This window comes from Leptodactylus fuscus, chromosome 3, assembly GCF_031893055.1.
Source record: "Leptodactylus fuscus isolate aLepFus1 chromosome 3, aLepFus1.hap2, whole genome shotgun sequence".
NCBI lineage: Eukaryota > Metazoa > Chordata > Amphibia > Anura > Leptodactylidae > Leptodactylus > Leptodactylus fuscus.
Window position 1 is genome coordinate 191,478,161 of NC_134267.1, and position 63,030 is coordinate 191,541,190.

Sequence of the window (63,030 nt, forward strand, 5' to 3'; positions counted from 1 at the left end):
GCCCATAATGATAGGTTAACTGGGTTATGTTATGGCATAAATTTTTTTAAATAGGTCATTATCTATTGGATTATTGTAACAGTTGATATTTTACTGACTGACCGGCACAGGCTTGCTTTGGCTTAGTCTCCAAGGAACGCTGTACATAACATACCAATGCTGAATAGTGTCTGGACATTACACCCTGCCATTGTTCAGTATCCATATATAGCATGCAGTAACAGTCTGGAGCCAAAGCAGAGTCCAATAGGTAGTGGCCTATTGTGTCAGTGTGTGGCATGGAAAGTCTGCGATCTTGTTGGCTAGCTTGTGAAGCGCAGAAGCCTTGTAGCCAAACAATTCCATTCTGTTGTACGAACTACACACCTAAGGACACTCCTGAGTAAGAGGACATGTCCACCAGTTGCAGGCAGCAGATCCCCTGTGACAGGAGACATGCAATGGCTCATGACTGCGGTCTTATGAACAAGGCCTACTGTTCTACTGTTCACATCTGTAAATATTTTCTGCTGAAGTATTCCATCTGCTCTTTACCATACCAACCTGAAAGAAGAGCAAAATGTGTGGCGTACTATGTGCACCCTGGCAAATTTACGGATATTAAGCCCTACATCCGGTCGTTCCACTTTGGTTTCTTTGTGCCCCTGCACAGGATAATGCCATCATAGTGGCCCTGACATAGGATACCCCTACATTATAATGTCTCTCTGAATATTCCCCCACAATATAATGTCCCATTCTTTTGCCCTCACGGTATAACACTCCCTCCAGATGTCTTCACAGTATAATGCCTCCCTCCAGTCTCCCTCACAGTGTAATGGCTCTCTCCTGGTTCCACCACAGTACATACAGTATCTATCTATCTAGTCCCCGTAATATTCACCTTGCCACTTTTCCCTGCAGTTCTGTTCTGTCTCTGTTCCAGAGGCTTCAGGGGACAACAGGTGCAATGTAAGTCACATGACTATTGCATTTATTGCTCCCAAAACCCCGGGATCAAGAGACAGGGGCAGGTAAACTGGGCATTATACTGTGTGGGGATATGTGGACCAACAAAGGGGTTCCCTGCTTCACCATTGTATTCCACTCATCTGCGTACTCTGCCACCCAGATTCCAAGATAGTGTTTACGTCACATCTTTCTCAGTAAAGAAGACTTCAGGGGAGAAGTGGAGTGTCTGTGTGTTTTTTCACTGCTGGTGGACGGCTTCAGAAGAACATAGTGGTGCATTGTCCATAGAGGAGTGCAGCCGCAGCAGATCGGCCATCTCACCACCATCCCACAGTTGACAAATGCCTGCCAGTGTCTATTACACCTCAGTTTCCCACAATCCACCAAAGACAACAAGAATTCCCCATGTGGATGATCACTGGCCTCATTGGTCATGTACAGTATTTGCTCATGACATTATTGCACCATCGGAAGACATAACCGACTGACTACTACACGTGTATACTGAGACTATCACAGCCCATCACAATAACACAATATTTACCGTGATCACCAAATGGCTTAATTAAAAATGGTGAAATTGCTTATTTTAGGCTGGGTTCACACTACCACTGCAGTCCACCTTGGGGTTTCCGTTGTTAACCCCAAGGAAACTGGTCAGAGGACGGCTTGCCGGCGGTCAGCTTTAAAACCCATTCATTTGGTGTCTGTATGCAGCCTCTCTACCTGGAAACTGTTTTTTGTTTTTTTTTGCACTGACACAAAGTTCTACAAACAAAATGGTTTCCAGGCGGAAACCTCAGGGCGGACAGTGGCGGTAGCGTAAACCCAGCCTTATGTAAAGGGGTTCTATCAGCAAAATGATGCTGTATGAGCCCCACATATGCCTGAATAGACTTTAAAAGGGCTATTCAGGCACCACTAATCTTATTTTAAAAGTTCCCCCCGTTTTTAAATAATACCATAAAAACGATTATTAATATCATGCTTACTCGTGCACGGTGGGCGCTTCGCGCACTGGTGGACGTCATCTTGCTGGCACACCTTCCTCTGTGTCTTCTTCCAGCAACATCCTCCTGGGCTCGCTCTCCCACGCCTTCATCTTCTTTTCTTCCAGAATGAAGAAGGGGAACTTAGAACTATGACAAAAATGGCGCCGGAGCGTTTACAGTATGCTCGCTAACTTCTTCATCCCGGAAGAAAAGAAGATGAAGGCGTGGAAGAGCCAGGATCGGAGGATGTCGCTGGAAAAAGACACAGAGGAAGGCGTGCCAGCAAGATGACGTCCAACAGTGCACGAACCGCCCACCAATCACGGGTGTATGATTGTAATAATCGTTTTATTTATTAATTATTATTTAAATACGGGGGGCTTTTAAAATAAGATTAGCGGTGCCTGAGTAGCCTTTTTAAAGTCTATTCAGGCATATGTGGGGCTCATACGGTATAATTTTGCTGATAGAGCCCCTTTAACCGGAAACAATCTGTGATCCATTATTATTATTATTATTTAGGGTCTTATTATATTTTATTTATTTTCTAAAGGCATTGCCTCTTGAAAAAGCCACTCCCACTTTTAGAGCAAAATGCTATTCGCAACTCACCCCTTCGAGGGCTCTCCCACCATTTATTTTTTTAAAAATTTTCAACCAGTCACAATTTCTTTTTGGCTTGGTGAAGAATAACTAACATGGGACTTTTTGGATCTCTACTATAGATTACAGCAGTGGTAAACCTGTCTTGGTGCACCTAGAAAAAAAACAATGTCAGCAATGATTCCACTCCTAGACTACTATTCCCAGAAGGCGCCTGGGAAGTGGCGCATGCGCCCTTGAAGTTGTCTGTCACGAGTCACGTGTGGTGTCGCAGCTGATTGGTGGAGATGTACGCTTCCGGGAACTAGAGGAACAAGCGTACAATGGCGAGTGGCGGGGGAGAGGTGCAAGACATGGAAGGTAGGGCTGGTGGGGAGCTGGTCCTGTGGGGCGGATGATGTGCGCGGCTCCAGGAAGGACACGGAGCGGCTTTCATACGGGCTTGGTTTTATATGGGAGTGTGTGCACGTTGTAAGGGTTAACCTGCTGCGGGAATACAAGTGCCAGTACGGGGTGACAAGCTGTGGCCGGTATAGTATGACACTGCATGATGTCTGCAGGCTGTGCTAGTCACCTATTGTCCTCTGTTATCAGGCTGTAGTGGGAGGACTGACCGTGGTGACAGCTCCCTGTTATTCCAGGAGACTCTCCTACACCTCGCTGCTGCTGCTGCTGCTGCTTTAGGGTCCTTAGTCCTATAGCTATGATTTGGCAGCGGTGGGTGATCTATGTATGGCACTGCATGCACCCCTACCTTCTAGTGGCGGAGGTGGCACACAAGTGGCAGCCGCACAACTTGGACCCTCCATTTCTCTAAATCTGACCATACACATTTGATGTTGGGGCTCTCCAACCATCCTCTGCCAGTGGATGTGAGAAGGATCACACCTGTTGGATATCAACATGTCTGATCCTTTGATTGAGGAGGATCTATAAGCCCCTTACCATTTAAGAGGCTTTCTGACCACATTCCTGTGATTGTCGAGAGTCTAAGCAGACTCTTAACCCCTATCCTGTGGATTTGTTTAGTTTGTGGTTCAACCCCATTTAAAGGGGTTTCCTGTCCCCAAATGTGTATATATAACATATAATCCATATGACCTTCATATATCAGTATCTGATCTGTGGGGGTTTGACACCCAGACCCCACACAGATTTGCTTATCCGGCCGCCACTTTGTCTCATGTCATCGGAGGTGGTGTCAGTTTGTCGCCCAGTCCCGGGGTACTTGCCAATGTGCTATTAGTTCATTAGAGACTGCTCTGACACTGACATCTAGGACTCTTCTCTGATCTATTGGTATGAAAAGAAATTTCAGCTTATTCTTTATTCTGAAGTGACTTTGTTATAAGGGTTATCCATTCCTTATCTCCTTTATCTATATGCTTTAAAGGGGTTGTGAGGTGTAACATAAAAAAACTAGACAAACCATACCTGTCCCAGATGCTATATTGTCTGCCGCCAGTGTCCATACAGTGCTGTGCCAAACGTGACTGCTGAAACCAATCTGTGGCCTTAGCGGTCACTGGAGATGGACTGGTGGTGTCACTCAGTGTGACCGCTGAGGTCACTAGTAAAGCTAGCTAAACTATGTCACAAGCTCTATATGTAAATGTACCTGTAGGGCATATTGACTATATAGAGGGGAGACTCTCCTACAATTGGTCAGAGTAGAGTTGATGTACAAAGGAGTTTCAGTGGGTGCGGGGTAAAGCTGAGGCCACAAGGAATAGATGCATTTTTTGTTTCCATTTTTTTTTACAGTTTTTTGAGTCACTTAAAGCGTGACTTCAAGAGGGATGGAAACTATAAAGGCAGCCTATACACTACTCCCTTCTCCTGACTTTGACATTTCATATACTCAATTCCCTTCTGTTCTCCTCTTGGCTAAATAAACAATTTCTGCGCCCTATAGTGGAGTTGTCTCCTTGATCCCATTTATATTTAAGTCACTTTCACACTGATGGGTGAAGGTCCGCACAGACCATTTGGATCGCAGATGATCTGCTTGCTTAGACATCACAGTCTTTTACTTGATAGTTTTTCTGTCACTGTCTCCTATCTGATCTGCACTCTCTCTGCTGCCCTATTACACGGGATGTTGATGCCAACCTGGCATTGCTGCTGTGTGATGTTAACAAGTGCACTTTTACTTATCAGTTGATAAACGGGCAGAGTCTGAGGAGTCTACTGATGATGACGTTAAGGAGAAGCGGGACGTTCCAGATGGTGAAGTGCAAAATGGTGACCAGCCTACAGGTACCAGTCCTCTGTCATGTTGATACTGGTTCACCAGTCCCCCTGTCGTGTTGATACTGGTGCACCAGTCCCCCTGTCGTGTTGATACTGGTGCACCAGTCCCCCTGTCGTGTTGATACTGGTGCACCAGTCCCCCTGTCGTGTTGATACTGGTGCACCAGTCCCCCTGTCGTGTTGATACTGGTGCACCAGTCCCCCTGTCGTGTTGATACTGGTGCACCAGTCCCCCTGTCGTGTTGATACTGGTGCACCAGTCCCCCTGTCGTGTTGATACCAGTGTTCTTCACATTTATACAAAGCTACGTCATATGAGAATACGTGAATGAAGTGTTCCAGCAGAGAGACAGCAAATCTGCCACTGAATATAGAGAACCCCTCCCTGTGTGTGTGTGTGTCTATATATATATATATATATATATATATATATATATAGCTTTGGATGTGTAATCTTAAAGGGGTTCTTCAAGATTAGAAAAAAAAAATAGCTCCTTACTTCCAGATACATCAAAACCCTTGTCCATAGGTTGTGTGTGATTTTGCAGCCCTTCCATTGAAGTGAATGGGACTGGTCTGCAATATCACACATTAGTTAGACAGGAGTTGAGTGATTTTGGGAAGAAAGCAGTCATTTGATTTAATCCTGTATGGCCCCATTAAAGGGGTATTCTTACCTCATACAAAGATGGCATATCTCTATGCTCATCTCTATATATCACTTTATGACTAGAGGGGGTATGATCTCTAGGACCCCATATAAAGGGTGGTGATTTAGTGCTGTGTCCCCTCTTTCCTTTTTTTTTTTTTTTCCCTCCAAGCTCCTGGCCATCTGACTGTATATGTAACCGTATCTGAAACTTGAATGATGTGGCTGGTCAGGGGCTGCTGCAGCACTTACACCACTGCAGCACTTACACTACTACTGTGTCCCATTCTTCCAATGATTGATGATGGTTCCAGAAGTCTGACACCCATCCAGCATAAAGATATCCTATTGATATACTCACTTGCCCCGCCCCCCCTTTTAAAGAGGCTTTTAGAAACCATAGAAATGCGTTACATTTTCAGAGTTGTCCTTATTGTACAGGGCATGGGGTGTTTTGCCTAAATAAAGTGGGTGTGTCGGGGGTGGGGGGTGGAAGGCTTTATGAGTTAGAGCTATTTTTATGTCCTGCTGGTATTCAGGGAAGTCTGCATATGCCCATTAATTTTCATTAGCACTTGTAATGTGGCTCTATAGGGGAAAAGAGAACATGTATGGATGATCATGTAGGCTCTGAGCTCCCGCAGCACTCTGATCTGCTTCTCGCTGGGGAATCTGCCATCTCAGAAGTGGAGATTATACATCCCATTCTGCATTACGGAGTTGTAAATCTCTGTATGAAATATTAATGATTCTGGAAGAATGTTTGTGCTGCCAGCTAGTGGCATCATTGTAGGGCTCCAGATTGGTTGTGACAAATCACATTAGTTGGCAGCGCCCAGTGTGAGGTAAATGAAGAGACGTATTGTGCACATCAGCACTAAGAATTCAGTGCGGATATTACACAAAGCAGGTATACCTAGAGGCAAACACAGCGGGCATTCATCAGACAGGTGGAAAGCACAACATAGGGTCTGCCCATGACAGTCGCTCACATTCTAGCTGTCAGCTGCTAGCACAGGGCAGAAACTAGTTACCAAATCTGACGTCACTGTTTGTCCATTATGGTAATTTCTATGAATGTCCACCAGTGTTTCAGCAATACTGTTCATTCTGTCAGGCTCTTACAGTCCCTGGACGCACCGTATATAAAGCAGTGGTGCCGTCCTGCAGCCATGGATAATACGTGTCACTAAGTGGAAGCACAGCCCGAACTCGGCTCACTTAAAGGGGAAGTAAACTAAAAGCCATTGTTTGGCTCTCCTGCACTGAATACAGTCTGGAGCCGTCCTGGCAGGTTATTTCTCCCCCTGTAATGTTGTCCTCTTGTCCATATCGCTACTCCTGGTGTGGACAGGGTTTACATTGAAGGGTGGAAGCACTTTGTTTGCAACACATAGGAGTAAACAGAAAAAGAGAGATTCATGTGCAGTGAATTCTTCTTTTATCTCATTATTTGATGAGCTCTTTGCTTATTGCCTTGTGAGATATGGGATATGTCTAAACTGTTCCTTTAACAATGGTCTGTGTATGTCTGGGGTGACAACCAGGGCTATAGAGTTGGTAGCCCAAACCTCTGCCTCTTCTACTTTTCCACAGCCAAATTTCATAAAAAGGTAGACAGCCATGTAAAGCTCATCTGATCCCTATGAAAGTAAGTCTAACAAGCTATATATCTAATTAATGATACAATGTTAATAATGTTGTATAATATTATTAATTATTTTATTTTGGAGCAGTCCGTATCTATTCTCAGCCTCCACCTCCTTGGTGACCACTGATCTCCTGTCCTCTACTGTTGTCATTGGTGGTCAGCTTAGAATGGTTGCCTACTGTTTTAACTTGAAGAGGTTATCCAAAGAATAATAAAGCTTACCAAAACATTGCCGGCACTGGAAGCTTTATTACTAATATATAGAGGTCTCCTAGAGCCCCAAAGATCTCCTTTGTGGAGGGTGACTGGGGAGGATGGAAGTGCTGCGATTCTTGGTCACGTCTGACTCCACTCTACTCAATGGACTTGAGGCTGGAGTCGAGAGTGGTCAGTGATGTCAGACAGAGCTGAGGCAGCACTCGCAGATTTCCGGCACACTTCTGTGCTCTGCAAGGGTAAACCTCGGAGCTACAAGGGCAAGCTCATTTATTAGTACTGAAGCTTATCCAGTCCAGGGAAACCATTGTTATTCCCCAGATGACCGCTTTAGTAGCAGTGGAGAGCAATATAATAGGAGGAGGGAATAATAGTCATGTGTATTGGTATTGGTTATTATGGGCAAAACAGCGTTATGGCAGAGTTTTGGGTGTAATTTTATGTTTGATAAAGAATCATTTTAAGGCTGAGGCCCCACATTGCAGAAAAGCAGCTTTTTTTCTCTTTTTTTTTTTTGCAGATTTTGCTGTGTTTCTTTTTTTTTTGTTTTCTTTTTTCTCCAAAGACATGAGTGGCTACAAAAGGAATGTGAAATATATAGGAAGCAAAATACTTCTCCTTAATCCAATTCTGGCTTTGACTCTAAATGCTGCAGCAAAGTCTGCAACAAAAAATGCTGCTTTTATCCCCCCTCCCCTGGACAGGACAGTACCCGTGTGCCAAGGACCTCCTATGAGTGCTGTAGTGGGATTCAGTAATTCTTGTTTTCCACAACTTGAGGCCTTAAAGGTCTCTTACTATTAGGGATAGTAGGGACAGCTTCTGGGACACCTACCAGCCAACGTGAATATTCTGCGTAAGTGGCGCACTAATGCCACTGCATGACCAGCACTACTTTGACTTTTATGGGATTGACTGAGCTTTCAACTTCTTCGTTTTTGGAGGTTTTTTTTGTCATTGCTCCCAGTATTCTGCCCTCCAGTGACAGTACAATTATATCAAAACCCCTTTCGTGATGTTGATACATTAAATCTTATATGCAGTATAATATGTAGCCACTCTCCATTTTTTTTCCCTAGAAGACTCCGAGACACCAGTGAATTTGGAGACCATTATCCTGGATCCTGAAGCTGAGGTAATGAAATATTTTCTCTGTGATTTGCCTAAATTATTTGGAGATTAATTACATTATGTTTGGAGGGTTCTCCCATAAGGCTGCATGAGAATTCAGATTTTCTATGTACAATTTGGGGCAGATTTGACAATAATGTGATGTCTTAGCACTATAAATTTGCAGTTCGCTTACAGATTTTTTTCAACAAGGTCCAGTAATAGAAAAATATGACTGATTTCTTCCCACCATACCTTCTTCTACCCAAATTAACCCACCATACCTGTCCACATGAATTTGTGGTATTAAAGCTGAGCCATGTTCACTCCAGGGCATTGCTGCACATGTATGATGCTTTTACTGTTGTATGTTCACTAGCACATTTCTAGATGGCATGTCTATTAGTAAATGGTGGGCCGTTGTATTCTCCATTCTGTGTCATGCTTTACTCATCCACAATGAGAGGCCTGGTGTAATACTGCTGTACATTTACCATAGGAAGTGGACTTAAACCACATGCGAATAGGAGCCATTCAGGGATTCGACGTCCTCAAGAAAGTTCAGGTAGGCTGCACTGTATTACATTTGCAGGCATTTCTTGTGGTCTTGAGCATGTTTGTGATTGTTCGTTGGTATCTTGTACATTAAATACTTCATATTTTTGTCACTGATGTTAGTCATAGTGTATCATACTTGTTTTGTGTTATCATGCTATTTCTACTGGATGTGTAACTTGTTACTTGTTTGATGTCTTTTTCCCCTGGTTATTCCTTTGAATTGTCTTCCTGTGTGTCTGTCACGTCTGTCCATCACTGCCACTCCTCTAACTTTCCCTCTCTGGTTGAATCTACCCCTGTAGACCCTGTGCCTGCGTCAAAACCTAATAAAGGTGATTGAGAACTTGGAGCAGTTGGTGACATTGAATGAACTGGACCTATATGACAATCAGATTCGTATGATCCAGAACCTGGAGAACCTGAGTCAACTCCAGTAAGTCTTTTCAGACAGGCTAGCTCATCTTGCTAGACGTTCCTATCTTCCCCTTATTGGTAATCCTTGGGTTTATCATATCAGACTTAAAATTTGGGACACTAAATCACTCACAGGTCTTTACGGATCAGGAGTCTGAACCCAAATTAGCGTATCTGAATATTATGAGTTTACTGGAAAAATTTGGAGCGGTATTGGACTTCCTAATAATTGGACTTTTATTCTATTAGACCGGATGTCCACATTGGCAGTAATCCCACCTGTAGTTAGAGAGAACCCATTGATATGGCTGGTAATCCAAACATAGCACTTGATAAGCTTACTCCCTTTTCACAGATGATCCTTCCTTTTTAGAAGGCAAGCTGCTACAGTTTTATAGTCTATTAAAGCAGCAGGGTTGTACTTTATTAGATATCCTTGATCCTCAAGGTAGAATTCTGTCCTGTGTTTCTGCCTGTGAGAGATTTAAACCTCATAAGCTGAATCTTCTTTAAAAAAAAAAAAAAAAAAACTATATAAAGGACCATTCAGACTTGTATTGACTGGTCCACCATGTCGACAGGGACTGCTAAGAGGATGTCTCAACGAGCATCTTTTACAACTAAGGACTTGCTAGGTGCCATGATTCAATGAAATGAATATATTTTGGTTAGCAAATACCAAGACATGGCCCTGTTAATTTTTCTTAGTGTATATATCGCCCTATTAATGCAATCACAAATGTCACCCCAAATTATATATTGATGTGCCAAATGTCAGTAACAAAATTCTGATATTTAGCATCATTTTTGGAGTTGCCCGAACACAAGTTCTAAGTACCTCCATTTGAGACTATCTTTCTCATAATTTTAACATTTGTGTCAATTTGACTCCTAAATGGGCAATATGCTACCATAAACATATGGGAGCTGTTACTAGATTTCAGATAGGTATACCATTAATCTATGGGCTAGACCCACACAAAGAAGTATCCTTCAACAATGGGCAAACCAAACTCCATTCCCTTTTATTCTAATACTTGGGGAAAATAGAACATCTCTTTGGTACGCGCTGGTTGACTACTACCTTAAAAATAGACACATTGACAGGCCGATTCTTTCAATCCTGGGGCCTGTTCATAAACCAGACCCCTGTATATTAGGAAGTCCTTGTTTGATTGCTTTAACTATACAGCATGGCGTGGTTTGGAGCTTTGACATGGCCGACAACCCATTATTTTGGTACAATGCTTTAGCTTCGCCTGGCAGGTAGTGACACAGGGGAAGGAGGGGGGTTATGGGTTTACTGTATTTTGTTTTTTTTTCATTTTGGGTTTTTATTCTTATATACTGTTTTATTCTCATTCACTATTCAATTTTATATAGAAACTTTAATAAACAAAAAATGACAAACTCGTGACTTGACGAACACATGACTACTTTAAACACTCTTTCGTAGTTAAATATTACTCAATGAATGTTCATTTAGGTAGTTATCTTGCATTTTCCACCACTTTAATGTAATGTATATGAGCACCTTTAGTAGTAAAACCAAAAGTGTTTTATATGTTCATCTAGAGGAAGGTGAAACAAATCCATTAGCAAGCCATCTGTCATCTTGACCTCACACAAGGTTCAGCCACCCCTTGGTATTTTTACAGACCATCTGCGTTTTGTTGCATCTTAAACTTTTACTAGGATTACTTTGTTGTCCAGATATTGCCCATCTCAGAGTCACAATTTGGTAAATCCTGTGTTTGCAGAATCCTGGATCTGTCATTCAACCTTCTGAAGCGCATTGAGGGTTTAGACTCCTTAACTCAACTTAAGCGTCTTTACCTGGTAAACAACAAGATTAGCCGCGTTGAAAACCTCAGCTCTCTAACGCAGCTCCGTTTGTTGGAACTGGGCTCAAATCGTATTCGCGTAAGTGCTAAATGTGAACCTAAAAATGCTATACTCTTAACATCACAGCAGTCACCCTAGGTAATATGTTGAATTTCTTATATAGGTTGTTACAGTTATCAGGGAGCCAAATAGCTAAATATTTTGTGACCTATTGTTAAAGGCGTTATGAAGCGAGGATAACATTTCCTAGTGGCAAGGATAGGGATAACACAAAAAAGCAGATATGCTTAACAGTCCTTTCTCCCCCTTTTTAGTGGCAGCTCTGGTTCTCCTTGACGGTCCTTGTTACCGTGGTGTAGGATGACATCTCCGACTATAGCTTCAGCCAGTTGTTAAAGGGGTTTACCCATCTTCCTGTCTTGGCAGTATTGCCTGCTTTCATTTCTTCTCGCTTCCTGTGTTCTTCAACAAGCTGGTGGGCAGCTTTGACTGTTTCACAAGACACTATGTAGTACCTCAGTAGATCTAAACATTGCCTTTACCATGAAAGATTATTTTTTATGATTACTACTAGAGATGAGCGAGTACTGTTCGGATCAGCTGATCCGAACAGCACGCTCCATAGAAATGAATGGATGCATCTGGTACTTCCGCTTGGACGTAGCCGGCGCGCTTAACCCCCCGCGTGCCGGCTACATCCAATCATTTCTATGCGAGCGTGCTGTTCGGATCGGCTGATCTGAACAGTACTCGCTCATCTCTAATTACTACAAATCTATGGGTTAGCACGGTGGCTCAGTGGTTAGCACTGCAGCCTTGCAGCGCTGGAGTCCTAGGTTCAAATCCTGCTAAGGGCAACATCTGCAAGGAGTTTGTATGTTCTCCCCGTGTTTGCGTGGGTTTCCTCCGGGTACTCCGGTTTCCTCCCACACACCAAAGACATACTGATAGGGAATGTAGATTGTGAGCCCTATATGGGACAGTGACTGACAATATCTGTAAAGCACTGCGGAATATGATGGCGCTATATAAGTAAGCATAATAATAAAAAAATCAAATAATATGCACAGTAATTGTATATTACACGACACAGGGTTGTAGGGAACCCTTCCATGCTCCATGCTGACAACCAACTTGCAGTAAAGTCAGTGTTATCTTTGTCTTTGTAAAGAGATACTTTACAGTGTCTGAGCCTTTATAAGAAACTGAAATTAGCTGAACTGATAATAGCTGGAGAGAACAGCTCTGAAAGAAATACAGAGAACTCAGCCCCGCTCCTGTTCAGAGAGTAGTGAGTCATATCATCCACCCTATAATCCTAGATAAGGAGATAGAACAGGCCAGATTTCCGAATCATGACAAGGATGTGAAAACAATGGGGAGGAATAATTTCACACAGGCAAACAAAGTAGCATTGCTAAAGCAATTTATTTAAAAAAAACAAAAAAAAACCTCTTGAATTTACATAAGTTACCAGTATAGAAAGGATCTTTGAGTGCTCGCTTCGGCAGCACATATACTAAAATTGGAACGATACAGAGAAGATTAGCATGGCCCCTGCGCAAGGATGACACGCAAATTCGTGAAGCGTTCCATATTTAAAAAAAAAAGAAAAAGAAAGGATCCTTGAGATGGGAGTAGCCCTTTAAGGCAGATGATTGGCTGAAACTGTAGTTGGTGACATCATCCTGCAACGCCCATTACAGACTACAAACAAAACCTTTGTGTGCTTCTCCAAAGCTAGCAGGTCCCAGTTCTATAAAAATAGGTGGTTGTGCATGATCCAATAAAATGAGTGAGAGTTAGTCCCATATAATATGAAATTATGACATTGCATGAAGAGAACATCTGACAAGTTTGACCACACTTTGTCTTTGCAGGAGATAGAGAATCTGGATACGTTAAGAGATCTGGACAGTTTGTTTCTTGGGAAGAACAAGATCACAAAATTGCAGAACATGGACACGCTAACTAACCTGACAGTGCTGAGTGTGCAGGTAACCTCTCCAGGGATTACAGTGCGGGCTTCTGCCATATGTCTCCCTGCTCTACACATCACTACACGCTTGCTTAACCCTCTAACACTGCAAAAACCCTCCCTAAATTTTTATAATTTTTTTTATTTTTATTTCAGATTTAGGATTTATGGCTCACATACATATAGCTGCCATATAACTCCGCTGCCTTTATGTACACTTTAACCCTTCAGCAATCTAACACATTTCAGCCTTAAACCAGTGACATTTTATCCCTCACTGTATACCTTCTTTCCTTATTTTTATTTACATATTATTTCAGGTTAGTTTTACAAGACGTAGAAACATAACACTGGTGAAAAGAACATCTGAATTTCAACACTAGTAAGGAAAGGGAGGTGTCCCCCAAAACAAACAATTAAAATTGAACTTTTATTGGGATCTTTAAAAACTTTTGTCCCTCAAAAACATCAGCCACATACTATGTGACCCGTCCAGTAGATATGATGGGGGAAACAACAAATAAACATCAAGGAATCAATCTCCTCATGCAGTGCGGTCCACCTAGATCAACATCTAAATCTCAAAGGGTGTGTGGAATTCACTCTGGTGTATGGTTAAATCTCCCCGGGGAAATCGGAAAGCAGACGGCTTACAAGCGGTCTGCTTTCAAACCCATTCAAATGAATGGGTTTTAAAGCCGACCGCTTGCAAGCTGTCTGGTTTCCCCGGGGGTTTACAGTGGACACCCTGGGGCGGACAGCAGTGGCACTGTGAACACCCCCTTAGAACAAACTGTAATGCAATTTGATCGCGGTCTGAGCAGTACTCGTTCAGAACTGTAGAAGAAGTTAAAGGGGTTTTCTGGGATTGTCAGTTAATGACCTATCTTTTAGGATAAGTCATCAATTGAAGATCAGGGGTCCAACAGCTGTTTAAAGCAGCATTGCCATGTGTTGTCGCATTCATTGGTCACATGGCCTGTTAAAGGGGCTCTGTCATTGGGAAAAGTCATTTTTAACTAAGCACATCCTTGCATAGCCTTTAGAAAGGCTATTCCACACCTACCTTATGTATGTAGATTGCCTCAGTGGTTTCTGAATAAGTCAGTTTTTATTCATATGCTAATTAGCTTCCAGCCAGCACAGGAAGTTCCCAGCAGCACTTGTCTCTCCTATCTGTGTGTGCAAACAGGAAGTAGGAAGTCATTAGCAGCACAGGGTACATAGGAAAGAATAGACAGAAGGTGCACGATGAGACTTCCGGGGGTGCACCGAGAGGCTACTTAGCATATGAATAAAAACAGGCTCATTCAAAAACCACTGAGGCAATCTACATACTAAAGGTAGGTGTGGAATATCCTTTCTAAAGCCTATGCAAGGATGTGATTAGTTAAAAATGACTTTTCCCAATGATAAAGCCCTTTAATTCCATTCAAGTGAAGGTGTGATACCAAGCCAAGCTCCTGTAAAATGTAAGGTGCTCTGTTTGTTCTTGTGTGAAGAGGCCGCACCTCTCTTTTTGAATTCTGGGGTCTTATCAAACTGCTGATTTGAAGGATCTGTGTTTCATACCCCGCCGATCCTCAATTCGTGACCTATCCTAAGGATAGGTTTGACATGATATACATATGTATATAGAGAGTTAAGTATAACCATTACTCACTAAGGAGTCTATTTCTCTGCAGGGCATTTGTTTAGCAGCAGTCTTTGGAAATGTGTGATGTTGCGGTGAGCCATCTAGTGGACATCCAGTATTATCACACTTATATACTGTAAGATAAGAACTTAATTCCAGTCCAAAGTGCTCGGATTGGAAGATGCCAGCTGCAACGCTGTGCCAGAGGGTGGATTACAGGGAACCTGTCAGGTGGTTTTTCCACCCTTACCTGGTCCCAGTATCCTATGGTGTTTCTCAGAAAGCTTTCAGTTGCTGAAAAATAAGCTTGCATGCGCTAATCTAAGGCCTTAAAGGCTTAGGACTTGACTTTTCAGTGATGGAAAGCTTATTTAGGGACACCATTGAAAATGGCATTACTTGACGCAACACATGCTGTGGCCAATGTAACCTGACAAGTTTCCTTTAAGAAGTTACAAAATGGAACTTGAACTCTATTTGTTGTGGTTGTAAAGTGTATGGTCCAATCATACAATCAATTACATTGCTTTGATCATGTAGTCTGTGTGACTCTGCTGTTCAATAGATGTCCCAATAGGATGCGCTAACATTGTAAACTCTTTTCTCTCCAGAGTAATCGCCTCTTGAAGATTGAAGGTCTCCAAAGTCTTGTGAACCTGCGTGAGTTGTACCTAAGCGACAATGGCATCCAAGTCCTGGAGGGTCTGGAGAACAATGTAAGCTTCTAAAAGAGGGTGGTTACATCAAAAACTAAATATAATTACATGGATAAAACGCAGACAATATAAGAGAAATGAGGAAACTAAGTATAGAAAGCGGCCTCTCCCTCCTCTGTCAAACCCAGAATATTCTAATAGAGTATATGGAATGGTCAACCCTTAGGTATGTATAGGACATCAGTATCCAATCCATGGGGTATAGACACAGCTATGATCCTAGTAACGTAATGGGCACTGATCTGCAGTACCCTGGCGTCACAGATATAGAGTGGACTCTATGCTTACTACTTGCAACGTGTGGCCAGATTAATTGATCAGTATAGGGACTTGGTATCAGACTCCGACCATAGTATACTGATGATCAATCCTCTGATTAGGTGATCATTGTAAAGAAAACTCTCTTAAGTTAGATGCATATGTGATTGATAACTTTTCTTTCCCCGCTCTTGGTATGGTTACTGATTCTACATACACGTTATCTTGGATATGCACACCTATATTTTCCCTTTTCATTCGAGTGTGAACCTTTCTTTAATATCCAGGAACCATTGATCCTGTAGACTGAGTGCTGTTGTGTATGTCTAGTTTAACCTCATAATGCCTGCTCACATACAGAAGGCTTACACGGTATGTGGCATCATTTTTCTCTTTCTGCATTTCAGACTAAACTCACAACTTTGGATGTTGCATCTAATAGAATAAAGAGGATTCAGAATATCAGACATCTGACAGAGCTCCAGGAATTCTGGGTAAGGAGTCTATTGCTTAGTCCCCATTCCCTAACCATTTCTCCTTTAGTATACTTGTATAGACAGCTCGTCTTTAGGTTAATTTCTTAATGCGTTACTACTTACTTAGAAGCACAGGGTAAGTGCTATGCATTGCCTGACAGCATATTCTTTTTATACAGGGTTTTTAGGCTGTGAGTCCCTGGAATAGTTAATCATGGGTTGTAAATTGACATTAAAGGGATTTTCAAGGATCAGGATATTGATGTTCTATCACTACGTTTAACTCTTCACAGCTCATGGATTAGTTTTTTGAGGCTAAGGCTCTGCCTCGTAGAAAAGCTTTTTTAGGCAGATTTTTCTGCCTTTCCTTTATATTTCCCATTCCCTTTGTAGCCACACTTGGGTTTGGCTTAAAAACAAAAACACAACAAAATCTGCAAGTACGAAAAATAATTGCTTTTCTGCAACATTGGGGCCTTATCCTAAACAGACAATGGTGCTTGAGTTAGCACTGCTGCCTTTTCATGGTTTACCTCAGTCCATCTATCTGCACACTCTCTACTTAGTAACATCCTTATGGGGTAATCCAGCCTTGTCCCATTCACTTGAATGGGGCAAACCTGTACCATCGCTACTGTATGTAAACTATGAAGAGGTTGCATCCAAATTGATAGGAATTTGGAAAAGTTGTGATTGAATCTAATGAGAAGTATTGATATTGTCTATGGTTCACAGAAAGACAGTGAATGACCTAAATGATACTCAGACTACCTCCAGCCTTATGGGAACCTCAGCCACAGATTGCACAGTTGCAACCTGATAAACCTATATTTTTCAGTGTATTTCTTGATATTTGGCTGGTTATGTAGGAGATCTTCTGACGCATGTGTTCTTTGCCACAGATGAATGACAATTTAGTGGACAACTGGGCTGACTTGGAAGAGCTGAGTGGTGCCAAAGGTTTGCAGACGGTGTATCTGGAAAGGAACCCCATCCAGAAAGATAACCAGTACAGGCGCAAAATCATGCTGGCTTTGCCGTCTGTCCGCCAGATCGATGCAACGTTTGTCAGATTCTGAGTTGGTCGATGGCGTTATGCCGCTCTCCCTCCTGTAGCAGCACAGTACAACTCCAACCTCTTTCATAAGATAGAATTTTATTTGTGTAATATCTCATTGCATTGTCATCGCACTCTTGTTTGCCGCACTGCATGATTTTCTCATATGAAACTGAATGTTAGTTGCTCATTCCATAGACTCCACTGCTTGTCACTGGACTGTCTTCCCAAAAGGCACATGTAATGAACAAAATGAAATGACCCCATCTGCTGCCACAGTACAGTATTTATTTCTGGACAGTAGTCCGCTGGTTAATAAAGGTTTGGGTTTTTTTATTTTTAACCTCAGCTTATGGCCATTACATGTAACTTCATGGGCTTCCGGCCCGGTTGTAGTCATTCCATCACCTTACATGTCATAGCACTAATGGATCCTGTATTATCCCTCCGAGTCGCATCTTCTTGGAATGGTTTGTTATAGTTTTGTTTATAAGAGTTGGTTTTATATCTGCGTTCTGGGCACTGTCTTTATTTTCAGCACACACAATACTTTGTCATAGTGTTCTGCGGGTGGAAGTTTGTACCATACATCTACACATCAAGGAATGTGGAGGGGTAATAATTATATAGCAAACAAAAAACTCCAAAAGGTATGTCATTAGGGGACACACAAGAGTGAGCATAGGCAGCCACTACGCCATATCCATTTTGGTGGGGGGTTAGCTTGGTTGCCAAGTAGTGTAGGTTGTGATGTATTGACCTTGGATTGTCCCAATGGCACGAACAAGAATTATTTTTTTTAATTACCTCCCGCTACTTTAATAAACTGCAGGAAGAAGATGCTTATACACTTTCTTGTGTAAAAAGAATCAAAAATAGCACAACTAATTGATTCAAGTGCACTTAACTTTAGTTTGGGAAGTTCCTTTGCCATGTGCACTGACTCCTCCAAAGTATACAGGCAGTATAAAGATACTAGCAGACCCCTAAACATATGGCCTTATATAATGTCGGCCATCGCCGAGGTTAAAATTGTCTGTGATGTATGCATATCTTATGGTGACGTGTAAGGACTATAACAACTAGCACAACTAACGCTTTCCAGGACAGCTGCAATAGCATACATCCAAAGTTTCAACTATACCCTCTTTAATGCGAAAAGTATTTTATGGTAAGTAACAGAGCTTAATTTATTTGCTGCTTGCCTATGTCAAGTGGTATCCTTGCCTCTTATTGTCTCCATGGTCTTAGGTGGGAGGTTACAACCTCCACAGCAAATAAAAAGGTTATTCATTGTATAATGAAAAGTCATACAAGTTTCCAATGTATTTTTGTTCCATGGCATTGAAGAACCTTCATTCAGATATTTATAAAACGGTAAAGTTTTGGGGTTGTTATGGGTAACAAATAGATTGTCTTCTTAGTCCTTGGATTACTAGAAGCTCTGCAGGGTTACAGTAAATGTGCTGCATTATACAGTAGTAACCATCACCATTATGTTCTGTGTTGGTAAGTGTGTATATATAGGCTAAGAGCTCTATAATGTTACAGGCATCAAATAGATAGACTGACAGGGTGTCTCCGAAAATAGACCCAGACTAATCTCTTAGAAGGAAGTGTGATTCATGGTAACACTGGCTGCCTTATACAGTATGGAGCATGGGCTATTTATCGGCACATCAGTAAACTTCACTAATCCCGAATACTTTTAGTTCTTATTGCAGAACTAGTGTTTCGAATATAAAGTTGCAGGAGTTATTTAGTACAGTCCGCTTTTTGTTCAACTGGCAAAAGGTTAGAGCGGGTGAAGCTCATACCCCTGAAACCGTGATGGTCAGCTTCCCTGTCCTGCTCAGCTGCACAAGCTTTAAGTATCTAAGAAGGTGCGGACATCATTTTAAGCCCTTTATTTGGTGTTAGGGAAACTGACTGATGCCCATTATATAAAGCATCCAGCATTTACATGGATCTGACAGTTCTCAGACTGACATGAACGTAGAAATTCCATACTGCATAGAACACACAAATAGTGGCCTGCTTAGAAGCATTACACTTCTGTACATTTCAGCTACAAGTTTTTAATAACATTCCAAAACAAGCTTACTTTTAGCCAAACATTAGCAGGAATGGCTTAAAGGGGTTGTGCTATTAAAGACACCTTCCTGCTATTCCTAGGCTCACCAAGGCAGAGATCAAGACACTGCAGCTCAGTTTCCTAACAAAGATTGACAAGTCTTCACCTACAGTGGTGAGTGTAGGTGCAGAAAAATTATCTGCATATGGATTAAAAGGTTAATTTTGTTACAAGCAAGATTGCCCTTTTTGTATGTCACTAGGCCACAGTACCTATATGGATATCAGGGACATGGCAAAAAAAAGTGGAGGCAGTGTGGTTCCCTCTAAAATAAATCACATTGGCATCATGGATGTGCCAGATATTATCACCTGCACATATACAAGGGTTTCTGCCTTCAATGGTAGGTTGGGGGTTTGTTTGTTTTTTACTGTCAAGCCTAAGGGTTTTTTTTTTGTTTTTTTTTAATCTTTTTGCATTTTTACCTGGATGAGCTGTGAGTTCTTGACTTAAACCTGAAATTTTTTCTGATACATTTTTATACAGCTTGTGAATTATATTTGTGCATCTTATATTCCCAATGGCAGTGCCTTCAGCTTCTAGTAGTCGATGGAAAACAAAGATGCACAAGTACACTTATCAAGTTCTGCAAAACCTGATATAAAGCTACACAGATGTGTAATATCAGCAGATCCCACTCCTCCAATCGTCCTGGCCACCCCCACACTTAGCACCTCAGACCTAGGAGCCCCAGTAGGAACAAAAGCTACATCTCCAGTATCCATTTTCTGCACTCAACCTCTATCAGTGATTTGCAATACACACACTTCCTTATGCTGTGTTCACACATCAGTATGCCATCCGTCCATTTGAATTCAGTTTGAGACTAAAAACGGACTGATCCATATACTGATTACATAGGGACACCTTTTTATGCTGATAGCAAACGCTCTCTGTCCCCTAGAGGACAGATAAAGGGATTAAAAGGAACAATTGTAAACAGAGTAGAGATAAGGAGATATAATAAATGTCACTGTGTTCTCCTTATCTCTACTCTGTTTACAATTGCTACTTGTAATCCCCTTATCTGTCCTCTAGGGGACGGAGAGCGGGTTTGCTATCAGCATAAAAAGGTGTCAGTATACAATCAGTATGTGCCTCAGTCCGTTTTGAAGTGTCAAACTGAATTCAAACGGACGGATGATATACTGATGTGTGAACACAGCATTATTTGGCCGACAGCTATTTCTCCCCCACCCCTACATACAAGTACACTGTCAGACACCCCTGGCATGTTGGATAGGGGATGTTGAAATTTTACTTTAGATACGCATTCGATGGTCATCCGGTCCTGTAGAAATTGACAAGTCAGTGGATGAGTGTTTGATATGTTTGCCCACCTTATCAACATCATCAGCAATGATCTAGGAGAAGCTATTGTTATTAGCAATTATGATTGAAAAAAGCTTAATCCCTTAGTGACCTTTGACATAGTATTACATCATGGGTCACATGGGGATGTATGGAGCGAGCTCAGGAGTCAAATCGCTGCTGTTAACCCTTTACAAATTGCAGTCAAACGCAACCACAGCATGTAAACTGTGCAGGTGGCACGGGTGCCGCCATTTTCCGCCAATTGCCGCCCTCCTGAACGTCAGAGGGCAGCGATCGGTTGTTATGACAGCCAGAAGACTATTGAAGGCTTCCAGGCTTGTCATAGCATTGGTTCTATTGCACGATGCCAGATGCAGCCTCTAATAGAAGTGCTGTGATTTTGCTATTCACTGCAATACTGTAGTATTGCAGTGAATAGTATGAGCGATCAGACCCCTTAGGTTTCAAGGTACCTAAGGGGTCTGATCATAAATGTAAAAGAAGAAAAAAAAAAAAGTTAATTTTTTTTTAAAAAAATACAAAAGTTAAAGTCACCCCCCCTTTCCCTAGATCAGATATAAAAGTAAATAAAGAACATTAAACATATTTGGTATCCCTGCGCTCCAAAATGCCCGAACTATTAAAACATTTATCCCATACAATGAACGGCATAGCGGCAAAAAAAATAAAAATAGCGTTTAAACACTTTGCCTCCTATAAAAAAAATTGAATAAAAAGTGATCAAACCATCAGATCTTTCCCCAAATGGTATCAATAAAAACGTCATCTTGTCCCGCATAAAAAGACACCGCACCCAGCTCCATACATGCAAATATGAAAAAGTTACAGGTCTCAGAACAGGACACATTTTTTTTTCTATTTTGCAAAGTTTTTCATTTTTTAAAAAATCAAAACATTTCAAATACTATATAAATTTGGTATCACCGCGTTCGTACTGACACGTAGAACACAGGTAACATGTCATTTGTACCAAACAGTGAACGCTGTAAAAATTAAAACCATAAGAAAATGGCGCAAATGCATTTTTTCTCCAATTGCACCTCATTCTGAATTTTTTTCCAGCTTCCCAGTACATTGCACAGCATATTGAATGGTGCCATTACAAAGTACAATTTGTCCCGCAAACAATAAGCCATCATGTGACTGAACTGAAAAATGAAAAAAGTTATGGCTCTTGAAATGTGAGGAGAGAAAAACGAAAATGCGAAACCAAAAAATGGCCTGGTCCTTAAGGGGTTAAAGGGGTATTCCCATCTACATAACCATTTTTTAATTTGTAGATAATTAAAAGTTAAACATTTTTGCTAATATAGTAATTAAATATTTTGCAGAGTTTTAAAGATTTTCTCTAAATATCTTGTGGTTACAGCTTTGTCGTCTTGATCGGTTGCAAGTGGATACGACCATGAATGCAGGAACTTTCTAAGGTCAGAAAATCAGCCATGATGTCCTTATTGTGGCCGGGATATCTTCTGATACATGTAGTGTCCCTGCCTCATAACACAGGTACAATAAGAAAATCATAGCTGGGTTCCTGAAAAGTCCCAGACCACAGAAAGTTTTGTATCCATTGGCAACCGATAAAGACATCAGACTGTCACCACTAAGATAGTAGAGAAAGTCTTTAAAACTCTGCAGAATTTTTAACTATTTATATTTGCAAAAATGTTTAACTTCTACTTATCTACAAATATAGATATGGTTATGTACATGGGAATACCCCTTTAAGGCCTTTTTCAGACATGGCTTTTCCACTCTTAATTTTTGTTAATGTAATGGTGGAATCTGTTGTGTTTTGTTCCTCTGAGGTTGCATTACCTCATTTTAATTACTTTTTTTTTTTTTTTTTTTTATTTGTCCTGATAAAAAAAAAAAATTCAAGAGAGTGCATTTTGTTTCTCACAACTGTCTATGGGGTTGTGTTGCAAACCTGCAGTAGTAGTCACTGTCACACACTTTTCACAAATGCTACATTATTTCCTTTTCTTGACCCTATGCTTTGTCCCTCGGCCTGCTTACACCAACTTCTACAGCAAATTTACATTGCTTTATTTTATTTTTTTATTTTTTTTTTGCAAAGACTCAACCCCCTCCCCCATTCCCAATGTGAATACAGTGACACAGAAGCAGCTGGCTTTTAGAGGATGTTTATTTCCTGACCTTTGTGTACAGGAAGTTGATACTGAGGCACAGTAAGTAGAAATGTCCAAGGAGTAAGGGGCTGAGGAGAGGTCTGGAAAAAACCTGGAACTAATGTTACCTCCCACCCAAACCGGACAAAAACGTATGATCCTTTCCCCCGGCATCAGAGGTAAGGGGACAAGAGAAAGGGCCGTGACGGGACTATTGATGTGGTGGGCTTTTTTATCCATTGCATTAGTCAGCTCATGGTAAGGTTGTTCTTTAGCAGCAGAGGGTAAGTTTCCATCCTGATGCCACTGGTGTATAATTCAAGGCTTCTCCACAGCCTGGAATATGATCAGCTGTAATGTCATAAAACCGGATGAGGGGATGAGGAGGGGGAAGTAAATACACCTTCAACACTCCCCCCTTTGTGCATATCCCTCCCTCACAAATGGCTCTGGCAGTGAAAGGGTTACAGGGCACTTCATGATACATTCTGCACTGTAGCAGGACAGTATGCCAATGACCGTGGTAGTTTAGACATTAGAATGACAGATAATAGCCTTAAAGGTGCAGTCTGATTCATCCAAGTCCATTGCCTGTAACGTGTGTGAGACCACCAAGTATAGCTGCACACCTAACAGTTTGGTCAGAGGTACTAGAAGGACAAAATGGTTTATACATTTCCAAATGGATCCTATTGGATACAGACATAAATTCCATAAAATCAGAGTAGTAGTTTCAGCAGACACTACATATACTCCAGATATCTAGCAACTAATAAAAGGCTGTAGTGGCAGTATATACAACTTAAAACAGGACTTCCACTATAGCTGATGGTGTGTAGACACACTTAGCATCACTATGGCAGACAGGTGCATCATAGGCTCCTTCTATCCAATAACGCAAATACCAATTTTTTTTGTTTTATCTTTTGTAAGGAACCAGAAGTGCCAGGTAAACCCTTGCAGCAGTGACGGTTATATAGGATCCTGGAAGGCAGAGGAAGAGGGTGGAGAGGGAGATAAGGAGATGACAGGTCAAGTGATTCAGACACAGCAACAGGAGAGTTAACAGGAAGCAGACATGTCAGCAGGCATTAGGCCTTTTCCACCACCGTGTCTTTTTGGGCCCCATGGAGAAGTCTTGTGGGCAACTGGAGCCCCAAAGCTGGGGAAATCCTCAGAGCTGGTCATGTCAGGAGCCTTGGGAAAAGGAAGGAAAACACATCAGTCTCACCAATTTTATACCTTTCTCTTTGCACCTCTGGGTTGGTGCTAGGAATCTCTGACCACTAGAGATGAGCGAATAGTATTTAAAACTCTAGTTTCAAATACCTCGCTCCACAGGAATGAATGGAAGTGCCCGGAGCTTAACCCCCTGGTGTCAGCCGCTTCCATTCATTCCTATGGAGCGAGGTATTCGAAACTAGAGTTTTAAATACTATTCGCTCATCTCTACTGACCATTTGATCAGTTTGCAAGAGGCTTACCTTGTCATTGTTGTTTCCTGCTGCCCAGGGAGCGTCACGTACAACAAAGCCCTTGGATTGCTGGGGCTTGTTCTCTTCCTGAGATGGTGGCTTCATGTAAGATTGCATCACTTCATTCTCTACCACATCAGACATCTACAGAAGGAAAAAAAAAAAAAAAATTAAAAATTCTAAAGTCATTAACTACAAATGAATCCTAATAAGTATTACACCAGGTTTTAGGTTAGGTCTTTAGCTATGACACAGCAAAAGATTTAGTGCTACGTTGCTTCCTTACAGGTAGTAAAAGCGAACAACCTGTGAGCTGCCACGCCAAAAAAAAAAAAAAAATCCATCAGGTTTGGACTTCTTCCAACTATCTTGACAGTCACACTTGCAAAGAAAGCAGCCACATTGAACGTTGGAACAGCTAAATTCACAGTTTATCCTTTGCCTCCTTTTCAGAAACAATGTATGTATTAAAAGGAAACCTACATATTCCTCTTCCAAATTGAGCAGATGATCAATGGCTTCATCCACATCCTCAGGTTTGCCCGTCACAGTCACAAGGTTGGGATCAGGGGCTCCACTCTGAGGAAAGCGAATATCCACCTAGACAAAAAGTAAGTTTAGTCAGATGTATTTGTAATGTATAAGCAGAAAAATCCCAAATCTTATCCTAGACCCTATCCCTGTAACATCAGTAATAAAAGCCACATGTAAACAGAATGGAAGAAATGTTCCAAACAGGTTCTAGGTTTCTCGTGTCTGCAGTGATGCGCAGCATATATCACTTGCTTGTGCATAAGTAGAAAATCAGGATGCAACAGTGCAGTCTCCAAGCACAACACAATGACCCCATATGTTTATATTCCACTTGATTGTTGGTATATTCTGGACATCTATTCTCTTTCCATTGGATAAGGCTGCCCATAGACATGAGTGTAGGATCAGCTTGAATGCAGCTGAAAAGATTGTAAGACTACGTAGGACCCAAGTGGGGAATGCTCCTCATCTAACTTTATTCCCCAACCGAACAAATAGAAATAAAATTGAAAGATGTGGTCAGAGCATGTACCTTAAATTCATCCATGATCTTGCGTATGGCTTTGCCTCTTCCACCAATGATACGGGCATGGACACGGTGATCCAAAGTTATATCCTCTGAAACCATCTGCTCCAAATCCCCAACAATTTGCATGATGGCCTCTCTAGCAGCCTCTGTATTTTTCTCATAACCAGTGATGGTGATCTGATCCTAAAGAAGTGACAAGGTGAACCATTAAGAGAGTCCAAACATTTACTTACTACAACGTGAAGCATATGGGTCAGTGAAAACTGAATGGATGGCATACAGATTGGCATTTACACTGACCCATACGCTTGAGTGAATGGGAAGAGTTGCAAAAACAGACAGGTAGAGGAACTACTCCTTAATTTCAGTCTCTTTTCTACAGTCGCAGAAACTATGGCTGCATATGTACATTACTGCAATATACACCTGAGGAGTGCATAGAATCCAAAAGGTTTGCATTTCAGTAGTAGGAAAGTAGTTAACAAAAATCTATTGGCTTACTTGGTTCTCATCATTTTTGTCTGGAAACTGGATGTTGACATCATGTTCAGTGCGGATTTGGCTGATGACTGCACCTTTGCGGCCAATAATTTTAGGGTGATACTTGGGGTCTACAGAGATGCCCAGCTTAAAGCTTCTCAGTGCCTAGAAAACAAGTGCCAAGGATTAGCGAGACCACCACAAATCGCTCAGTCTAAAAGATTCACATTTTGGAAACCAATTTAAAGTCTATCACCATACTTTACTCACCCTGTCCTCCTGCTCAGCCTGCAGCTCCTTCACTCGCTCAAGGAGACCACCTTTGGCGCGATCCAGGTTGGTAGAAAGCCCAGTGATGGTAATGATATCACACTGCAGCTCGGGGGCTGGCACTTGGATATTGACCTAACACATGATAAGCACACGTAACAATTAGACCTGTAATAAAACTAGTGAATTTTTCCCCTGAGACGTTTTAAAACCCTTACCTCAAACTCATCCATCATCTTGCGGATGCCTGCACCTTTCTGTCCAATGATGTAACGATGGAGATCATATGGGACCTCCACCTCGATACTGACTGGAACAAGAGCCTAAAGATACAGAAGGCAATAGCTGTGTGATAAATCAGCTCAAAAATGGTAAATATGCTCATTCCAATCATCATCTCCAAATCCATCCCCCATCACAAACCTTTAGAGCTTCGCTAGCCGTATCACACCTCTCTTTACGACCAGAGATCAGAATGATGTCACATTTCTTAGGGGAGCCTGGGTCCACAGCAACTTTGTTCTCAGCCCCTTCCTCTCCATTCTCTTGGGCTGGTGACTCAGGATTGGGGGCTGATGGAAAAGAGAGTTTGGTTTATTTAACATTAGTATCTAGATCAGGGGTGGGCAATTAATTTTCCCATGGGGCCACATGAGAAATTGTAATGGTTCTAGAGGGCCATGTGCAACATGTCAAATTTAGCTCCACCCGCTTCTATGCTGACTCCGCCCATTCTCAATCATCTTTCCATGTGCCCCCACAAAGTATAATCCGCCTACAGTCACCCGTATATTATATGTCCCCACATTATAATGTTCCCCTCCAAATGTCCCACGGTATTAAGTCCTTCTCCTGGTGCCCCAGTATAAACTAGCAGACACTAGAGGGGACATTAAACTGGGGCAACTAGAGGCAGACATGTCCCACTCCAGCTACCCCCCCATGGTTTAATATCTTCCTCCAGCTGCCCCAGTTTAATGTCACCCTCCATCTTCCCCTAGTCTAATGTCCCCCCTCCATGTGCATTCAGTTTAACTGCCCCCCTACATCTGCCCCTAGTCCTCCCTCCTGCTCACACATGCTGTCTCTTCTCTCTTCTTTATCATCCAGCAGCCTCCATTGCTGGCAGCTTGCAGAAGCACACAGTCCCGTGTGGCTCCGCCCACTAACGAGTCATAGCCTAAACCTGGTGATAGGCTGTGATGACATCAACTCAGGTCCTTAAACTTCTACAAGCTATGCGGGCCGGACAGAAGCAGTCAGAGAGCCAGATGTGGCCCACGGGCCGCACATTGCCCAGGTCTGGTCTAGATCCTAAACCCACTGATAACACATATCAGACATATTTCCTTACCCGCCTGTGGGTTCTCTTCACGGTCAGGGAACTTAATCTGTACACAGTGTTCTCTGGTTATCTGCTGGATACGAGAACCTTTAGGGCCCATAATGGATCGATGGAAGCGTTGAGGGATCATGCACTCAATGGTGATCTGTGCCTCCTGAAACACAAGATACAAACATTAGAATCACCATCGTGTTACCACACCTCTTTGGATTAAAAATTAAAATGATTTATTCTCACCAAATCTTCAATTATATCCAAGATCCGTTTTTTGGCAGCCTCAACGCACTCCTTTGCACCCTTCAAAGTAACGCGATCACTCTGTACACCGGAACGAGGGAAGCTAACAGTAACACCGCCATATTCTTCTGCTATCTCCCGCAGCACTTGTCCTCGTCTGATCACAAAGTGACGATGGTGTTTTGGGTCCACAGCCATAGTGTCTTCAACGATGTTATCCTATAGTATAACAATGAACATTAAAGTGTATTCATGATCTGATTGGAGGGGACACATCTATGCCCAAAGGTCATCTGCAGTTGCAGACGATCTCATTTGTTAGAAAGAACAGTAAAAGACCACCAACAGGTGACCAAGATTTGCAAATCCTTCTCTCACTAGTGCTATGAAAGTGGCGTTACTAGCATCTATACAGAAGGGATTACTTCTGCCAAGCAAGATTCCTAGCAATGCTGAAACGCAACCTTTGACAGCTGCTTTGTGTACACCATTACTTGTATGCTGCAATTGATGGAAATCAGATAGTTACACAGCTTCTGATGGGCAGTGGAGATGAGGCCACAATTTCTGCAGACAATTGCGATAGCCCGCAGTATCAGATCTGCTTCTCTTGTAAGTCTGATAAGTGATAAGAAAACCTCTAAAAAGTGCTTACTAAGCTTTTGATTAAGATTTCCAGTTCCTTCTGTGCATCCTTCACAGCCTCCTCTGTGCCCACAATGGTGATGAGCTGCTGGTCTTTATCTTCAGCGGTAGGGAAGATTATACGGGCTCCAGTTTGGTCGCGCACCTTGCGGATGTTTCCTCCTCCTTTACCAATTAAGAACTTGTGATATTCTGGCTTAGCTCGTAGCTCTGCAGTAAAGCTCTTTGTTTGCTGGAACGAAATATTAAAACTATTAGCATCTATAGAATTAAGGTCTGATACAACAGACATTTCAAATCAGCCATAATCTAGCTTTTAAGGCCCATTGCACACAACAGTGTGCGGGCTGCCAGCCGTGATTGAATGGTACAGCCCCATTTATTTAATGAATGGTATCTATGGACGCATGGCCGCAAAACTAGACAGGAACGGTCCCGAGTTTTGCAGCATGGACTATCCGCCCCAAACACTGATCTGTGTAATAAAGAAATGAATGGGTCTGTCTGCTATCCGGACACTGACATAGCCCACGGTCGTGTGCAAGGAGCTTTAAAGTAAGATATTCCTATTAGTACAAGTTAATGTGCTACAATAGTAAAAAAAAAACATTGCTACAATTGCCCTGTAGACTGTACCGTAATGTATGCAAATGAAATCAAAGTCAATCTCAGTGTACTTAGAAGCCAAGGAATATTCCCAAAACAGTTGGCATGTGATGTGTTAATACTGTGTATTCCACACACAATGTCAAGTTTTATACAACTGCTCACCTTACAGCTGAGAACAGCAAGCAATGGACTAATAAACGCAAGACATCGCACACTACACCTCTAGGACACGCTCTCCTAGTACCACTGATTTGTATTTTTGGACAATCGTGCTTTGTGATTCCTCTCTTAAGCAATCCTCACAGACAGATTTACCTTTTCCTCTGCCAGTTGAAGCAGCTGTTTTTTGGCCCTCTCTACATCCTGAGCTGGTCCACGAATCGTCACTGTATCACTTCCAGAGCCCTCGCTTGGGAAGTGGATGTGCACGCCTCCGCACTCTTCCATAATTGATCGGATAAAGCGCCCCTTCGCTCCAATAAGGGAGTTGTGCAGTTTAGATGGTATACTGACCTCTAGTTCAGTTATATTAGCCTGAAACAATGACCAGCAAGGACAAAGAATGAAAACCCTATATAAGATTAAAAGGACCGACAAATGTAACCAACGAAAATACTGCTCACCAGTTCCTTCTGAATAGCCAGAATCCGATCCCGTGCAGCCTCACAGTTGGATCTCTTCCCGGTAATGACAATCATTTCGGAGTTGCTGTTCTCCGCTGGGAGGTCAATTTTAGTGTTACATTCTTCACGAATCTGGACAGGGAAACAAGAACACAATGTAAGAGAAAATGAAATTGAAGTATGAAAGGAGCAAAAAAAAAACACAATACACACTGCCAATGGAAGACATCTTACCTTCTTTATATTAGCACCACCTTTACCAATGATGTTTTTGTGGAACTGCTTAAAGATCGGTACAGAAATGGAATAACTGTTCTCCACCTGAAAGAAAGAAAAGCCTTCAATGCATGCAAATACAAAAGCTCCAGTTTAGAAAGTCAATTCGCATTTCTTTGTGCCTAGCGAATGGTTTTTAAAGTCTTCGTCATCCGGGCAGACTGTAGCATACAGAAAAATTGCATGTTGGATGACAGACTACAATTTGTAAGATACTCTAACAAACATACCCAGTGGTATAAACAAGTCAAAGACACAGAAGAATCTTCCATGAAAAGGAAAACCTACTACATAGACTATTGCAAACAAAGGGCAGGTTTACATCAGCACCCAATCTCCGTTGTGCAGGTTTCTGTTTCCTGCCCAAGAAACTGGACCGCCCGTGAGAGTCTTCTGCTCTCCACAGTGAAACATTTTTTTAACGGGACAAAGTCGGACATGCAGGACTGTGTCCAGTATATTAAAAAAAAAACAAAAAAAACAAACAAACACGATTTCTCCGGAGAGCAGAAGACGCTCACAGGCACTCGCCAGCGGACACTGAATGCCGGGTTTCCATCTCCTGTCGGCAGACGACGGAAACCTCAAAACGGAGATCGGACGTTGGTGTGAACCCGCCCTAAAAGGTAAGGAGTCCATTATGTAGATGTGATTATTCTACATTGGGTGAAGTCCATGTATGCTTCCCATCTGACCAAATTTTCAGCATATGGTGGTCTTGAAGAAATATTTACATGGACAACTTCTGGGCCCATTTACTTGTTAACACTCATCGTGTCATGGCACATGAACACCCAAGCTTTACTGCAGTTTGTACAATTATTATTATTTATTTATTTATTTTTTTTAAACTACAGCATGCTGTGTGGTTTATTTAAGGCTTGTCATGGGCATACAGAGCATCACTCATTTGTGTACCGCCAAAACTTTCTGAAACTACAGCTGTCAAACAGTGTACTACATTAAAGGATTTGTAAATGTGTAGCTGGGTGTCACCAGTTGGTGGTGTGTCCTTACATAATGACACTCTCCAACCAGTGCCGCTGTGTAGTGAAAGACCCCTTTGTCACAGGGAATGGTAACACCCAGTTAATTTATTCCTAAAACTTCTAGGAGGAATAACAGGGAGAGCACAGTATTAAAAATTAATAGAACTCTTTACTTGCTCACACAGCTTGTATTATCTAAGGAGAATAATGCTGCTAGACACCTCAAACAGCTGAAATTCAGCTACCTGCTCCTCCTCTCCCCCAACATCTGCCATCAAGAGGATTAGTGAGCCCCTATACACATTAGATAGTTGGAGGATGCCACAGAAATTGACAAACTTGGCTGACCTTTATTGAAAAAGTATGGTCAGCTTATACTCCGTTCAGTTTCCACTTCTAACAATAACAATATTATGGCTTCTTGCACCACTAGATACCACTGGAACCTGACAGACTGACTGCATTGTCTTCTTATTAGAACCGAAAATCTGAAACAAAGGCTCTGATTTCAATATGATCACTAATGTCTTAGTCTTACAAGTTTTGCATAATGCTTTCATCTTCACGGAAAGAGAAATAAAAAAAGGAAAATCTGTTTGACATACTGCAATAAAAAAGTAAACCCCATGGAGTGAATAGTCAAAATCTATCCATACCATTTCTGAGACCATCTTTTGCAGATACTTGGTGCACTTCTCCACCTCATTCTTGGGGCCACGCAGCTGCACAATGTCACTCTTGGTGGTAGGATCTGGGAAATTAATGATCACCTAAGAAGAAATTGGAATTATTGACATTCACTCTTTACATTGCTGGGTAGCGGTCAATTAAATCTATTGAGGTTGTATTAGGAGTGACTTACGTCAGGGAATTTCTCACGAATCTCCCGGATTCTTTCACCTTTCTGTCCAATTATTGTTCGATGGAATTTCTGATCGATGATCAGGTCCTTTGTGCGCTCATTTTCCTTTATTAAAAAACAAAAACCACATTAGAGAAGGCTTGAAAGCCTTTTATTTAAAGGGGATCTATCACTGGGAAAAGTCATTTTTAACTAATCACACCTTTGCATAGCCTTTAGAAAGTCTATTCCACACCTACCTTTAGTATGTAGATTGCCTCACTGGTTTCTGAATAAGTCCGTTTTTATTCATATGCCAATTAGACTGTTGCACGATACATCGTGCACACCTCTCCTGTTGTTTCCTATGGGAGGCTGTTGCTGATGATGACTCAGCTTCCTGTTTGCTCACACACATAGGAGATAATAGGCGAGAGGAGGCTGCTGGGAACTTCCTGTACTGGCTGGAAGCTCATTAGCGTATGAATAAAAACAGACTTATTCAGAAACCACTGTGGCAATCTACATACTATAGGTAGGTGTGAAATAGACTTTCTAAAGGCTATGCAAGCATGTGTTTAGATAAAAATGACTTTTCCCAGTGATAGAGCCGCTTTAAGCCAAGGTGAATTCCTGCTTGACTTACCATCCGTGACGCCAGCTCCAGGAGCTCTTTCTTTGCTTGCTGCACACCTTGGGGATCTCCTTCAATTCTGATCTGACTGCTTTTCTCACTGTCCTGGGGAATTCGTACAGACACTTTGTACTGCTCCTTTATCCTATTGACTGAACAAGTCAACATTGTAAGTGTGTAGTCCCCAAATTGTGTGTGCAGTTTGCAAAACCCAACTTTACTATGGAGAGAAAAGTCACTCAAGACAACCCAGAATTACAGACATTTAGAAAATGTATCCTATCCTAGCTAGAATATGCTAGAGTAGTATCAGATGTGTCCAACCTCAAAAAGTTTTTCTTTTAGAGGTCGGACAGATCTGATAACACTCTAGCGTATCCTAGCTAGGATACATTGACAACTTCCTATACAGAGAGTGGCAGCATTCAAGTAGTTCTGTGGCCTCTTCATTCTGATAATCCCCACACGAATGCTCAGATGAGCATGCATGTGGCAAGAGATTAAGCTGCTGCCAGGCACTTCCAGATCATCTCCAGTGACAGCAAAGGACTGGCCATATTGAAATCCAGCATGTCCTATTTTCCATCACTAGTCTGCTTTTGTAGAGTTAGGACATTCCCCATACACATTAGATGGTCAACAATGGGTTCAGCTATTCACGTGTGCATTGCCACCTCTAGGCTATGGGAAGTGGAAGATCAGAATCAACTCTTCATACTCCATATTCAGTAGTGGTTGATGGTAAACAAAAACTTATTAAGACCAGGCATTGCTAAGGCTGGTGCCAAATATTGTCCAGGATCACTTGTACAGGGACTTACTGTTTGTCCCGCTCTTTCCAATGAGGTGTCTGTGGAATCTGTGGTCGATATTAATTTCCACAAAATCCATTCGAGAGATCTAAAAATAATAAAAAAAAACATTGTGAACTGAAGAGACTAGAACATACCTGAAAACTTTATGAAATGCGCAGACACTTACTTTATGCCTGGCTGTTTAGTATTAGCACATAGGTAACCAGAGATCAAATTGGCTCTGAGGAACCAATGAGACCACTAGTCCCTTATGCGGCCTGTGGTTAGAGGTACCATGATGGCAAAACAGCATAGATGAGAATCCAGAAGCAAGGTCCAGATTCCCTCGTCTATACCCAAGACCACATACCATGTTTCCTTGAAAATTAAAGTGAAATTTGATATTGCTTCTACTGGCAACAAGCACATATTTATGCATGTGGGCCATAATGTATGCATTTTAACCTATTTCAACATCAAAGGCTCAATAGAAAGAACAAGAAGTATGCATTGGAAAAGCAGCACAAATTCTAAACCAATATCACTCATCCGGGTTTTGGGTTTTTTTTTTGCAAAAGCCGACAACCTGACATGACAGTGCAATGTAGAAAAAAGAAGCCAAGCTGAACAGGTCACAGCCTCTGCATAAAGCAATACTGCCATTCCCATCACTGACGCTTATACAGTGTGTCTGTTTTATATAAAAGGACACCAATATATCTACTTTTCACCATGCACAAGAAGATTTTCCTTTTTACTTTATGTCATTTTAGTTTCCCTCTTCCTAAGCAATCATTTCTTTTGCATATAATTTCTACTATTAGCCAATAGTGTTTTCTAGACAGAGCGTATAAATGATGTTTTTCCATGAATGCATGCTGCACAGCACTCTGCCGTCTCTAGTGCTCCCGTGGAAGTGAATATGGGCGCCATCCACCACACCAGCCCAGCTAACATGCAGCCCGAGTGTCTCAAGACTGTATGTGGATTAGGAGAAAGGTCCTGCAGTCTTCACTTCATAGAAAAACCCAATAGGCCAAGGCCTCATGCTGCAGAAAAGCTGCTTTTTAGGCAACGTCTGCAGATTTTGTTTTGGTATTTCCGTCATCAATTTCAGTGATTTGGAGTTTTAGAACGTTTAAGAGTCACCAATACAGATCGGCAACTACTGAGCATAGGATCAAATGAACACAAAGCCAATGCTGAACATTCATGTAATGAAAGCTATAAAACTGATAGGACCAGCCCATTTCATACAAGCTTTTTATAGTGGATTTAAGTTAATCCTGTAAATGGCATCACAAACAGTCTGGATAGAGAGTACAAACTAATAAAGCTACCTACCAGATCACTGACAAGCGCTTCCATCTGCTGCTGGGCAACAGTAACATCTTCTGTCGGACCCTCGAGAGAGATCTTGTCCTCGCCTTCTGTAAACTCAATGTGCACCTGTAGAGAGAACCCCCCGATATCATTATACCATCCAACAGACATTTGTCATAGATTGTGTTATGGCAAGTGGCAAATAGGAGTAGCCAGTTACTGACCTTTGGTATCTGCTGTGTGATCTTTGCTAAATTTTGTCCTTTTTTGCCAATTATGAACCGATGCAGCCAAGATGGAGCAGAGACTGTGGCCACAGTGAAGCTGTTAGCCTAAGAAAACAGAGAAAACGCGTCAAGTCTTGTTTTGGTTTTTTTTCGGTGTTGGTGGATATCACAAGGGTGTATAACACTGCTCCCAATACCTTAGCGTACACTTCAGTCAGTGCTTGTCCCAGTTTTTCAGGTTCGCCCCGCAGAATGACCGTTTCTGAGCTGCTGTCGCTGGGTGGTATCTCCACAGACACTCCTGTACGTTCCAGGATCTCCTGCAGGCTATTTCCTTTAGGGCCAATGACATACTTGTGTTGGGATTTTCTCACTTCTACTGCAATGCTGGTGGTTTTCTTCTTCTGCAAAGTGATAGGGAAAAAAAAAAAATATTACATTCTATAGGAGCAATAGTGCACTACTGTCACACTGGATTTTCCAGATGTGCATATCTATCGGACACCACCTTCAAAAGGCAAACAGTGGAACCTGTTACCCACTGGCTCCCAAAACACGTTGTAAAGGAGGAAGCCCTTACCTTTTCCTCATAAATTTGCCGGATTCTTGCCACTGCCTGGGCCAGCTGATCTTTCTCGCCCATGCAAACAATTTCAGTTTTGTTGACACTGGGAGGAGGGATGTTGATTCGTGTTCCAGTTTCGTGCATGATGTCATTTACCGTTTTGTTGTAGGCTCCAGCAATGAAAGGGTGGTAGGCCTTTTCAACCTCCAAACGTTCCACTGCTCGTTTATCCTGAAGTAGGAGATATGGGAGTAAGACAAAGAAGCCATAGCCATCACATAAAAAGACTATACAATACCTGGGCCACTCATCCAAAAACAGATAGAAAAGTATCCTTACCTGCTCGGCAGAGATGAGCAGAATCTCATGCCGTGCTTTTTCAATGCCCTCTTTGGTGCCAGTGATCTTTATCAGGTTACTGGCATCGTCGGGCCGGGGGACTTGAATCTTGGTAGCGGTTTTCAGTTCCAAGTCCTGCAGCTTATCTCCACTTTTACCGATCACAAAACGGTGGTGTTCCTTAGGGATAGCAATGGAGGCAGAAGCCTAAAACAAATAAAAATCCATACATTAAGAAAAACTATTTTTTTACAACAAATAAAAGTTGGGAGTTATGGCTATCAAGCCGTCGTCTGCAGTTCTACCCATGGAGAAGGCAGCAATAAACAACAAAGTTACCAGGTAGCCCATGTAAGACACACAAGTAATATTTTACAAAGACGCTCTGTGTAGCCACCAGCATCCATGGGCATAGTGTATATGCTCAGCTAAACTTGCCAGGTATAAGTTGTGTTCACCTACAAGGTCACCTCCATTAACACTTTATACAAATTTAGGAGGATAGACGAGGTTCCAAAAAGGCAGATTCTGTGGTGTGTACACAGCAAAATCTCCAGTATATTATGCCCTGTGTAACACAGCTGGATCATCTGCAACATGAAATCAATCGATGAATATTAATGCTGGGTGTGAATAGAAGGGAAGTGCCTCTGCTTCACCCAGCCATGTAATGGACCCATACATTAAATCTCCATAATTCATGTGCAATGACATTTTCCTATTTAAAAGCCAAATCGTACATTGCTTTTCTAAGTGTATTTGCTAAATTAACAAGAATGTGACAAATTGTCAGATACTGCCATAAAGGGGTTGTAGTTATAAAATTAGGCCAAGTGCAGGAATGGATTCCTCTATACCCATCCTCACTGCCGATGCTTCCAGCCATGAATTTCAGTCCTCCTTGACAGGTTTGGGGTACAGGGCTGCAGCCAACCACTGGCTTCAGTGGTATACAGCAAGACTGAAGTCGGGAATTGGCTGCCGCTTTGAGGTGTGTATATGGCACATCCCACTGCTGACATATAAACAGATCCCAGCACAAAGGACCTCAGTGCTGCAAAAGCCAAAGGGGAACACAAGCAAGTATTGCTTAAAGCAGTGGTTCTCAACTTTTCTAATGCCGTGACCCCCGAACACAGTTCCTCATGTTGCGGTGACCCCAAACCAAAAAATAATTTTTGGTCCCCATCATTAATATACCTCACGTAAACCAGTAACTGTGCACAGTTTGCCACGTCTGTAGATTCATCACACACAGTATTATATGCTGCTCAGTACGGCCCCCCCCAACATACACACACGCAAAAACCATTATGTGCTCCTCAGTACACACCCACCCCACTGTTTTATATGCTCCCCAGTACGCACCCACCCCACTGTATTATATGCTCCTCATTACACCCCCCACTTTATGATATGCTCCTCAGTGTGCCCCACACACACTTTATCATATGCTCCCCAGTACATATGTACCCCCCACACTTTATTATATGCTCCCCAGTACATATATACCCCTACCCGCCTTACAAACACACTATCATACTTACCCATGAAGAGCCGCTGCACGTCCTCCTCCTTCAGACTGCAAGCGGGATGACTAACGTCATCACGCCTGCGTCTGGGTAGAGGTCACTCTCTGCCGTCCGTGTAGGCCGCGGTCGCACGCCTAAACTGACAGCTTTCAGTTGTATGTGCATTTGCACATACAACTGAAAGCAGCGATCCGCTCACTAACGGGGAATCCTGGATTCCCATTAGTGAGCGATGTAGACGGTGCGCGGACCACATGCGGCGGGCCAGACAAATGTCCTCGGCGGGCCGTAGTTTGAGGACCCCTGACTTTAGGCGACCCCTGTCGCTGACTAATACATAGGAATAGCCTTAAGAAAGGTTAGTCTTCTCCGCACCGCTGTTCGGTAAAAATCCGGGTTTTCTTCGGTATGCAAAGGAGTTCTCTCGCAGCATTGGGGGTGGTCCCCAGCACTCAAACAGCACTGTAGGTGTCTCCAAGAGAGCAGCATTGGAGAAACCTGTGTCTTCTGTCTTGGGTTTCAATCTTCTAGGCCTCAGGCCAAGCCAACTGTGCATGCCGGGGCCACAAGAAAATGGCCGCTTACACAGTAAGCTGGTGTAAGCGGCCATTTTCTTGTGGCCCAGGTATGCACAGTCAGCTCTGCCCGAGGCCCAAAGCCTAAAAGATTGAAACCCAGGATGGAAGAAGATACAGGGAGAGGCCGTTCCAGAAGAAGATGGAGGCAGCACTGGAGATTTCTCTCACAGCATTGGGGACACCCCCAGTGCTGAGAGAGAACTCATTTGCATACCGAAGAAAAACGGGATTTCTACCGAATGGCAGCACGGAGAAGACATCTAAAGGTAAGAGAAGAATAGCCTCTCTTAAGGCTATTCCTATGTGTTAGTCAGAAAAAAAGGGTATCCAATGATAGGATCCCTTTAAATTTACCAAGATGAATTTTACAGCCTCTTTTAAAGGGTTATTCCCATTTTGACAAGATGGCAATAACTGCTTCCACCAGCAGCCAAGCAGTGCTGCTCTACAAGGTTCCTATAATTCCCATAGAGGTAGTACATCTGGCTACGAAGTTTCCATGACTGTAAAACTATGGAGACAGAATGGCTCAGCTGTGCCATGCCTTTTCTGTAGCGACCATTCTCTTCTCCTCTATGGGGACAGCGTAGAACTGAGCTGCTCAGCTGATCTCATGACCCACCCTAGGGGCAGTTACTCCCATCACGGCAGTGATTTGCAGAGGTTGGAATAACCCTATAACTCTAAGACTGGTTTCAAACAGTGCTATTTGGATTAACATCACCATAGTAGATCCAGGAAGGAGCAGCATAATGCCCTTCTTCATTTCCCATTGCTTTTGAACTCACTCCAGACTGTCTTAACACTTGTGAACCACCGAAAGTGACAATATAAAGGCATTTACATTGCACGGATAAACATGACCTATGTTACTCTAATTTCCAACTAAAAGACAGACAAGTAGCAGATACAAGCTGTAGGCAGCCTGACAAACTAGAATGTTCACAACAAGAACTCCCATACTTCGATACGCAACACGTGGGACACATCAAGTCTCCTGACACCAGACACTGGCAGAAAAGTCTGTTGATCTACACAACATTAAAGTGTCCCCAAAGATCTGGTAAATTAATCTGAAGAGGATTTAAACTGCATCAGGTCCAGAAATACTGCCTATTCCCACTAAAGCCTTCCCCTTAGAGGTAGCACAACTACACTCCCCAGCGGACTACAAATTAACCTGTGTGACATGAGCACCATCTTACCTGGGTCTGCAGTCGTGTCACTATCTCCTTTCTTGCTTTCATTACAGAATCGAGTTTTCCAGAAACCATGATAGACAAGCCTTGATCTTTGGCCAGGGAAAGTTCCAGTTGAGCCCCAGTCTTCTGCATGATGTCTAAGCAAATCTTGGCCTGCTCGCCCTCCCCAAACTGAGCCATGTCCTTGTATCTACGCTCTTCCAGAGGGACATGGAACACCTAGATGAAGAAAACCATCAATACTTGAGAATAGATATTTTGGGGTTGGTATAAATTCTTTTTGTTATAAGACTGAAGAGGCTAATGCAGTCTACGTTCCAATGGACATACATGGGTTAAATGGACAAACACCCACATAGATTATTCTCTTTGTAGGAAGAGGGAAGGTCCATCATAAGAATGCAAAGTCTGCAGTAAAAGATAACCTACTAGTCAACCAACCTGAGTGATAACGGAAGACTTGATAGGCCGAATTTTGCTCCATGCACCTGCAGGCTCAGAAGGGGTCTCGCTGCCAACAGCCTTTTCCGGGAGGGGTGGGAATGCATCTTTGTAAGTGGGTGGATCACTTTCCTCCTCAGAACCAATGGCTGCCACTGTAAAGAGAAGTCAAAAACGTTGAGCATTGAACTCCTAAAAGAAGAAAGGTTTGAGGAGTAAACAGACAATTCACCAACCTCTGACCGTTGGTTGGGTCAGACCACTACGATGTTCATCGAAGCTTTCCTGGGTAAGAACCGCCACCGAGCTCATTGTCCCACGCAAATCCGTGTAACCACTGCAACAATAAAGTCATTTCTTAATGTGCGAAAAGCAATGGAGATCCCATTCTAAAATATAAAGTACCATTAGCTTTCTAGATGTAACTTGTTGAAGGTAAAGAGGTGGCATAAAGGATAGGTCAATTTTAAGTCAAACTCCTTTAAAGAGGACCTTTCACCGATTTGGGCACAGGCAGTTCTATATACTGCTAGAAAGCAGACAGTGCGCTGAATTCAGGGCACTGTCGGCTTTCCCGATCTGTGCCCCGGGTAAAGAGCTATCGGTGCCGGTACCGTAGCTCTTTACAGTCAAAAGGGCGTTCCTGACAGTCTGTCAGGAACGTCCTTCTCCACAGCAGCGCCTATAGCGCTGTACAGTGTGAGCGGGGAGGAACGCCCCCTCCGCTCACAGTGCTCGTCCATAGATGAGTATTATCAGGAGGAGGGGTCCTCCCCGCTCACACAGTACAGCGCTATAGGCGCTGTTTTGAAGAAGGACATACCCGACTGTCAAACGCCCTTCTGACTGTAAAGAGCTACGGTACCGGGACCAATAGCTCTTTAACCGGGGCACAGATCGGGAAAGCCGACAGTGCGCAGAATTCAGCGCACTGTCAGCTTTCCAACAGTACATAGAACTTCCTGTGCCCAAATCAGTGAAAGGTCCTCTTTAAGACCTCAGCCAAATGTAAAGATTGAGTGAAAAGAAGTGGAATAGAGACGCCCAATACAAGTGTTACTGCAATGCTTCATGATGGGGACCAAGCCTTCCCTTGCTAAACCTGATAAACCAGACGTCATATGCTTTAGATTTTTGCGGCAAGTACAGAGTAGTAAAAACCTACTTAAGAAGAAAAGTTCAAAGACAAGATAGCTGCTCCTTTACATCCCCACACCTTTTATTAAGCTATTTCAGGAATTAGGACAAGGCCAGGAGGTATTTTCACCAGTAAGTTTTCATTCCTATCATTACAGGCTGCATCTTACACCAAGTTAATGTGAATATCAAGAGTCACATTTATTAATAATCTGATAAATTAATAAAATCTGCCATCTAACTGATCATGCCTCCACCAATATGAGTAAACCATTTCATATGTAGATTCCCTATTATGGCATATGGGTTCTTCGGCCTGGTACCCCACTCAAGCTATCCCTATATTGTATGGACTGTTTTGTATCTGAAACACTGCCATGTTGTACTAAGTTTCCTTTGCCGCAGCCACTGTATGTCTCTTCCCAGATGTTTGCCAGTGGTTGAAGGACTGAAAACAAAGGAACTGACTACCATGATGGTTGCAAGTTGTCATCTCAGGTGTCATCTCGGAGGGAAGAGTAAACTTACCAGCTAAAGGGTCAAAAGCCAGAAAGTCCGTCCGGTGAGCTGAACGCTTTTATCAGCCTGCCAGCTTCTGCAAGAAAGAAAAAAAAAAAATGACGTCAGTACACATACAGATAAGGTCTACAAATAGCATTGTATCAGAGAAAAATCGACACTAAAAGACAAAATTCTGCATATTTTACTGTACTTTTCAATATACAGGGTATTAAAATGTCCAAACTACCTCAAAGATCAAATATAAGACAATAAGATACTCCTAGGTCCAGACAACAACAGCCTCCAAGTCACTACACTGCTGCTGCGGCACACCTTTAGCAACACGAACAGTGACATAAGTAGCACAAAAACCAAATGGTATTTTTATCATCATCAATCTGCTCAACTAGGAAGGTCATAAACAGACAAATGTACACAGGAGAAAATAAGCAACACTTCCACAAAGAAGAAAACAGACCGGTCCAACAAGTCTGACAATCAGAGGGAAGGACGTTACTCATGTGTACGCATATGGAAACACTACTATGGCAATCCGTATGATTTCAGAGGCTGCACAGTCCCTACATTTCCTGAAGCAACCGTTTCCTGGTCCACGGCAGGAAAACATGACAATGACTTCAATGAAAAGGAGTTATTATCACAAGGTTTCCTGTATGAGTCTACCTTGCTCCGCCATGTCTATTAAGTTTTTATGAAGCGAAAACCAATGAGAAGTTAAAGGGTTTTCCAGTTCACCTCATTTTCAATGACCCCATTAGGGAGTCATCTAATAGCTAGTGTAAGATGCAGCTAAAACAACTTACTCGGGGCAACACGGGGGCCTTGCGGCGCTCAAGTCCTGGGTTTGTACGTTGCATGGATTTCATGCCATACTCCAAAGACATACTGATAGGGGAAAAATGTACATTGTGAGACCCAATATGGGACTCACTTTTTGTGTGTGTGTGTGTGTGTGTGTGTGTGTGTGTGTGTAAATTGTATCTTACTCTGGGAGGACCTGTCCTGCATTACAGTCAACCCACTGATGTGAATGGACACTATATAATGCTTACAGGAACCCTAACACTAGGATTTATCCATATGCAGCATTATTTGTGCGCAAGGCATAAGCTTTCAGAGCATACCTTTCCTGTGCTCAGATCATAGCAAGTTGCAGGATGCACCAGGGGCGTGCCTGTGACTACTGGTGCAACCATTTTAAGCTTCCTCTAGCTGCCCCCAACGTCAACAATCCAAATAATTCCCACCCCCTGCAGGAGCCTTAGTCTCTACTGTGCCAGATCTCATATTTACCTATGGCACATGTACAGTACTGTCTTGGATGCTGTGGCCAGGAAGAGACAGTACGGTGCGTGTGTCTGACACCCCAAACAGTTGAAACTGGTGGGCCAGGAGTCACAGGTTTACCCCTTGCACTACTAAGCTCATTTGCATATAGAAGGAAAGTGATATTGCTGCAATCTGACATATCATTAGATCACATGAAAGGCATGGTGGGAAAGCCTTTACATTGCCCTACAAACCACTGCATAGACATTTTGGGGAAGGTTTTCTCACACATCCCAGCTTCTCGCTTATTACAAGGGCAAAAAGGTTATTAAACAACAGAAAACTCCTTCAGGCTGAGACCACATATTGCAAAAACACAACATGGAAACACCACAGCAGAAAACGCTGCATTTACAGTACTTGTAAAGTGGATAGTATTCACACATTGAAGAATAAAAATCTGCAGCAGAAAAGCTGAGTTTTCAAAACACTTGTGAATTATACCCGCTTGACTTTTCCATACAAGTATACTAGGGTCAGAAAGTCCAGAGGAGAACACTGCAAAACTGCAATGAAAAAAAGCTATGGAAAAAACCATGATGCTTCTCTGCAGCTTTTTTTTTCTACATTGTGGTGTTTTTTTTTTTTTGTTTTTTTTTTGTTTTTTTTTTGGGGGGGGGGGGGTTTGCTGTGCTTCGCTATGTGGGGCCTTACATCTAGTTTATTGCAATATCTAATTAATTCCCATACCAGACCATACACCCATTCACTAAGCACTGTGCTGTCTATGTTAAAAACCCAGCCCTGTGATTCACTTCATACATTTAGAAAAATGTCTGCATAAGATGTATCTAAAACGATATATGTATGCCATTGCTTTTATAGGAGGGTGTCCAGACCACCACTGACAAGAAGCGCCTCCTGTTTTTTTCAGGACATATTCATATGTAGGAATTTGATTGCAAGAATTTCTGTGACAATCCTACTAATCTAAATGGAAAATGCCGAAATCCATGTTCTTGTTGCCAATATTAACAGAACCGGCTTTCAGTTGTAGAAATTTCAACCAAAAAAAAAAAAAAATCTGTCACATATGACTATACTCTAAAGATGGTCTTCAGCATCTACTGGGCAATACAATAGTGATCAAGCTGGCGTGGATCATCATAATACTGTATATACCTCAATTGTGCCTGGGCTACTTTGTAAAAATAGATGTGGGTACATCAGGACACCGCTCTGTATGAGGGATAGGAATTGTGTCCCCTAATACAATTCACGCTTCTATCTATTCAATGTACAATTTCACATCCTGTTGACGGCCATTTCTGAAGACGGGTTTCCCTAAGTTATAACAGATGTGAGCAGGCATCTGGAATCCGCCCTTCTGAATGTGTAAGAGTGAAAGGGTTAATATCACTTAAATTAATCCACAATATTGAGAGAGGGCCCTTTAAATAATTCTAGAAAACAAGCAGAGCATCTAATGTAAGGGCTGCAAATCACTGGTGGGGCCGATCCAGATGTGCTCCTGGCCTCTTGTGTGGGGAGGAGGCCCCAAGGGACGAATAGGAGGATCTGCACGCAACACAGTGCACAGTCACAACTCGTCCTACTATTACAGGATCTCTGATAACCAAGGTAACGTTCTGCTACCAAGAGCTGCACACGACACGCGAGACAGATCCTTGCAGCATCACTGCAGAGCTACTGACCGTCCTCTCCTGGAGTACAGAGAGAACGTAGCACTCGCAACCTCACGGGGAAACTGGAATGACATTTACTCCTTAAATACTCTGTTGTAGTAAATGCAAGTCCTTGACCTGTTGTTTTTCAATGATCTTGTGCCAATACAACAAACTGTCTGGAAAACATTATGTCACAGTATAGTACAAGGTAGACTATGCAGCAATAACGCCAAAAAATACATCACCTAGGATGTCCCCTGTCTAGAGACGTCTAAGAGTGACAGACATAGGTGAAACAATCCCACTGTCGGCTAACATTTTACATTTGTACATTCTACAGTCATTGGTGTCATAGGCACATGGTTTACCACATGACTACATTAGAGCGATAAAGTCTCTTAAAAGGTATCCACAATTCAAAAAAGCCGTGTTACCTCGAAACGCATTGTGTCTTTTGAACTGATCTTCATAAAAATGGGTAAGTGCTGATCCTTCATGTCACTGTATTCTGGTGTTACACTCAGAGGGGTATTCCATAAAACTAAGTTATATTCAATAATATAACCAAAAGCACATTACTACTCCCCTCCGCCGACACAGATCAAAGGACAGGCCGATCCATGGAGGTAAGTAGGCCCGTGTGGATTCGTGGAGGTAAGCAGAACTGCTATATTCAATACTAAAATAAATACACCCCCACTCCCCCAGGTAAACCCCTGTAACGTTCAGTCCCCAAGTGCTAATCCCTGGAGTTGGCTATAAGCCCTAGTGTTTACTTTGGTTTGGTCCATGTACACAGAATGCCACACAATTCAAGACTAGCACTCAATACAGAGAGAAAAGCCAAAGTACCGTATATACTCGAGCATAAGCAGACCCGAATATAAGCCGAGGCCTCTAATTTTACCACAAAAACAACTGGGAAAACTTAATTGACTCGAGTATAAGCCGAGGGGGGGAAATGCAGCAGCTACTGGAAAATTTCAAAAATTAAAATGGTCGGAGTTTTTGAGTGCAGTAGATGCTGGGGAAGGGGAGGGGGTGTTTTGGTTGTCTGTCTGCCCCCCCCCCCCCCCCCCCCCACACACACTTGAAATTCAGCCTGGCTGAATATAGGGTATCTGCAGTGCTCCTATTAACCCCTTCCTGACAGAACAGGAGCACTGCAGATCCCCTATATTCAGTGGACCGGGCACTTTCAGACACAGGGATACCTAATGTGTATAATGTGTTTCACAGTCATTTTCTAGTTTTATATATATTTTAGGGAAAGGAGGGATTTAGAACTCTTATTTATATTTTTATATTACTTTGTTAAAGCTTCCTTTTTTCACTATTTTATGGGAGATTCTATACCTTACTATTGTGGCTGGTCATGGACACCCCCACCCCCCAAAAAATAATTTTTATTTTTTTTTGCTTGACTCAAGTATAAGCCGAGGGGGCTTTTTCAGCACAAAACCTGTACTGAAAAACTCGTCCTATACTTGAGTATATACAGTAATAAACCCCTAGAAATCACAGATAATACAGTAAGGAAAGCGCCTCACTTCTGTGGTGCTGTTTATGCTGGATTCATGGCCATAATACATCCAGATGAGAAATTTGAGATGCTGTAAGGTAGTTGGGACAACATTTGCAACTATGATACAGCCTAGATAATAGGATATTTACAGGCCATGTGAATATAATCTTACACAATTATGGAAAAGTAATCTCATTTTCTGACGATTGCTGTATGGTCTATGGGAAATACTGAAACAAATGACATGAAACAATACCGTGGTCATAGAGGCATATGGTGTGGTGGTATGAAGTTTAGTAAGCCATCCAATGGATGATCAGTCACAGTCTTCAATAAAAATCAGGTTCTGCAAGTCTTCTGGGCAAGGAGAACAGACCAGACGGCAACTCTTTAACAAAGGATAATACACAACTGATCCTACATGGACACGACCGTGGTGGTTTTTACTGTCCGCAAACTGCAATGTCAGTATGTCATTCACAAAGACTTGTATGATCCCCTAAGCTTGTCTGTTCTGCAAACATGACCATGAATAGGAGACTTCATAATTTGCGGCACTTATATATGGCAAGGACATGAACACAATAACTACAGGCCCATAGGGATGAATGGGTTCACAATTATATAAAAACTATGGTCATGTGCACAAAACCCAACTCCTTAAAGAAAAACGGTTCTAAAAGGTATTTCATTGTCATCCACTTATTTCTGTTACAACATAGAACAATCATGTCAGATTGCTATTGGCTGGATGGTTTACTATATAACCTCTTAAGGCTACCTTTATACTTCACAATTGGCCACGTCTGGTGCTGTACACAAGGTAACCACAAAGACAATACTAGGATGGTTTAACCACAAGATCCTGCAAAGTATAGCTTGTCAGTCAAGTTTATAGGACGACCACTAAAACGGCAGACCATGCTAAAAACAGATACTCTGAAACACAGCAGTACAAAGATTTTATGAGCGGCTTAGACGTTATTCTGTTGGTTTGAAAATAGGTGAGCCCAACCTTTGCTCTATAGATTAACCCTGCAGATCCCAAAGTCCATCATGCTCTTAGAAAGGTAATGACAGTTCAAAGGTTATGGCACTAACTTGACAGCGTAGAGCATTCCTATACTTTCTGAGCCTCCAGCTTGCTCCATCTGCATACGTCCCAGTCTACACCAGCAGATGTTCCATAATTACTTTGCAAATAAAGATTAGAATTAGGAACAATTTAGCGCCAGCGTTCACGAAGAGCTGTAATAACACACGACTTAAAGTGCTCTTAACTGCGTGCTTACTTAAAATCCATAAGACAAGTAGATAAAAGTCTGTCCTGGGGTTAGTATGTGCTGCAAATATATTCACTTTAACCGTAACACTTTATAGCACAATAAGTTCACAGACTACGTCCTCCCCCAGGGAGAAAAAAAAGTTAACTTTGCCTTGTTCTAACCGTCCAATAACAAGTCAGCTGTAAAAGCGACACTGATTTGTAGGCGGATTCATGTCATACATGTGAGGAGGAAGTGTTAACATGAAGAGCTGCTGTGTAGTGCGCACGAGGGATCAGCGAGGATCACTGTCACCGGCCAGAGCTGGCAGGTGTGTATGTGCTGAGAAGGAGGTACACACTGCCTGAGAGCATGGAGCAGGCTGGAGGGACAGGCCCCTCTGTACTGCCACCTCAGCACAGCCTGTATTACCGGTATGGGGGGAGGGGACAACTTAAAGGGCCAGAGCTCCCTGCCAGCTCAGCAAACACCATGAATGTTCTTTAGATCGGTTTAACCACTTTGTGTCTGCAACTATCAAAGTGACGTCCTCTCTGTATACATTAAATCTAACTTTACACAAGTTAGTTTTGCTATAAAATTGTTTGGAATGTTCTTGCTACTGTCATATGGTTAAAAGTTAAGTGAAGCAGCTACAATAACTTTCAACAGAAGTATACAAAGTAATGAGTAACATCATAAGCATAATATAACCGTGGTCTACTATAGATCTACTACATCACTGGCAAAGCAGCATAAACAACAAGCCAACATGCTAATGAAGAAGCACGTCTATACAGATTCTACTAGCCAGGCTTTATCACACACAGCCCGCCATACAGATTCCTTTGGATCTTAGAATGCCTGGAATTAAGGAATGTGCTCGCAAAGAGTAGGAACTCAGAAGGAAGTGTGTTTATGGAGCAGAGAACCAACCGTACAGACTGAGCAAAATCTACAGACTTGGGAGTAGCTGGTGATATCCTTGTAAAAATGTTATATATTGTGACAAGTAATGTAGATTAGGACCAGGGGGCACCCCACAGGAGACACCCCCCCTCCCCTGTGTGACAGGGCACAGTAGTCTGTAGAAGTCTATACCACACATTTCTAATTTTTAGTACTGCGAGAGCAACGGCACACGTGTACTGCCACGATATATCTAGGCCTTGATTTACCGCTCACAGATAGAATAGCTGATGTGACAAGACCAAACTCTAAGGGTATAAGGGTTGTAACCACAATGTCCGAATATACCGTAAACCTAAGCATCAGCTGACTACATCTCGTGTGTCACCTTGTATCTTTTCTCCACTTCATTTAGCATATGTTCCTGCAGATTTTAAATTTAGCACATAAATTATGTGCAGATGTCTGTCAGCATCTTTCTGCAGACATCTGCAGTGTCTGATCAGTCAATTTTTTTATTATTACAGTGGCCCCACCTAACCAGATATGAACCCTCATCTTATACTTTCTGCACATAAAGGGGGGAGCACTCCTACCCAACTACAGTAACAGACATTCTGTCACTGTGTAGACCCCAAGTCATGCGTGACATCCTGGAAGAAAGTTTATCCCTCTGCTATGTACATAACTGTATGAGTATCTAATAGTAAGGGTCCTATTACAGCCATCAGTTTTAAAGGAATCTCAACGTCAGCATCAAGACAAAAAAAAGTTAATCTAAAAGGCAAAAGAAATTTCTAAAGTTATCAACAGCTCAGAAGAAAGTTGACTCAGTCCAGCAAGATATGGCAAAACTCCATCAAAAGCATCCAGGCATTGTGGCAATATTCATAACATTATAAGCCTTCTATTAACACACATCTGCGTTCCCATTAATAATACACTGCCCCATATGGTTTTGTATGACAACATATGTTCACAAGTGAAAACGTCAGGCCCATATTTCACCGGTGATATGGCCATGAGAAGCTGTTAAGGGGCTATTGGATGAACCTAAGAACTTCTGCAAACCCTCTATCTTTTGCTTTCTAAACACTTCTGTGTCCACCAAGTTCTGCTCCCTTTACTTTCTATCCAGAGGTTTATAAGCCCCTAGTGTTACACTGGCCTGCAGCCTTCACTCTACAGCACATGCTTGGAGTTGGCTGCGCTACAAAACTATTCTGCAAGTTGCAGGTCGGCCATTTTTTCTTTTTGTGAAATACAGATATTACTCCACACAAAAATAACGCTAAAAATAAAAGTAACCATTTCAAGAATATGAACTCCAGAACTCAAATGTATCACTATCTCCGCAGAAGAATAGTGTGCGTCACCAACTAAAGTTACCCAGCCAGTGAGTCCACTCAGATTTTCACTTGCAGAGATTGCAACATAGACTGCTGACTGGAGATGGATTAGGAGGATTTCACCTCCCCCTCGCATACCCCTCCCACCCCAGGCCTCATTCTATGCCAACGTCACCATTTCAGGCCCAGGTTAAACCTCTGCTACTTGCAAGTTACAGGATTTAACCCCCACCTCTCCAGGTGACTGACAGGTTACTCATTAGGAAAAATAAACTGCTGGGCAATTCACATGTTAGATAGCAAACACGCCTGCCATCCTATTAACTCCTGCTGCCCCAACACACTGTCCCATATGGAGTGTATGCCACTTTCTAGCAGCTGCCAGGAAAGAGATACAATGAAACACTTGGAGGAAAGTTACTAAACAACAAATGTTACAATTTATTATAAAACAATAGGGAACAAAGTCACAACATGAAGTGCTGGTGATCCCATCGCCCATATTATCGAACAGATCAGACTGCCCTGGAGTCTAGTCTATCCCAATACACCCGTGAAGGATCAGTAAACATTAAGTTTAGGCGAAACTCCCCAAGTGATCGCTGGGAAAAGTTATCAAACAAGTTTTGCGCTTATCTGAATAGTGAGCTGATAATCTGAGGAGTCACGAGTAATAACTCACAATACCACATCTGTATAGACATATAGGTCATGTCCTTACGGCAGATCAAGAACTAAGACAATTACTAAGGGATTATTATGTTTTTTTTAATTAAAAATATGAGTTGTTGAAATTTAAGAAAATATTGTTGGTACATGTGTAAAGGATAAGACTGATCTATGGAGTTAGGTGACTGTTATAGGGGGGTGCAGGAGCTGGGGCAGTCCAGCTGCTACCAGGAGGGGGGTATACTGGCCAGATCTAGAAGTATGGGGGATGTGATCATAAAGACTGCTGAGAAGGGGGAGATGTAGCAGAGCGGAGAGTGTAGAGGACACATCAGCAGGGCGCTGGGAAGATGCAGACACGTAGCAGTCAATGACAAGTGCTGCTCCACTGTCCCAGCCTCACACAATCCAGCCCAGCGTTACTACTCCACGTAGGCAGTAGCAGGCACGCTCCCTGCCCAACACACTCCGTACCCCCCTACAGCTCCCATAACCCCCCTGTTACATACAGCGCTGTGCTAGACCGAGAAGCCCCGAGCCCTCCCCCGGCCCCCTCCCTCACACTCACTCCGTGTCCCGATCCGCTGACTGCCGGGGAAAGCGTCGGCCGCTTCGTCCAGCGCTTATATAGAATGAGGCTTAGCCTATCAATTAGAGGAACGTCATCAGCCGCGACACGTCAGCCAGAGGATGGGACTGGAGAGGAGTGAGAGAGCGGAAGCGGAAATGCCTCACCAGGAGACCGGATGTGGCCTGTTTTTTCTTTATTTGAATCAAACTTTATTGTGCAGTTGAATGTTAACAGCTGGCGTACTATAATGCAGAAGGATGTGAATGTGGGGAGGGGGCTTGTGTATTGTACAAAGTGTATGACAGCATAGTATGGGCTACTATCCCATCCCAGCTTACCTTAGAGACAAAAACTGCTCTAGTTATGGTGACTATAGTTGGGGCCCCATCCCCTTTCCAATGGGTGGTATGAGCTTATGCTTTGGTCCTCTAGTGTCCTGCCAACAAGGAAGAGGATTGTCATGTCCTTCTCTTTCACTTTCTGAGGACATGCTCAGTCAACGATTTGGAAGAAAATCTGTGGGTAAAAACTAAGGTGTATTTTTGATAGGAGAGACACGGCACCACCAGCCCACCATGATCCCCATTCTGCTCTGCCCACTTTCTTAAAAAGTGAAAAGCGTGATGCAGAAATAAGAATATGGCACAACTATGGGCCATGGAATGTTCCCCCAATGTTTCCTCAAAGAAATTTGTTAATTATCTGATTGTAATAGCAGAATGTACAGGTCTGTGCTTGGCATAGTCTGCTAGAGTACAGTACAACTTCTGCTGTATCCTCAGCAAAAGAAGCAGGGACATCATATAGACTTGGCGTAGGTTTTTTCTCTACATCATATAATGGGCAGCAGTATTTACACATGAAAATTGTAGAATGCATATTTAGTTTACTAACGCTAGGTTCACTCTTGTATTTGGGTTTCCTTTCGAGTTGCCCATTTGGGGATCCCTGAACAGAAACCTAATCCGCTTAAAAAAGACTAGACTATAATGGGGTTCGCCAGGTTTAAAATGCAGAGAGAAAAGCTCTGTTTGCAGGACTTTTCTCTCTTTATTTATAAAGAGGAATAGGGAATAATCCATGGATCCATGCCTGCTGTCAATATTTATTTTTTTCAGATATACTGGCTACTACAGTACAAAGATATAGAGGATAAGCTCTATTCAGATGATTATATTGCAAAATAGCCTTGAAAAAAAAGACATTTTTCATATCTGGTTTGCATCTAAGGGCACCAGTTTTCACAGATCCACATAGATTTGAGTCTATTGAGGGATCTAGGAAACTCCAAGAAAGGAGAGTATGTCCTACTTTTTTAAAGGGAGTCTATCATTGGGGATATTGTTTTTTAAAGGGGCTCTATCACTAGGAAAAGTCATTTTTAACTAATCACACCTTTGCATAGCCTTTAGAAAGTCTATTCCACACCTACCTTTAGTATGTAGATTGCCTCAGTGGTTTCTGAATAAGTCCGTTTTTATTGATATGCTAATTAGACTGTTGCACGATACATCATGCACTCCTCTCCTGTTGTTTTCTATGGGAGACTGCTGATGATGATGACTCAGCTTCCTGTTTGCTTCACACACATAGAAGATAATAGGAGAGAGGAGGCTGCTGGGAACTTCCTGAGCTGGCTGGAAGCTCATTAGCATATTAATAAAAACTGACTTATTCAGAGACCACTGAGGCAATCTACATACTATAGGTAAGTGTGGAATAGCATTTCTAAAACCTATGCAAGCATGTGTTTAGATAAAAATGACTTTTCCCAGTGATAGAGCCCCTTTAAACAAACGTTGGAATAGACTTTAGAATAGCGATTCTAGTCCTACCTCTCTTTCAATCCTCCTTACAGCCGTTTTTGAAGCAAATATTGTTTTTGGTAAAAATGTAAATATGTTAATGAAGCTCAGGGAGCACCACAGGGTCATACCATTGATGGTGCCTCCTGGGCTGTTCCTTTATGCAGATTAGCTCATCATCTTCACTGCCTAGTAGCCGCTTCTGTTTTCAACGGGATCCAAATCCCGCACACAGGCTGTTCACATTTGGATCCCGCTGAAGACAGAAGCAGCTTGGGCACAAGATATGACGCTGTGGTGCTCCCTCAGTTTCATTTGCATATTTCCCAAAAATGATATATTTCAAAAACGGTGGTGAGGAGGAGATAATGAGAGGTAGGACTAGAATAGCCTTTCTAAAGGCTATTCCAATGTGTGATTACTTAAAAAAAACAAAATTCCCAATGATAGACTCCCTTTAAAGAGGACCTTTCATCAGATCGGGCACATGCAGTTTTATATACTGCTGGAAAGCTGACAGTGCGCTGAATTCAGTGCACTATCGGCTTTCCCGATCTGTGCCTGGTGTAAAGCGCTATCAGTCCTGGTAAAGTAGCGCTTTACAGTCAGAAGGGCGTTTCTGACGCTTAGCCAGGAACGTCCTTCTGCCCAGCAGCGCCTACCGCGCTGTGCTCTAAGACTGGGGAGGAACGCCCCCTCCCCTCCTGATAACACTCATCTATGGACGAGTACTGTGAGCAGAGGGAGGGGGGCGTTCCTCCCCGCTCACACTGTACAGCGCGATAGGCACTGCTGGGCAGAAGGGCGTCCCTGGCTAACTGTCAGAAACGCCCTTCTGACACTAAAGCGCTACGGTACCGGGACCGATAGCGCTTTACACCAGGCACAGATCGGGAAAGCCGACAGTGCGCTGAATTCAGCACACTGTCAGCTTTCCAGCAGTATATAGAACTGCATGTGCCCTTTCTGATGAAAGGTCCTCTTTAAGGCCTATTAAAACAGACCAGACGAGAATACCTCGTTCAGATGTATTGATTTTATTGTAACTGTGTGATAGCCGTTAAAATCGTTTGATGTGAGGAAAGGAGGCCTCGCTCTGTAATTCTTGTATGAGATACCAGATAGTGAAGCTACAGTGAGTTTTCAAGTTGGGACTGGATTCTTGCAGTTGGGATAGGTAGTAAGTAGAGATGAGCGAGTACTATTCGAAACTCCAGCTTCGAATAGCACGCACCCATAGGTGTGTGCTATTCGAAACAGCCGTTTCGTATAGTACTCGCTCATCTCTAGTAGTAAGCTCTCCCACAAGAATAAAGAATTGTCTGTTTCCTTCCTCAGATATCTTTTGTTTCCACATCTACCTCTCATTGTGAGTATTAATATGGGAGTATCACACCTTGTCACATTGATTGTATGGCCCTCCATTTGGGTTGTTTTCCGCCTCTGATTGTTTGGACGCCACTTTTCTATGGTTTTTATTTCCTTTTTCTCTGTCTGTTTTATATCATATAAATTATTTATTTATTTAAAGTGAAGAATTATATGCCACAAGCTTCCTTCCTTCCTACATCCAGTCCATCTGAAAGAGAAACGTTAGTTTCTTCAGAAACAATTTAAAAGGAGGGTTCTGAGGAGCAATTCATGTTTGGAGGATAGTGATCCTGGTTGCTGCTAAAATGCAGCAAAGACGTTTCTTAGCACTCATAGCAAATTTGTATATTTTTGGGTCAATTCAGCCAAAAAGCCCCCAGAGATTATTGGAAGTGACATAGAGATCTGGTGTGGTTGAAAGAATTTGCAAACTCAGTGCCAGAAAGATTACAGGATGTCACTTGACCAAAGGCTGTTTTTTTGTTTTGTTTTTTTAAATTAAGGCTAAGGACTAGAGATGAGCGAACACTAAAATGTTCGAGGTTCGAAATTCGATTCGAACAGCCGCTCACTGTTCGAGTGTTCGAATGGGTTTCGAACCCCATTATAGTCTATGGGGAACATAAACTCGTTAAGGGGGAAACCCAAATTCGTGTCTGGAGGGTCACCAAGTCCACTATGACACCCCAGGAAATGATACCAACACCCTGGAATGACACTGGGACAGCAGGGGAAGCATGTCTGGGGGCATAAAAGTCACTTTATTTCATGGAAATCCCTGTCAGTTTGCGATTTTCGCAAGCTAACTTTTCCCCATAGAAATGCATTGGCCAGTGCTGATTGGCCAGAGTACGGAACTCGACCAATCAGCGCTGGCTCTGCTGGAGGAGGCGGAGTCTAAGATCGCTCCACACCAGTCTCCATTCAGGTCCGACCTTAGACTCCGCCTCCTCCGGCAGAGCCAGCGCTGATTGGCCGAAGGCTGGCCAATGCATTCCTATGCGAATGCAGACTTAGCAGTGCTGAGTCAGTTTTGCTCAACTACACATCTGATGCACACTCGGCACTGCTACATCAGATGTAGCAATCTGATGTAGCAGAGCCGAGGGTGCACTAGAACCCCTGTGCAAACTCAGTTCACGCTAATAGAATGCATTGGCCAGCGCTGATTGGCCAATGCATTCTATTAGCCCGATGAAGTAGAGCTGAATGTGTGTGCTAAGCACACACATTCAGCACTGCTTCATCAAGCCAATACAATGCATTAGCCAGTGCTGATTGGCCAGAGTACGGAATTCGGCCAATCAGCGCTGGCCAATGCATTCTATTAGCCCGATGAAGTAGAGCTGAATGTGTGTGCTAAGCACACACATTCAGCACTGCTTCATCAAACCAATACAATGCATTAGCCAGTGCTGATTGGCCAGAGTACGGAATTCGGCCAATCAGCGCTGGCTCTGCTGGAGGAGGCGGAGTCTAAGATCGCTCCACACCAGTCCCCATTCAGGTCCGACCTTAGACTCCGCCTCCTCCGGCAGAGCCAGCGCTGATTGGCCGAAGGCTGGCCAATGCATTCCTATGCGAATGCAGACTTAGCAGTGCTGAGTCAGTTTTGCTCAACTACACATCTGATGCACACTCGGCACTGCTACATCAGATGTAGCAATCTGATGTAGCAGAGCCGAGGGTGCACTAGAACCCCTGTGCAAACTCAGTTCACGCTAATAGAATGCATTGGCCAGCGCTGATTGGCCAATGCATTCTATTAGCCCGATGAAGTAGAGCTGAATGTGTGTGCTAAGCACACACATTCAGCACTGCTTCATCAAGCCAATACAATGCATTAGCCAGTGCTGATTGGCCAGAGTACGGAATTCGGCCAATCAGCGCTGGCTCTGCTGGAGGAGGCGGAGTCTAAGGTCGGACCTGAATGGAGACTGGTGTGGAGCGATCTTAGACTCCGCCTCCTCCAGCAGAGCCAGCGCTGATTGGCCGAATTCCGTACTCTGGCCAATCAGCACTGGCTAATGCATTGTATTGGCGTGATGAAGCAGTGCTGAATGTGTGTGCTTAGCACACACATTCAGCTCTACTTCATCGGGCTAATAGAATGCATTGGCCAGCGCTGATTGGCCGAATTCCGTACTCTGGCCAATCAGTGCTGGCCAATGCATTCTATTAGCTTGATGAAGCAGAGTGTGCACAAGGGTTCAAGCGCACCCTCGGCTCTGATGTAGCAGAGCCGTGGCTGCACAAGGGTTCAAGCGCACCCTCGGCTCTGATGTAGGAGAGCCGAGGGTGCACTTGAACCCTTGTGCAGCCTCGGCTCTGCTACATCAGAGCCGAGGGTGCGCTTGAACCCTTGTGCACACTCTGCTTCATCAAGCTAATAGAATGCATTGGCCAGCGCTGATTGGCCAATGTATTCTATTAGCCTGATGAAGTAGAGCTGAATGCGTGTGCTAAGCACACACATTCAGCTCTACTTCATCGGGCTAATAGAATGCATTGGCCAGCGCTGATTGGCCAGAGTACGGAACTCGACCAATCAGCGCTGGCTCTGCTGGAGGAGGCGGAGTCTAAGATCGCTCCACACCAGTCTCCATTCAGGTCCGACCTTAGACTCCGCCTCCTCCAGCAGAGCCAGCGCTGATTGGCCGAATTCCGTACTCTGGCCAATCAGCACTGGCTAATGCATTGTATTGGCGTGATGAAGCAGTGCTGAATGTGTGTGCTTAGCACACACATTCAGCTCTACTTCATCGGGCTAATAGAATGCATTGGCCAATCAGCGCTGGCCAATGCATTCTATTAGCGTGAACTGAGTTTGCACAGGGGTTCTAGTGCACCCTCGGCTCTGCTACATCAGATTGCTACATCTGATGTAGCAGTGCCGAGTGTGCATCAGATGTGTAGTTGAGCAAAACTGACTCAGCACTGCTAAGTCTCTGCATTCGCATAGGAATGCATTGGCCAGCCTTCGGCCAATCAGCGCTGGCTCTGCCGGAGGAGGCGGAGTCTAAGGTCGGACCTGAATGGAGACTGGTGTGGAGCGATCTTAGACTCCGCCTCCTCCAGCAGAGCCAGCGCTGATTGGTCGAGTTCCGTACTCTGGCCAATCAGCGCTGGCCAATGCATTCTATTAGCCCGATGAAGTAGAGCTGAATGTGTGTGCTTAGCACACACATTCAGCTCTACTTCATCAGGCTAATAGAATACATTGGCCAATCAGCGCTGGCCAATGCATTCTATTAGCTTGATGAAGCAGAGTGTGCACAAGGGTTCAAGCGCACCCTCGGCTCTGATGTAGCAGAGCTGAGGGTGCACAAGGGTTCAAGTGCACCCTCGGCTCTCCTACATCAGAGCCGAGGGTGCGCTTGAACCCTTGTGCAGCCTCGGCTCTGCTACATCAGAGCCGAGGGTGCGCTTGAACCCTTGTGCACACTCTGCTTCATCAAGCTAATAGAATGCATTGGCCAGCACTGATTGGCCAGAGTACGGAATTCGGCCAATCAGCGCTGGCCAATGCATCCCTATGGGAAAAAGTTTATCTCACAAAAATCACAATTACACACCCGATAGAGCCCCAAAAAGTTATTTTTAATAACATTCCCCCCTAAATAAAGGTTATCCCTAGCTATCCCTGCCTGTACAGCTATCCCTGTCTCATAGTCACAAAGTTCACATTCTCATATGACCCGGATTTGAAATCCACTATTCGTCTAAAATGGAGGTCACCTGATTTCGGCAGCCAATGACTTTTTCCAATTTTTTTCAATGCCCCCAGTGTCGTAGTTCCTGTCCCACCTCCCCTGCGCTGTTATTGGTGCAAAAAAGGCGCCAGGGAAGGTGGGAGGGGAATCGAATTTTGGCGCACTTTACCACGTGGTGTTCGATTCGATTCGAACATGGCGAACACCCTGATATCCGATCGAACATGTGTTCGATAGAACACTGTTCGCTCATCTCTACTAAGGACCATGTAGTGAACTGCAGTGAAAAAATGCTGCGGGAAAAACTACGGCGGAAACGCTGAATTTTCCTCTGTGGACTTTCTGTTTCAATTATATCTATACGGAAAACGCCAGCGTTTATGTAGGTATAACTGACATGCTGCGATTTACAAAAACATGGAAATTTTCTGTAATGTGTGTATGGGATTAGCCAGAATCATGCTAAGTGTGATCTTGGCCTAAAGGCGCATGTAGTCAGCAAATGCATGAAGAAACAGTACAGACCTCCTTCCCACTCGTCACACCTCATTGTGAGAGGGATTGTCTATTGTTTACTGTTTAAATATTTTAGAAAACTTAATTAAAACAAGTTTAAAAATGTATAACATTAAAGCATTGGCCCAAAATAATATCATATATTATTATTACTTATTTACAATGCAATTGAAAAGTCGTCCAAGTCTTTCACTATTTTCACATTTTGTTACATTGAAGCCTTTTATTAAAATAAAAAAATCCAGTTTCCATCAATTTGCACTCAATGTCCCATAATAAGAACGTGAAAATAATTTTAGAAATTTTTGAATATTTATTATAATGGAAAGCTAAAATTTCACAAAGGCGTAAGTAGTGAGAATGGCTACCACAAGGATATCCCAGATAAAGCTTTAGTTATGGAACAATCTAAAATTAAACCGTATTTTTTGTTTCACAGTGGACAAAGTAAAAACGGTGATCAAGGGAAAGCTGTACCATTTTCTACCACATTCAGTCAAGATTATTATCATTATTATTATCATTGGTATTTTTAAAAAAAAATAGCTTCCCATCCTTGTATGAGAGATTGACAGAAATGTTGGCCTCAGTATGGAGATTTGTATCTAAACATGGTAGAACTATTGCTAACCTGGTCTTGCCTAGTACTTATATTACCCCTAAATCTACATGAAATTCTAATTGGTTAATGGTAAAGGGATCTTACAACTATGAAAGTTTGAGGTGTGGAATATGAGACTATCTAGGTAAACCTACTTTGTTCTTCTTTTTTTAATGAATTATAAATACAAACAATATTTTTCAAACATGTTTCAATATTCTACAACTGTACAATACAAAACAGACAAAAAGAAAAAAACTAAATACATCAGCCTTTCCATATATCAGCAACAAATTAAAACAGAGGAAAAAACAAGATTAACAAAACTTACTCAGGTCTACCTAACCCTTCCCCCCACTCACCCATGGCAGAAAAATGTGATGGCACTAGTCTACCTCTAGCAATCGCACATAAATATCTGAAAAGCCATCCATGCCTGCCGAATCTTACCGATAGTAAGACACCCCCGATAGTAAGACGTAGTTGGACTTTTGGGGGGTGGGCTAATGTAAGACGTACCCCGAAAGTAAGACATAGTAAATGTCTAAAAGTAAAAGTAAGACATACCGTAGTAAACATAAGGCGCACCGGACAGCGCTGCGCCTTATAGTTCGGTGCGCCTTATAGTCCGGTGCGCCTTATATATGAACCTAGGCAGGACTATAAGGCGCATTACCCATGAGCACCTTATAGTCCTGTCTAGGTTCATATATAAGGCGCACCGGACTATAAGGCGCAGCGCTGTCCGGTGCGCCTTATATGTGATTGAAAGCGGCGGCACGCAGCCGCTTCTATTCATTTCAATGGCACGCTTCCATTGAAATGAATGGAAGTGCTCGGCACGCGAGGAGTTAAAGGGATTCTACCATTAAAAGAAGTTCTTTCCTCTGACCACGTCGGAATAGCCTTAAAAAAGACTATTCGTCTCTTACCTTTTGCCATAGCCAGCGCCGCCTTCTTCCTGAGCTGCGTCCGCCCCTTCTTTGTTGTCTTCTTTGGGCCTCATGGATGACGCATGCGCAGTCGGCTCTAACAGGCTCTCGCAGACTCAGCCTTAGGGTAAATTGAATTTACTGTACTGTGGAACTCTGTACCATCACAACAATAACTTAAAGTTAGACCAAATAATGCTCTTATTTCAGCATATAGCAAATTAGAGAAATTCCTGGTTATAGACAGGAACACCCTAGACTGTCAGGAACACCCTTCTTAGGGTCCATTCACACGGAGGAAAATGGTGAGGAATTTGGTGAGGAATTTCAGTGCTGAGAAAAAAGCCTCCCGTGGACTTAAATGGTTCCTTTTTCTGCTAGAAGGAACCCATTGAAGTCAATGGGAAGCTTTTTTTTTTTTCAGAGCTGAAATTCCTCACCATTTTCATCCGTGTGAATGGACCCTTACAGTGGGCAAAGGTGCCAAAACTAATGGCACCGATATCTTCAGCTCCAGGGCACATACAGTATATAAAGCTGCATGTGCATGAGGACATGAAAGTTCCTCATTAAAAACACTCTAATCCCTTGTCTCATAGATGTGATCCATGACACAATACCATATTTAAAATCAGTATATTTTTCTCCATTCTAATAGCTTTTTTTTGTTAAATATACTCTCCTTTACTTTTGTCTATTCAGAAAACCAAGTAAGTGACAGTTGGGCTGAAAACAAAAAGGAAAGATACAAAGATTTCTACAGATATCTTAAAATATGTGTAAATATTTTTATGTGGACAAAAAAATATCCCATTACAAGGTGTGGTAAGGCGCATACAGTGGATGTAGAGCATGGTTCAGTGAAACCTCACCCAAATATAAATCCGGTAACTTTAATTTTGTACATTTAGTAGGCAGGAATGACAGAGTACTCAAAAATGTAATATCCTCCATGGGCCCAAAGAAATAGAATCACTGGCTGGCATCCATTCTCCTGCCTTATACTAGGCAATAAATATTAGATCTTCCATACTCGGTAAAAATAATGACTACCCCAAAATAGTTTAACAGCTAGAACATTTTGGGAGTAAATGATGTTGAACCAGAGAGTTGTCATAATAGTTAAAGAGTTGGGCCTATTATAGGGTGATGATGCATAATCTCTAATCGCATTGGATAGGCCTCCTGTTCTATCTGTATCTATTACTTACATACCAGATTCCTACATAAGTCTACTACTCTAACTAGATGAGTGTAGATCGCTAGATAGTAGAATTTGTGATCTGATAATGCCAATTAATATTCCTACAAAAAAGAAGAGGGAATTCGATAGGGAGTGTTTGAAACAAGTATAGCATTCTTGTTAATATATTCATCTTAAATATGTTGCAGCTTCTCAGTCAGGTAAAAGTACCCGGTTTCCATTTATCGCAGACCATTCCAATAGCATTCTAAAAAAAATATTTCTGAAGTAATGTTCATAGTCTCAGATTTTGAAAGATTTATCTTGAACTTTGATAAACCAGAAAAGCCTTGAAACTCCTGCATAAGATTCTGTAAAGAAATGAATAATAAAAATAATGAAAAAAATAGTTTTAGTAATAAAAACCCCCAAAAGAAAACAATAAATAATCTGCATAGGCTGCAATTTTATAATCATTGCAACCAAATATCAAACTACTCTGATAATAAACCAGGCCTTAGCAGTAGGCCTAGAGTACAAAGACATAATCCAGTGCATTATATGGTCCCCAATTCCTAGTTTTAGGAGAACTTCTTCAATAAATATCCAATTTACCTGATCAAAAGCTTTTTCAGCATCGTTGGACTGAAGTATTAAAGGAATTTCTTATACCTTTGCTTAATAATTCAAATTTATAGTTTTAAACCCTGCCTGATCCAGGTACATTACATCTCTCAACCATAGAGCCAATCTAGCTCCTAATATCTTGGCCAACAACTTTAGGTTCATATTCAATAAAGAGGTTGCTGATACCAACTGCTTTTGACATTACTGATATATGTCCTCTCAACGTATCTCTTAGAAAGGACACAGGCCCAAATATACTATTCAAATACTACAACATATGTGGTTTCAGTTCTTCAAAAAATCTTTCTTAATAAACCAAAGGAATCCTATTGGGGCCAGGAGCCTTATTGATTTTAGTACTTTTTATAGCATGCTCTAATTCTTGCTTAGAAATTAGGGCCTCTAGCAATTGAATGGCTTAATTCGAGAGTGCCAGAAAGCCCAACAAAAATAACGCGCTAGGTTCAATGGGATTTTGGAAGCCACATTATACAAGGTTGCATAATTCCTAAAAACTTTAGATAATTCATGCGGAAGTGAACAAACATAGTAGATTGTTGTGTATGTGGGACTCTTGAGAGTTTTTGGGGCTTCTAAACATTTTATTTCTCATCATTCTAGAGATATTGGGAACTTTTAAGCCAAGATTCTTCTTTCAGCTCTTTGCCCAAATCAAACCAAATAATTGGTGGAGAAAGGCCTTGGTAAGAGAGGAGATTGTATTTTGCATGACTTTTGTTTATGGATGTATACTTTGGTTTAAAACTTCAATAAAAATTACAGTTGAAAGAATAACCCAATGGTCAGTCTGGCTATGCTGTGTGTAGATGGAAGAAAATTCCAGAGGGTTAACCATCACTGTGGCACTCCAATCTTAGTTCTGTGCAAAATATTGGAAAATTGCATGACTTTTCATTATACAAACAATAACACTTATTTGCGAAAATTGGACAACCCCTTGGTTGGTCCTTAGCGATCCTGGGTGCCTTGTTCACCGGTCTATCTTTTCTACTCTGGTTTGTTGGGTTAGTATGCTTCAGAGAGTCAGAATTTAGCTGATTCTTTTAATTTGTCAACTCCAACCTTTCCTGCAAATTTTTAGCTACAGTTTTCCCAAATGAAATTGTTCTTTGTCTGGAGGAGGAGATGTTGCTTTATTGGAGTTCTTGTTCCAGTGCCCAGGAGCCGTAGCTCTTGCTGCAGTATTTATAGCTGACCCAATAGGTCCATAGTCTGAAACATCAGCACCCTCTTGGTCTGTGGATGTTAATGTAGCTTAAAACTTAAAGCCTCTGACTTTCTGGCATCTTTACCTTTATCTCCCACTGGCCAGACATAGGCAAATTACCCCAGGGTATGCTACAAATGGGTTCTCAGCAGTATGAGGTCTAGGTTGTTTCTTGCAGTAAGGGCTGCCTTTATCATCCCAACTCAGGATGTTGTGCTGTGATGATGCCTGTACAGTGCCCCTAATGTGTCCTTCCTTAGCTGTCCTCTTGGTACAAAAGATTCCAAGATCAGTGGCATGAGGTGACCAGCTTAAAAAAATATAAAATATATATATATGTATATTTGCATTATTATTCACAATGCTGAACACACTAACATAAGGGTTTCGTTTTCCATCAATAGTTTTTATTCCAAATTTTTAATGCAAACACAAAATAACATAATTAGCCACAGTAGTGTTGGGTACAAATAAAGCTTTGGTTGATGAAAAAACTCAAACGTGTGATCATTTTTCCCTAGCAGTATGTCTTTGAAGTATGGGAGGAAATCCACGCAAACACGGGGAGAGCATACAAACACTTTGCAAATGTTGTCCTTGGCAGGATTAGAGCCCAGGACTCCAGCGCTGCAAGGCTGTATTGCTAACCACTGAGCCACCGTGTTGCCCCCATAAGAAATATATATGATGTTTCCATG

At 42.5% G+C, this 63,030-nt stretch overlaps 2 protein-coding genes and 1 non-coding gene across 4 annotated transcripts; 2 read left to right on the forward strand and 1 right to left on the reverse strand.

The window, feature by feature from the left end:
• Positions 1–2,788: 2,788 nt before the first annotated feature.
• On the forward strand, positions 2,789–17,706 carry PPP1R7 (protein phosphatase 1 regulatory subunit 7). Of its 2 annotated transcripts, none has more exons than XM_075268942.1 (10): positions 2,789–2,906; positions 4,707–4,805; positions 8,395–8,450; positions 8,925–8,990; positions 9,286–9,416; positions 11,158–11,320; positions 13,123–13,239; positions 15,468–15,572; positions 16,238–16,324; positions 17,209–17,706. In XM_075268942.1, exons 1-10 carry the CDS (start codon positions 2,870–2,872, stop codon positions 17,383–17,385), a joined length of 1,038 nt encoding a protein of 345 aa, XP_075125043.1. In that variant the 5' UTR covers positions 2,789–2,869; the 3' UTR covers positions 17,386–17,706. The 2 variants fall into 2 exon arrangements, with proteins under 2 accessions (XP_075125043.1, XP_075125044.1); XM_075268943.1 differs by having other exon boundaries at positions 8,398–8,450.
• LOC142198752 (U6 spliceosomal RNA) lies at positions 12,738–12,844 on the forward strand. Its single transcript, XR_012715394.1, has one exon. It is a non-coding gene; the product is annotated as a U6 spliceosomal RNA (small nuclear RNA).
• A 5,257-nt stretch (positions 17,707–22,963) lies between the features above and the next one.
• Positions 22,964–50,478, reverse strand: HDLBP (high density lipoprotein binding protein). Its single transcript, XM_075268948.1, has 28 exons — positions 50,354–50,478; positions 41,118–41,184; positions 39,689–39,789; positions 39,453–39,607; positions 39,015–39,230; positions 35,700–35,906; positions 35,376–35,591; positions 34,993–35,199; positions 34,793–34,900; positions 34,590–34,694; positions 33,273–33,351; positions 32,464–32,603; positions 31,839–31,943; positions 31,633–31,746; positions 29,946–30,032; positions 29,712–29,843; positions 29,404–29,622; positions 28,490–28,711; positions 27,835–28,053; positions 27,607–27,751; positions 26,676–26,824; positions 26,471–26,575; positions 26,253–26,387; positions 26,004–26,147; positions 25,506–25,685; positions 24,923–25,039; positions 24,449–24,583; positions 22,964–24,161 (listed from the first exon to the last, which is right to left on the reverse strand). Exons 3-28 carry the CDS (start codon positions 39,762–39,764, stop codon positions 24,027–24,029), a joined length of 3,852 nt encoding a protein of 1,283 aa, XP_075125049.1. The 5' UTR covers positions 39,765–39,789; positions 41,118–41,184; positions 50,354–50,478; the 3' UTR covers positions 22,964–24,026.
• Positions 50,479–63,030: the final 12,552 nt, after the last annotated feature.

Coding starts and splice junctions, on each gene's coding strand:
- PPP1R7 (XM_075268942.1), top strand. CDS start 2,870: ATGGCGAGTGGCGGGGGAGAGGTGCAAGACATGGAAG. Junction 13,240..15,467: donor TGACAGTGCTGAGTGTGCAG/GTAACCTCTCCA, acceptor TTTTCTCTCCAG/AGTAATCGCCTCTTGAAGAT. Junction 15,573..16,237: donor TGGAGGGTCTGGAGAACAAT/GTAAGCTTCTAA, acceptor TCTGCATTTCAG/ACTAAACTCACAACTTTGGA.
- HDLBP (XM_075268948.1), bottom strand. CDS start 39,764: ATGAGCTCGGTGGCGGTTCTTACCCAGGAAAGCTTCGATGAACATCGT. Junction 33,352..34,589: donor AAGCGCTTGTCAGTGATCTG/GTAGGTAGCTTT, acceptor TATTATTTTTAG/ATCTCTCGAATGGATTTTGT. Junction 26,576..26,675: donor CGGCTAGCGAAGCTCTAAAG/GTTTGTGATGGG, acceptor CTGTATCTTTAG/GCTCTTGTTCCAGTCAGTAT.